This window comes from Vitis riparia, chromosome 18, assembly GCF_004353265.1.
Source record: "Vitis riparia cultivar Riparia Gloire de Montpellier isolate 1030 chromosome 18, EGFV_Vit.rip_1.0, whole genome shotgun sequence".
Taxonomy (NCBI): Eukaryota; Viridiplantae; Streptophyta; class Magnoliopsida; order Vitales; family Vitaceae; genus Vitis; species Vitis riparia.
This window is the reverse complement of record NC_048448.1, coordinates 22,801,557-22,866,450: the sequence shown is the minus strand read 5'-3', so window position 1 is coordinate 22,866,450 and position 64,894 is coordinate 22,801,557. Positions and strand designations below refer to the sequence as shown.

Sequence of the window (64,894 nt, the reverse complement as noted above, 5' to 3'; positions counted from 1 at the left end):
GATGAGGTCCCCCCCTCCACAAGAGAAGTAGTCCAAAGAAAGGGCCTAGACAGGCCATGCCCCCCACATCAAAAACTCTGTCAACTTCTCTTTGTCAATGCTCATCCACACAGTCAACAATGGCCTTGCTTTTCGCCTTCTTAAGAAATATCTGTTGTCTAGTTGCCTGAGATTTCACTTTAGGTTTAGTCATTGCTTCATTGCTTCCAAATCACCACAGATTATCCAAGTAATTAAGTTCACCCAGAGATTTCCTTCATTTTCGACTGCCTATGAGTTTTTCTTTTAACTTCCCTCATCTTTCCCATTAGTTGTGATAACCTATTTTCCAGTGTTCTGAGGTTTATTACCTTGAAAGGAACTTTTGTTGAATGTGGTGCCATATGCTTTCTTTTCTCTGTTACTATGATTTTCTACCAAAAGCCTACATCTGGGGGAAAAAAGGAAGAAAAATCATTTCTACTCTTTTCTTGACATCATATATTTCTTCTTTAAGAATCCACTGCCATTTATCTGATAAAACTGTCACTTCTATTTCCAGTAAGTGCACGGGTGAAACATCATTTGGCCCCTTATCACACCTACACTTCTGAAAGGAACTATAAAACTCTGGTTGCTTGCAGGGAAGACCATGTTAAAATTTTTTTTTCCCCCATTTTTCCTTCTTTTCTTCCATTTTCTTGGCAATCAAATAAAGCTTTAGTTCTACTCATTTCAGTAGATGAGGACTTCCTTTGGGAGTTTAGTATCCAGATGGTACCTATCTTCCCAGAGGCATCAAGGTTAATTATGTAGGATATCACAGAAGATCCACTTCAAAGCTTAATAATCTATCAATATATATTCCTATAAACCAACCACAAGCAGAACCAAATGGGAAAAGACAAAAAGAAACTGCACACTCAATATAAAAATTTGACTTCTTATGTTGGTCTATCACTTGTGGTTTCTATGCTCTCCAGTCCAAAGGTCCTATTCCCTAGTCGAGAACTCAATTCTAAGAAACATAAAAAAGAAAAAGAATACAAAAATATCAGCTAGGAAAAGATAGGATAGGATATATACCAAGATGAAGCAGAATATGTAGCCTAAAAAAATTAGGGTAAATAAAACGGTAACCCTCAAAATTTGCTTCACTTTTATGGAGAATACCAGTTCTGTATATGTCTGTTCCTGAGGTTCGCAACGAGTTTCAGAAGCAGAATGCAGGATTTGGTTTACTGAAGTAGGAAGTTTGTTTCTGGTAGGTTGTGGGATGGTTTATCTCAAAGAGGTTCAGTTCTTTACAGTTGCTCTTAAGGTTCAGAAGAATAATACACTGGAAGACCTATCAAGCTTCACTTTGTTTTTGTTCTTTTCAATAGTCCAGTCAGTCCTTTCAATCTAATATCATGCCTCAATACAAGCAAAAGAAGGATGTTAAATGCAATGTACCTTGATTCAGTTTGTTTTGGAGACTGGACAAATTATAGGTCCCCATCCAACAGATGCTGTTCCAAAAGACAAGGACTCGACAGGCCATGCCCATCACATCAGAAACTCTGTCCATTTTTCATTATTGAAGTTCATCCATATATAAGCAACTGCTTTCAGTCTTTGTCCAGTTATTTCAGAGATTTCGGTTCGAAAAAGACAGATTCATCGGTGGTTCTTCCTAATCACCAGAAATTTCGCTTCTACAAAACCAGAAAATCAGATTTGTTCAGTTGGTGTTCCTTCATTTGAACCTGGCCTTTTAACCATCAGAATCTTGTAACTTCACTATTACCAGATAAACAGCTTCAAAAGTTTACATCCTCAAACTAGTCACCCTCATAATAACAAGAGAAATTGGATTCATAAAATTACAAGAATTTCAACCCAGGATGTTTCCTCATCATTCTCAACTGCCTATCAGTTTTTTCAAATTATATTAGCTTGTATCCAGAAGCCATACCTCATTTCTACCTTCTTTTTAGGCATCATCCCTAAGACCCCACTGGCATTTTGGAGTAGAAGCATACTTTTCTTTATTTCCAATAAACCAACATGTGAAACATCATTTGGCTCCTCATTACGTACTCATCCTAAAGGAGTCGAATCTGGTGGTTCCTTGTAGTTGCAGGGAAGGCCATATTCTGATAATTTTATCTTTTTTGTTTTCAATCATTTTCTAGCCAACCAAATGAAGAGCAAGTTTACCCATTCAGCAGATGATGACTCCCTTTAGCAGGTTACTTCTCCTAGTTATGCCCCTTCCTCAACACTCTTTACCAGTCTTCAATGGAAATCCAGATCAATAAATATATGACCTCACCAAAAAACACACACAACAACACCAACAAAAACAATGAAAGAGAAAATAAGGAACAATTTGCATTCACTATGAACTTGGAATTTTCACCTTCACTATAGCCTGATCACTTGTGATTTCTGTGTGCTACTTATCAGTTTAAAGGTCCTATTTCCCAATAAGAAACTCATCCTAAGAGCACAGTAAAAAGGGAAAAGAAAAACTAAGTACTTGTTTGGATGCACTTTCTGTTTTCTAATTTTAAAAACAAAAAATAGTAGTAATTTCTATGTAAAATATAGTAACCTTTATATAGCAAGTATTAACTTATCTTATATCCTTAAAAATTACTTTTAAAATTAGGGGAAGTAAAAATTTTTTAATACCTCTTTTAAAAGTCATAATCTTTCTAAGATAAGCCTCAAAGAGTTCTTGTATTTTATATAAAAGTTACTATCATTTTCAAATTTTAAAAACAGAAAAGGAGAAGTGTATCCAATCAACACCTAAAATGTTTTCTTTTAGATGACTGGTTCATAGTTCCAATCCAGATAGGTAAAGCTGGTACCATATATAAATGACACGACGCTGGAAATACAAGAAGTGCAGGAATTACAGCCTTAATATACAGCGGGAAATGAGAAAGGAAGAATTATTAACTGAGATGATGCTGGAAATACAGCCTTAATAAATAACAGGTTATAAGAAAGGAAGAATCAGTTTGGAGTTGGTCCAAAATCCTAATAAAAAACTATGCTAGAACAAATAGAAACTCTAAAAAAAAAAAAATGCACCATTATTCATTCTCAATATCTAGCTTCACTTTTATGGAGAAAGTCAGTTTCAGAGAAATGAATGGTTGAGGTTTGCCATGAAATCAAAAGCATGAAGCAGGATACACTTCAAAGAAGTTCAGATCCAGTATTTGTAGGATGGTTTATATCAAAGAGGTTCAGTTTCTGTAGTTTCTCTTGCTGTTTAAGGCTCTGAGAAAAACTGTTGAGTCATTAGCAGCATGTGCTGCCAGCTTTTTCCCTTACAATAATTCCATGCCCAACATAGAAAAATCATAAGTGAACCTGTTGAGACAGTGTAGCAGCAGAATGGGCACACCTTCTAGTTCCACCAAAATGTGACAAACATGTTGAAAAGGGATGAAACCTGAAGGTATGTTGTTCCGAGAGAAGTTAAGATGTTTGTTTGGGAAATAGGGAAACGAACAAAAGATGTTTAGAGAATAGTAGTTTCTGCAAGTAGATTATAAATTTTATTGAGATTAAAAACCTTTCCAGGTACTCCAAACTCTAGACTACTGGCACATTCATGCTAAACCTAGTCAAATGTTAACTTACTAAGATGGCAATATAAAAAGATCAGTCAGGGTCCTTCTGTGCTGGTGGAACCCAAGGAGAACTCTTTCTTACATATAACTCCAGCACAATCTAAGGAGTAACCAAACACTATGGTTTTGAAGCAACCATTAAGTTGATCACCTAAGGAAAATAAAACTAACCTCCATAGCAGTTCATCATTGATAGCATTCATATCAAAACATGACTGGGTATTGAGACATCCACTTTTCTTTTTCATTTCATCTAGTAAGTTTAAGCTCAGACAGGGCACTCCCACATCCAACCTTAACAACAATAACCAATGATGTCCATTCAATTCCAGCAAGCAAAGAGTGGTGCATCACAACAGGTGATGGTTCTTAGAGAATAAAAAATCTCAACACAAGACCTTCAGATGTAAAAAAAAATTATGTTCTTTATGTGAAAATACCATGAGGTACAAGCTGTTCATCGCTTAATATACACAGGGAAGATTCTGTAGAGGGAGGAAATATTAATTGCAAAAACTTAAGTGAGTTTTTTCTTTAAGATACTATGCACAAAAAGTAGTATAAAACAATAGCATCAAGTCATTTCCATTGAAAGAGGGAATAAAAATAAAAAAAAAGATAAGGTTTTCAATTAAGCTTTCCATGCTCAAATGTAACAACCCTTTTTGTTCTACCGCACTATAAAATCCCATACTTTATTTAGACTGTCAAATTTACTCTTGAACTTAAAAAAATAAAAAATAAACAAAAGTTCTTTAAAATAGAAATCAGGAAGGTTAAAAATACATGAAGTTAGCTGACCAACATGTCAGTATCATTGCATTGTCAAACCCTCATTAACACAGTCAGCTAATAATGACAATCTATATCCTTTTTGCTTTAGTCATCCATTGAGACAATGGTGCTCACAGTGTTGGTGGTTTCATAAGGAATAAGCCAAAACAAGCAAGGATTTAATAAAAGCATGATAAAATAAAGAGAATTTGCAACCTTTGAATTAAACTAGTGGACCAACAGAGAGAGAGAGAGGACATTAAAAAGCCTCCTCAAATAGACAAGAAAAATGATATATTTCTTGCAAATGCTTCTCCAACAGATTTAGTAGCACAACATGTAATATCTTTTTCTTTCTTTCTTCCATTTTTTTTTTTTTTTTGTAAATCAGGGACATTTATACACTTGGTCAATTTGGAGAAGTATTTTGGCTAAACTATTTGGAAAACCTAGCATCACTCAATAAATAAGAAACGAAAATTATATCAACATATGACAAATATGGTTGAACATGCGGTGCACTCTTGACTGAAGAAGAATTGAATCAGGGCCTCTCAAAGTATAGCATATGATGTAATATGAACACTTGGCAAAGGAGATGAGAGGTGGTAGGAATTGAATCAGGGCCTCTCAATTCTTCTTCAGTCAAGTGTGCACCACATGAAAGATGCCCAAGAGAATCCAGATTACAACGGAGCTGCATCCAAACTATTTGCAGCAAGAATCTACCCAGTCTATCCATATCAATGAATCACAACCAAATGATGCTGGTTTTGATTGCCTTTCAACAGTGTAATTAGATCAATCAGTCTTTAACTTATTGGGTATGATAACAGGAATTTTAAATCTTCCCGAGATGCATGAATGTTATTTCAAGAATGCACCAAGTCTAAATTATGCAAGTTAACAAGACAGAGTGAGGTATAATGAAAGAGTTACTCAAAAAAGGGGCTATATTTTTGTAGACAGAGGGGTACCAAGACAGTTGTTTCCTCCCTATCACGTTCTTACTTTCTTTTGGCAGCAACTTATTTAAATTACTTCTGATATTTAGCTCAAATAATATTCTTTAGTCACAAACTAAAATTTCTCTGCGCTCTTTTAATGAGGAGCACATGGAGCAGACACTCAAATCCATATTTCTTAGTACTCTTTTAATGTGAATTAGGATGTTAATAGATGAAGGTTCAATGTCTTTGGTAGATTTTATACATAGGTTGGGTTCTCCTCGGGAGTTATTTTTTGTTTTCTCTTTTTTGGGTTGTGCCTTTTTGCACCCTTTGTACATGTCTTGTGTACTTCAATGCACGTCCTTGTTAGGTGCTGTTTATAGTAAAGCTTCGCTTGCTTATATAAAAACTAGCATATCTCTGCATAAGTTAAGGGAAATCCTGATTCCAAATTAGTTGAAAAGGCATTTGTGTCTTCTAGGCAATGCTATCTTGAACGAGTCTAAAATGTCAAAACAGAAGTGGTTAAATAGTTTCAATCAAACACTTGGTTTTAGTCTTGGTTGAATTGTTGCTGAGACACTAGTTGAGCTTCACCAGCTTTCTATTACTAATGTGTTTTGTAGTCTGCCATCAGATAATAAATTTTATGCCCAATTAGATGCCCCTCAAACAGAGTGCATTATCTGTGAACCACATATATTTTTTGGTAATGATAGTGTTGGTGGTTTTCTTTACCTTCAAACCATGTCTTTAATTTATTCAAGATCCTTATGCCTTTATGCAGGTTGCTCAACTCAAGAAACTAATTAGTTAGGGTATTTGATTATGCCACAAAGTAAGAAGCTCAGAGCAACCCGTACACACAACATATCCTTCCTTTGATGTTACTCACTTTTCCAACAGGCACAGCCATTGTAAGAGACACTACCACATCAACTTGAAAGAAAATATGAGCACCATTTTGTCACAATAGGCATTGAAGATACACCCCTTTTCTTGGTATCCCTCTCCTATATAAGTTCCAGGCTTTGCCTATTGAAAAAAAGGAAGCACTCAAACAAGCAAATCCTGATGGACTACATGAGTTTCATCTAGTTGAAAAAGAACAAAACAAACTTAAAATAGCCATATGAACATTTGATTACTATCAGTGACATGCCAACTTACTCTAATATAGCATTGAACTGCAGTAAAAAAACTACACCAGTACCCTAATTAGCAACGTCAAAATAATCAAATTTCAATGAAACAAAACTAAGTCATTATTCAGAAACATCTCTAGTGCATAACCATTAATCGTTTTAGGCATAACCTGTAATTCTAGGTACACTTCTATGGCAGATTCATCCTCCACAGAGAATAGCACATGACCAAACACAAAAAGAAAAAAACATTAAAAAAAAAACAAAACCAAGACAAAAATGGACCCGTATGAACCAAACCAATCATTAAACGGCCTAGCTCAGCCTTTAGTTACTTAGCAGTATGCTGGGTAAGTTAGCAAGAAGATGCATTTGGAGTTATAAAAAAAATTACAATAATTCCCAAAAACAACCAACATCAAAGATCATCAATAACAGACTACCAATACCAATCATTATTCAAAAATGATCCCCAATGCATTAGCATTAATTGTTTTAGTCAGAACTCGCAATGCTGGTATACACACCGACTTGGAGTTCAACCCTCAATACATACCTAAACTAGAAAACAATGAGAACCCAAATGCAAAAATGAAACAATGCCCACATGAACCGACCTTATTCATTAATCATTCAATTGCTCAACCTCAGCCTTCAACTGCTCAATCTTCAGCCCCATCGACCGCTGCACCGCCCCTCTATCACTCTCCGACAACTTCTCCAAAAGACCATCAAACATGTCCACCACCTCCTTCACAGCAGCTCTCGCACAGCTGGCTTCTTCGTCAAAATACACAGTCTCCTTTGACTCCAAAGCCATCTCTATCTCCTCCCTCGCCTCTGCAAACTTGAGGTTGATCTCGTCCACCACCTTGTCCTTATCCAACTCGCTCGCAGACTCGCCACTGTAATTCCTCAGAATCACCCGCGAAATAAACTGGGTCGAAAAACTTGAGCCATTTGGGGGTCGAAAATAATGGAACTTGGAGGCAGATGTGTAGAGAATCTGGGGCTTTGGAGATGGAACGGACCCTGAAACGAGTTGATTGGGGATTTGTGCGAGGGAAGTCAGTCTAATCAATGAAGTGGGTTTTGAAGATTTCTGAAAAGGGTGCCTGAGAATCAATTTACAGAGCGAATTGCAAGTATGCTGATTCATATTTCTTTCCCAGAGACAAAAATGAGACGGAGAAACTCAAAATCTCAAACCCCTGTTTTGCAGTTCGGTTTAAACCCTTTTTAATCTACCAAAATTAGATTAAAATAAGAATAATAAAATAAAATAAAATAAAATAAAATAAATAACAAAAAAAAAATCCATTTAATAAAATAAGAACGATATTTTGTCATGGGATCAACCTTAGCATGAAAGTGTAGTTTTTCAATATTATACCACATATTTGTATCAATAATTTATTTATTGAGACATGTATATTAAAAAAATGGGGTGAAAAATAATTTATTTATTGTAAAACAAGGATAAATGCAATGCAAAGTAGAAAAGCAAATATATATATATATATATATATATATATATATATATATATATATATATATATATATTATGTCAATAATAATATATAATGGGGAGGAAGGAATCAAAAAAGAAAATTGAGAGAATTGGGAGAATGAAAAGAAGAGAGAATGAGAGAAAGATAATTTCTTTCTTTTGCTCGGGATGGATTCTATAAGAGATGGAAAGCCTTTTTATAGGCTTTCCTAAAATGTTAGGTTCTAATTTACTCGTCTTAAAGATAAGTAAATGAACTTCAATTAATTATTACATTAATGTGGTCATTCATTACTTATTTATAACACTCCCTCAACCACCATATTAAAAGAATATGTCTCATTAAAACCTTGTTAGGAAAAACCCCTATAGGAAAAACTTAGCAAAGGAAAAAGAGCACAATATTCTTATAACTCTTTAAGTTGCTCTTGGTATATTAGGATTGTCTCGTTAAAAATCTTGTCAGTAAAACCCAGTGGAACAAACCTGGACATAGGGAAAAAAAAGTACAGTACACTAACACCCTTTTATAAGCATACTCCCCTCTCATGTCAATATCATTGAGTTGACGCATTCCAATTTTGTGTATTAACTTCTTGAATGTTGAGGTTGGCAATGACTTTGTGAATAAATCTACTAGATTATCACTTGAACGTATTTGTTGAACATCAATTTCACCACTCTTTTGGAGTTCATGTGTATAAAAGAATTTTGGTGAAATGTGTTTAATTTTATTTCCTTTAATATAACCCTCTGTTATATATGCAATGCATGTAACATTATCTTCAAATAATATTGTCGTGTCACCTTGAATAGAGGAAAGTCCACTTGATTTCCAAATATGGTAGATCATCGATCTTAGTCATATACATTTACGACTTGTTTCATGAATTGCAAGTATTTCTGAATGATTTGATGATGTGGCCACCATTATTTGTTTAACAGATCTTCATGAAATAGCAGTATCATTACAATTAAACACATACCTTGTTTGTGACCTACTTTTATGTGGATCTAAAAGGTATCCTGCATCTACATATCCAAACAATTGTTGCTTTGATACCCTTGAGTAAAATAGACTCATATCAGTAGTTTTGCGAAGATAGCGTAATATATGTTTGATATGGAATGTCTTCGAGTTAGAGCGGAACTTTCTCTTACTAATAAATTGATAGAAAAAACAATGTCTTGACGTGTACAATTGGCAAGATACATAAACGCACCAATAGCACTAAGATATGGTACTTCAAGACCAAGTAATTCTTCACCCTTTTCACAAGGACGAAATGAGACTTTTTTCACATCAAGTGATCAGACAATCATTAGAGAACTTAAAGAATGTGTTTTATCCATATAAAAACGCTTCAATTTTTTTTTTTTAATGTATGTTGATTGATGTACTAAAACTCCATTTGGAAAATACTCAATCTGTAGGTTGAGGCAAAATTTTGTTTTTCCAAGATCTTTCATCTCAAATTCTTTTTTCAAGTAATTTGTTGTTCTTGTGAGCTCTTCAAGAGTTCCAACAAGATTTAAGTCATCAACATACACTGTAATAATTGCAAATTTGGCTTCTGATTTCTTAATGAAGATGCATGGACATATAGGGTTATTCACAAACCCTTCTTTTAGCAAATATTCACTAAGGTGATGATACCACATGCATCCAGATTGCTTTAATCCATACAAGGATTGTTGCAACTTAATTGAGTACATGCTACGAGGCTTTGTACTATTTGTTTTAGGTAATTTAAATCCTTTAAAGATTTTCATGTATATTATCCATGGATCCATATACATATGTTGTAATAACATCCATGAGACGCATATCCAATATTTTTAAGACTATCAAACTAATTAAGAAACAAAATGTGATTGCATCCATGACAAGAGATTATGTTTCCTCATAGTCAATACCAGGTCTCTACAAGAAACCTTATGCCACTAATCGTGTTTTATATCTTATGATTTCATTATTCTAATTACGTTTTTGTACAAATACTCATTTGTATCAAACAGGCTTTACATCTTCAGGTGTTTGGACTACAAGTTCAAAATCTTCTCGTTTTGTTAATGAGTTTAACTCTGCCTACATAGCTTTTTTCCATTTTGGCCAATCATTTCTATGTCAGCATTCTTTCACATTTCGTGGTTTGGGATCTTCATCATTTCTTATGATATCAGAGACCACTTGGAAAGCAAAAATATTGTTAATAACAATATTATTTCGATCTCATTTTTCTTCCATGTGTACATAACTTACTGATATCTCACAATTTTTAGGTACCTATGTCTCTTCAAGGGCTTCTTGTTCAATATGTACCTTTTCAAGGGTTTTTTGCATTATTTGTGTCTTTTCTAGGGCTATAGATTTATCAATTTTAGACTAATCAGTCATTTTGATGGCATCTTCTAAAGTGTCAAGTTTCTCTTATGTTCTCTTTTTCCGATGAGTTATATCCTTTGAGCCGACAATTCTACCATACTTCAAGCATATCTTACATTCATTTGTTAACTATCCTACAAGGACATCAATCCGTGTTGGAGTATTTGCAGCTGGGATATGTGACTTTGTCATTTTCTTTATATCAATGAATGCATCTGGTAATTGGTTTGCAAGATTTTACAAATGAATGATCCTTTGAACTTCTAATTCACATTGATTTGTACGAGGATTAAGATGGGACATATTAAATGCATTCCAAGTAATTTCTTGTCGTTCTTCAAGAATCAGCTTTTCTCCCTCTACTGACGGGAAAACACTCTCATTAAAATGAAAATCTACAAAGTGGGCTATAAAAACATCGTTTGTCAAAGGTTCAAGATATCTTATGATAGATGCAGATCAAAACCTATATAAATCCCAAGTCTTCATCGGAAACCCATTTTAGTGCGTTGTGTAGGTGTAATTGGTACATATACTGCCAACTAAAGATCCATAAATGAGAGATATTTGGTTGTTTTCCAAGCACAAGTTGTGAAGGGGAGTATTCATGGTAAGTTATTGGTCGAATACGGACTAAAGTTGTAGCATGCATAATAGCATGTCCCTAGGCAGAAGTAGGTAACTTGGTTTTCATTAGTAATGGTCGAGTTATTAATTGGAGACATTTGATAAAATGATTCTACTAAACCATTTTAGGTATGGGTATGAGCAATAGGATGCTCAATATTTATTCTTACGGACATGCAGTAGTTAATGAATTTTTGAGAAGTGAACTCATCAGCAGTATCAAGACATGTTGTCTTAATTAGATAGTTTGGAAATTGTGTTCGTAATCTAATCATTTATGCAAGGAGCCTAGAAAAGGCAACATTACATGTAGAAAGGAGACAAACATATGACCGCCTAGTAGAAGCATTTATTAAGATAATAAAATAGCGAAATGACCCACATGGTGGATGGACAAACCCTCATATGTCCCCATGTATTCTTTCTAAAAGATTGGTGACTCCGATATGACTTGAGTAAAAGATGGTCTGACTATCAATTTACTTTGTGAGCAAGCAACACATGAGTATTCATTAGGCAAAAAAAATATCTTGGATCTTTACTGGATGCCCATGTGAGTGTTCGATTATTTGACACATCATTGAAGACCCTAGGTGACCTAGCCTATCATGCCAAAGGACAAAAACTTTTGGGTCATTGAACTTCTGGTTCACAACAACATATGATTCAATAGGCTTTATAGTTGTATGGTACAACCTAAAGAAAAAAACTGGAAGTTTTTCCATTATAAGTTTATGGCCAGATATAATGGAAATAATGTAAAAATATTCTACATTATCTTCATTCATAGTTTCAATATGATATCCATTTCTATGGATATCTTTAAAACATAGCAAATTTCTTGTAGATTTGCAAAAATATAAAGCATCATTTATATGAAATTTAGTTTCATTTGGTAGCATTATGTTTGCTCTTCCAGAGCCTTTAATTAAGTTTGTAGTACTAAATATGGTACTTACATTAGCTTTTATCAATGTCAATTCAAGGAAATATTTTTTATCTCGAAGAATTGTGTGCACGATTACACAGTCTACGAGACATACATCATCCTCATTCATCTTGAGAGCAAATAACATGAGGATTTTAAATATAACTAATATTTAAAAAAAAAACAAGGCATAATGTAAATAACAATATAAAAATATATATAATAATCAAATATAAATATAAGATATAATAATATATTATTGGATATATGAAGTAACATCAATCAATGTTAACATTCTCATCATTTATTAAATGGTCTGTTTTTTCACTGGGACCTCCAAAGAAATCAATATCATAGTAAGTTAGGTCCAATCCATCACCACTGGTAAAGTTCATTTCTATCTCTTTTCCTTTTGCCTTTATTGATGTTTGGTAAAGGTCGACCAAATGTTTGGGTGTCCGATAGGTACGCGACCAATGCCCCTTTATACCACATCTATAACAATTATTCTCATAATTCTTGGGAGGTTTATCTTGTATACACTTCCTATTTTCTTGTTTTGCCTTAGTATTATTTCACTTTTGGTGGTGCAATGAGGTTTTCTTTTTCTGTGAATTTAAGGAATTATTACCATAATAACCATGGTATCAAGGATTCCTTCCACAACCATGAGTACATTTCCGTCCTTATCCTCGTCCACGAGTTTGGGATGATATTGCATTCACTTCAGGGAATGGTTCAGATCCAATTGGACGAGACTGATGATTTCTTATCAAAAGCTCATTATTATGTTCAGTAACAACAAGACATGATATTAATTTGGAGTGTTTTGTAAACCTACGATCTTGATATTGCTACTTGCTGAGAACATTCGAGGCATGAAATATAGTAAAAGTTTTTTCTAACTTGTCTTTTTTTATGATTTTTTTTCTTCACATAGCTTTAATTGAGAGTTGATTTTGAAAAGTGCGGAGTTATATTCACTAATAGTTTTAAAATCCTATAACATCAAGTGCATCCAATCATATCGTCCTTTTAGGAGAATCACAGTTTTCTGGTGGTCATATATTTCCTTCAAATTACTTTATAGAATAAAAGGGTCTTTTATCGTAAGATATTCATTTTTTAAACATTCATGGAGATGATGACAAAGGAAAATCAGCACTTTTGCATGATCCTGTAGGGATGCTTGATTACTACTCAAAAAGTGCTCTTTTATAGCTTCTTATAAACTCTTTTAAACACTTTTGAGTAGTATTTATTACCTTTTAGCTGAATTGGCACATTAAGGACCCTTGCAAGTGTTACTGATCAGTTTTTGGCAAGTTTTGGTGTTTTTTGTAACTTTTTGATAATTAAAACGGGCCAAGAATGAGGGAGAACTTTGTGTAGTCCATGACAAAGCAAGTTGAAGCTCAAACACATGAAGAATCCAAGTTATGGAGAGCTTTGAAGCCTTTGCTAAATCAATCAAGTATGCAAGGAAGAGAATCAGAGAATGAATCTAACATCCAACAATTTCGCAAGCTTGCGAAATGCCTAAGAGGAGTACAAGCTGTAGGACAGAGAGCAAGGCTATGAAGAATGAATTTCACACCCTTGCAAAACCAAAGCTGAAGAGAATCAATTTCGCAACCCCTTGCGAAATTTTCGCAAGCATTGTGAAATCTTCATGAGTAATCTTCAAATATTTTTGCACCGACTCCGTTAGATTTTTATCTCAAGATATTTTGTGTAATTACCTATTCTCTTCTTGTTATCAGCTAAAGATATTTTTAGATATTTTGGATATCTAATTGAGGGGTTAAAAATATCTCTCTATATATGTGTTAAAATATATCTTTTGTAATATCTCAAAATCTCGAAAGAAATTCCAAAGGATCACTTGTAAATTATCTTAGTAAGAAATATACAGAGCGTTGCCCTACCTTACCTACTCATTTTGATTTTATTTTCTTTCTAGCCAAACAACCTCTGAGGTTGTTTTCTCAGAGGATGAGTGGCTAGGCTTTTTGTTTCTTGGACTAAAGGAAGCTAGGTAAGGGATCCAGATACAAAAGTGGGAGTTTTCCTTGTTTCAGTTTTAAATGAAGAGAAGTTGTGACCCGTTAATGGTTTTTATTTTTATAGTTAACTTAAAATCACCTAGGCCAACACTTGGTAAACTTTTCGGATTCCATCCATTGAGATCCATTAGTTATCTCTTGCAAGCCTCTGGGAGGTGGTTTAAAGATAGGATTACCCAGAATAGCCAACACTTGGTAAGCTTTTCGGACTCCCTAGAGACATCCATTAGTTATCTCTTGCGTGCTTTTAAAGGGTAATCCAAGGTTAAGGATCACCTTAAATGGCCAATACTAGGTGAGAGGTACGAGCCATTGCAAGATGATTCAGTGAGAGGACTTTAGTGTTTGAAACCATTAATGGGAAGCAACTGTAACACACCCGTTTGGGAGATAACTATAGGTTAAATCCCCAATGCAAGGAAAAGATTCGGAATCTCCCTTTTTGTTTAAGGAACCTGAACCAAGTGACCTGAAACTCCAAGAAACCTTTTCTTTGTAATTAATCTCAGTTACTATTTTTGGTTAGCTTAAAACCAACCTTTTTCAACCAACTTTATGTTTTCTTTTAAAGCTAACTCATAAAAGACAAACCACTATTTCAATACTGTAACTAATATCACGTGTGAAATGAAAACCCATCCCTATGGACGATCCTAAAACCACTATGCTATGCTAGCTATGCTACCCTAGTATATGGTGAATTAGGTTTATAAATTTTGTTGATAACTCCCGTCTGAGGACTAAATCAAATAGGTACGCCAAATGAGGATGAATCAATGCTTGATTTCTTTCTTTGATCGTAGCTCCAAGATTCATTGCATCAAGATGTATTTTAGCATCAAAGATCCAACATAGATAGTTCTTCCCAAAATGTCAAGTGTCACAAATTCAAGTTTTGTGAGATTCGACATTTTCAGATAACTTCAGATATATGACAAAATGATATCATTATAATCGATTATAATAAATTGAGAACATTGGTGTAATTTTTTATTATAATCAAAATCAAATAATTTGCTTATAGTTTTTAACAATATATAACACAGCTTTAATGAATTTAACAATAGTAATATAAATATGTAAAATTTTATTCTATATAAACAACTTCAAATTTAAAATATGAGAATTACCTTGAAAGTAATTCGTGTTGATAATGTGGTATAAAACGAGGATAAATGCAACACAAATAAAAATAGAGAAACAAATATACATTATTTCGATAATAATATATAATGGGAAGGAAGGAATCAAAGAAGAAAATTGAGAGAATTGGGAGAATAAAAAGAAGAGAGAATGAGAGAAAGAAAATTTCTTTCTTTTGCTCAGGATGGATTCTATAAGGGATGGAAAACCCTTTTATAGGCTTTCCTAAAAGGTTCCTATTTACTCATCTTAAAGATTAGTAAATGAAACTCATAAATAAAGTTCATAAATGAACTTTAATTAATTATTACATTAATGTGGTCATTCATTACTATTGTAAAATGAGAATAAATGTGACTCAAATAAAAGTAGAGATGACTATGTATTACTTTAATAATATATATAAAGAGGGGAAAAAGAAATCAAAGAAGAGAAATGTTGAAAGAATGAAAGAAAAAGAAAGAGAGAATGAGAGTAAGAGAATATCTTTCTTTTTCTCGGGATGCTTCTTACATGGGGTGTAAGAAGCCTTTTATAGGCTTCATAATATGAACTCCCATTACTCATCTTAAAGATGAGTAAATGGAGTTCATAAATAACCATCAATATGGTCATTCACCATTGTATTTACAACACTCCCCCTTGGATGACCACCATATTAAAAGAATAAGCCTCATTAAAACCTTGCCAGTGAAAAACCTTATAGGAAAAACCTAGCAAAGGAAAAGAGTATAATATTCTTTTCTTGGTATGTTAGGACTGCCTCGTTAAAAACCTTGCCAGCAAAACCCAGTAGGACAAAACTTGGACGAAGGAAAAAAAAGTACAGTACACTAACACCCTTTTACAAGCATACTTCCCCTCTTGTCGATATCCTTGAGTTGACACATTCCAATCCTGTGTATTAACTTCTTAAATGTTAAGGTTGGCAATGCTTTTGTGAATAAATCTGTTAGATTATCACTTGAGCGTATTTGTTGCACATCAATTTCACTACTCTTCTGGAGTTTATGTGTATAAAAGAATTTTGGTAAAATGTGTTTAGTTCTATCTCGTTTAATATAACCCCTTGTTATTTGTGCAATGCATGCAACATTATCTTCAAATAATATTGTCGGGTCACCTTTGATAAAGGAGAGTTCACATGATTCCCGAATATGCGAGATCATAGATCTTAGTCATATACATTCAAGACTAATTTCATGAATTGTCAGTATTTCTGAATGATTTGATGATGTGACCACCATTGTTTGTTTGACAGATCTCCATGAAATATTAGTACCATTGCAATTAAACACATACCCTATTTGTGACCTACCTTTATGTGGATCTGAAAGATATCCTACATTTGCATATCCAAACAATTGTTGCTTTGATTCCCTTAAGTCTAATATAATATTTTTTTAAATGAATAAATTTTTTGAATTAAGTGTTGTTTAATTTGAAATCTATTTGTTTAATAAAAAATTTTGAAAAAATCAATATATATACATACATATATATAATTCAAGGGAATATTTTATTTGAAGATTTTTGTATTGGCATTGAGTGGTGTATAGAGAATGAAATAAAAGAACATCGTATTTAAAGATTTTTTGTTATGTTATTGGGTGACGGAGAGAGAATAAAAGAAGAAAGGTACCATGTTCTATTTTATTTATTTATTTCATAGTTTTTTTTTTTATTTCTCTTTATGTGAAAACAACTTCTACTTTATCTAAAAAGGGTTTTCTATTTCACTTTGCTTTTAAAAACCATTTTTAGAAAATAACAATCAAGCATTGCTATAAAAATTGCTTTTCAAAATAAAACATTGTTTTCAAATTACACAACCAAACAATCTTTTATTATTTAGAAAAAGGAAAACTCTCAAAGAAGGTTTTTTGTTAATGAAAATAAAAAATTATTTTAAATTATGTGTATAAATATTATTGTCAATTTTTTTTTTTTTTCCATTCTTATTTTCAGTGTTACCTAACATCAAAATGAAAAGAAATAATCATTCTAGCTTGGCATTGAAATTGAAATAAACAATCACTCCAATCTTACATTCCCGGTGTAACCAAATACAAAATTAGAATTACCAAATTCATTCATATTAAAAGAGACATAAAAATAAAAACAAAAATATTCATTCTTATTTTCTATTCCCCATTCCGAGAGGCCATTCTCATTCTTATTCCCCATTTGGATAGGCCAAACATGCGTAAAGTTTTTTTTTTTTTCATTCCACTTAAAGATGATCGGAGCCTAAAATAAAGATGGGAATGATATTATTCAATTAAATTGACTATAATATAGTAAATGATGCCAAATACCCAAAGGAACCAACATAAGCATGAAGAGACAAAGGTCAAAGATCACCGAAACCACAACCAACTCAAAACCTCCCTACTCCCCAAACCCTACCAAATCCTCTTCCATTGTCCAAAACCCAGCAACCCCATTTAGCAAACAGTGAGTCTACTACATATATAAACCAGGTTTCTACACACTACACACACATATGACATAACTCACCCTCAAACAGATTTCCCATGGCTCCCCAGCTTCTCCTCTCTTCTCCCCTCACCGGCCAATCTCAAGCAGTCCTGGCAGCAGCAACCCTTCTGCTGTGTGCTTTTGCTTTGTTCATGTGTGCCTCCCATTCGCGGAAATGGCGTCGTTTGAGTGGTGGTTGCCACAGCTTCCATGATGCAGACCCTGTTATACAAGTTGATTCAGATGCAGTGTTCATAGCTAGACATGGGGCTCAGCCTGGTGATGGTGATGGTGAAGAAGGGGAAGCATCAGTATGGCAGAGGAACATACTCATGGGAGGGAAGTGCCAGCTGCCTGATTTTTCTGGTGTTATAATTTATGATTCTGCAGGAAATGTTGTCTCTAATGCCAAAACTTCTGGTGCAACCCTGAGCTTGAAGTGATGGAAATATGTGTACGAAATTTGAAATGCTGATTTAATGTTTCATTATTCAATATTGATTTTGAACAAACTTACATACAAGTGCAAAAGAACCGGATTTATAGATAAATTTAACCAAAATTTTGATTACAATAATCTGGGCTTTGATTAGTTCTTGATGGATGAAGAACTGCGGCCTCTGAATCCAACGACACTAAGCTTCGAAGTTGAAGACTTAACTGAGCTGGACCTCTTGCTGTCTGCATGTTTCATCACACCTGATAACGCTCTTTTTGAACCACCTCCAGCAGAGGAAGACTTTGAGGGCTTCAATATTTTGACTGTCTTTTTAGATTTTGTTGGAGAGACCCTTCCAGATTTCCCTCCCAAGGTTTTTCTTCCTGATGTCTGAGTGGAGGCAGCCTTGCTGGAGGACTTCATTGATTCCACTTTAGTCTTGTTTTTCTGCTTTGAAACTTTTACCAAATTGGCATTCTTTGCCTTCAGCTCGCTTATCTTGGCCCTGGCAACATCTCTTCGGAGGTTATCTGCAGTGAGAGCTTCTAGGCTCTCATTCTTCCTTATGGCCTCCTCAATTCGGGTGGCTAAAAGCAGGTCTTTCTTAGCAACCAAACTTGTCACTTTTCCTGTTGAGAGAAGTATTTGGTTTAGCAACTCAGCAATGTGCCTCAACCTTGCTAACCACAGACCTAACCAAACCAAACCCTCACCTCCACACCACCCACCCAATTCATACAGAAAAGATGTGGTTCTAGTTCTACAAGTGGGAAGGACTCAGCATTCATGATTTCATGTCACCAACCCCAAAGACTTGAGATTGTGCTCCACTGAGTGACATAATAAGAGCCGTAATGCACAGCATGCAATTTCATTTCGTATTATTATAAACACTTCCATGCAAAGAAAAGAAGAGAAGGTTTTTTCCCATTATTTTTAAGCAAAGAAAAAGAGAAGCCGAGACCCAGTATGCATACCTTTTGCTCCCATTCGTGCAGTTCTTCCAGTTCGATGGAGGTAATCGATCTAAAAGGTCAAAGAAAAACAGAGTTTAGTTTCCAAATATAAGTTGAGTGAAAAAACAGAAGATCTTCTCAAACCTCAACAAATAGTCAAAGAATGATGCTTACAGAATTCAAGGGAAAATCAAACATGATGACATGATCAACATCCAAATCCAATCCCCTAGCAGCCAAATCTGTGCATACCAATGTGGGGCAATCTCCATCTTCAGTCTTAAACTTCTTGAGGTTTTCAACCCTAGGCATAGAGAAAAAAGGCAGCTTAGCAACTTCTAATATTTTATGGATTTACAAAGAGCACTATCACATGGTCTCATTTCACATGAGCAAAGATCCACGGACTTTAGAGGCATTCAAATAAAATGACAGTGGGATACAGTAACTTCATGGGATGAGCACCAGAATACAGAGAATCTAAATCAGGGGATACCAGGAACATAAACACATATCAACAAGCTCTAGATGCCTCAAATGACCTAGTGGTGAAAACAAGATGCACAGAAAACAGAGATAAAAATACTGCATCCTCGAAACCAAAAATGCACTTTCAAGCTCAAGAATTACCACATTAAACATGTTTAACAAAGTGATGCAATATGCTTCTTGCATTAGACATTGTATTTAGCGTCTTGGCCAATTTGCTGTAACTTCTAGTAAGGTGCTTCCCTAATAAGATCTTTACAAAGCGGTTGCTATTAATATATGGACAATTTTAAAATTCTAAAACATCTTCCTAGAAGCTCTACCACAACAGCATCTAAACTCCACTTAGTTCTTCGACTCTAAAGTACTTTAGAATGCAACCAAACACATTATAAACTCTATGCTAATCTCACATTGCATATCCCAGAGGATTCAGAGAGGACCAATAAGCCACATCAGAGATCCAGTGTGAGCACTTGAATGAATAGAAGAGTTGGTAACATCCTATTTCTTCAAAAAGTAAACACTAAGAATGATTATTTACTGAAAGATTGTTTAGATTTTATCGGCTCACTAACTGCAGTTCACTTCATTCCAACTAGGATCGACAATTCTCCTATGTTCCTAACATACGAATTCTCTTACCAACTTCAATTAAAAGTAAATTTTAGTAACAGGTTGAAGCAAAACAGGAATACAGTAAAACCCAAAGGTCAAAAAACAAATAATAACCGCACAGTTCAGGAACAAAAATGAGGCATGCTGTCATAAGGGATCACTAAACGGAGAATAAGGCACAATTTCCTTCATACCAAGACCAACATATGGTAAATGCTCCCATTGGAAGCAAAGGCCATGAAGAGACCGTGTTGTCTGCTATTTCTGCTCATGCTTATGTTCATGGCATCAGGACCAGTGGCAGAGCCACCTTGACCTCTGGGGGAAGGGGGGTGCAAGCACTCACCTCCTTTCAAAGGGTTTGAGTACTTACCATTGGGTTAGACTAAGGGGAGTATATATTTTTTTTTTTTGTCCCCCACTAAATCAATTTTCTGGCTCCACTACTGATCAGACCCACCACAAGTGACTTGACTCAGACAAGCTTTTGAGTTTCAAAAACTGAAAAAAAAAAAAAAAAAAAAAAGTTCACTTAGTTTTAATTCAGGTTTCAAATTAATTATGTATAAAAAAAAAAAATTCTTGGCTTAGTTTTCACTCAGTTTACAAATTAATTATGTATAAATATTACAAACAAATTTTCCGATCAAAAATTTTTTTTGATAGATCAGGCCAGCAGTTAACCCCATCAGGGCCTACCCATTCAACCGAACCAATATCCGCCCACCTTAATGCCCCCACTCAGGTAACAAGTTTTCCGATCAAAAATAGTACAAACAAATTTTCCATTATCTGAATGAAGATTGTGACTTGAGTAGGGTCACAATAACTTGGACCTAGGTTGTACCCTTACCTACCCAAGAGACAAATTAGTTAAAAGATATATTCATCAAATCTACCTATATCATTTCAACAGCCAAGAGAACCATCTAAAAGGCTTGTCCAAATATAGTCACCTAAAAGTGATGTTGATATAGACTGGAAGACCTGCTACGACTGGGTAACCTCTGGAATGAGTACCATGTTTATGGAAAAAGGGTGGGGGGGGGGGGGGGGAAGCTGCTTTACATCACTCCATTTGAATATTTTTCCCCATTTACGATGCAAATTGTGCGTATTACATATAACCAGGGAAAAAAAAAATTTAAATACCTTGCATCATCTCACCTTTGTTCTGCTGGCACCTCACCATGGTAATTGACAGTGAAAATTTGGTTTTCTCCAAGAAAGTGATCCACAGCACGACTAGAATTCAATGTGTTACAAAACACCATTACCTTGTTTCCTTTTGCCAAACTTGGCTCAAGAACCTGATTTGACATCACAAAATAGCCCATGTGAGTTTACTGCTTTTCGAGAAGTACTCATTGAGTAGCCAATACCAAAATTGTCCAGGCTTGTAGTGCAACTGAGTTCCATTGAAATGCCAATTATACTACATAGGACTGTCAAATGGCCTGGGACAGCTCAACACCCAGCCAACTAGCCAAAAATGACTGGGTCTAAAATATAATTGAGCTTCAACCAAGCTGAGCTAGGTAAAGTTCTCAACTTGCACTTTTAAGTTCTAGATGAGCTAGAGCTACAACAATTTTGTTGTAATTCTCAATATCTCTATTATTAATATATTATTAGCTTTATAGCCATTACTAACTAAAAAGAAGTGCACAAAAAGGAAGACCTGTAATAATGCCTCCAGCTTGTTTTCAGAACCCGAAAGTTTGATAAAATCATGGCGAGCAGATGCAATCTTCTTATGCAGCGTTGAAGTGCGCAAATGTACTATTCCCTGAAATTCCTCATCAATCAGATTTTGCACTGCCTGCAAAACCTCCCAAAGATCAGCTATTAAGCTTCTTTGAAGACCACAATTCACATAAAAGCAGAGCCCATGAGCTGAAATTTGACCAAGAAACTTCGAGAAGTAACCAACTAGCAACTAAATTACCAAGGTAGGGCTTCAAAGATCAGGTAGCTTTCAAAAAACAGTTTAAGATTATGTTATACCCAATATAGGAGCTTCTGGAGAAATCATTTTTTATGTACTTCATGTCTCTGTGAGATAATTACTCATAAACACACTGAGAAGGATATAAGGCTCCTTTTCAAATCTAGTCTGATGTTTGATTCTTATTTAACCAATAGTCACTCCTTCAGCACAGGCTATCATGAATCTGAGATCCTTTTCTAAAAATTGAAAGTATCACTATTTTTTATTTTTTTTGATAAGTAAAGGATATTCATTCAAAAGGCACAACGCCACAAGGTATACAGGGAGTATACAAGGCAGCTAAGGCCTCAAAAAACAGCAATAAGAACAAAAGAATCACCTCCCTTTAACTGGAGGCTATCCACTCCAGGAAACCTATAAGGGAGAACGCCTCCTCACCTACATACAATTTGGCCCAACTCCAAAGATTACAAACAAAAAAATTCTTTAGTTTCTGCACATTCAACACACCTCCCCTAAAAGCTAATCTATTCCTCTCCTTCCACACCGTCCAAAAAATACACAACGGAATGGCGTCCCAAATCTTTTTCCTTTTCTTTCCCACAAACGAGCCCCTCCAGCTAGTTAAGACCTCCTTTACACTTTCTGGAAAAACCCATTTCACATCAACTAAACCAAAAACAGTATCCGATAGAGCTCTAACCACTGTACAATGAATAAGGATATGATTTACACTTTCCTCCTCACAACCACATAGGAAGCAACGATTTGGAAGTTGAAGCCCTCTTTTTTGGAGTCTATCCAAAGTGAGCACCTTCCCCCAAGTCGCCTCCCACGCAAAAAAAGCAGCTTTAGTAGGCACCCGTGCCACCCAAATGCTCCTAGAAGGAAAATCTATATCAGCAGACCTCGCCAACAAGCTATACGCTTCCTTGACCCTGAACTGACCTCTTTTTCCTTTCCTCCACAGGACTGCATCTTCCTCCAGAGAGGGCTTGTGACCCCTCAATATATGCAGAAAATCCCCAACCAACTCCATCTCCCAATCATTGAAATCCCTCACAAAGTTTAGATTCCAGTTTCCTTGCCCCGAATTTTGATCCCACATTTCCTCAACCGTTGCATTCCTTTGCACCGCCATACCAAAGAGATGAGGGAAACAATGGGACAGCGCTGACTCTGTACACCACACATCTGTCCAAAATCTGATCTTGTTGCCCTTCCCTACTCTGAAAGTCATGTTGTTCCAGCACCAATCTGATTCTTTCCAAATCTCTTTCCAAACCCCTACACCCGCTGCCCCATTAGCCTTCTTTGGCCTCCACCCAAACTCCTCCTGCCCATACTTCACCTTGATCACTTGTTTCCAAAGATTATCTTTGTCACAAGCAAATCTCCATATCCACTTACCAAGCAAGGCTCTGTTCAACATGGCTAGCTTCCTAAGGCCTAGCCCACCTTTGTCCTTGTCTGTGCAAACCACCTCCCAATTAACCAAGTGAATTTTCCCCTCCATATTTCCTCCTCCCCACAAGAAATCCCTTTGCACTTTCTCAAGCCTTCTAGCAACAATCTTGGGCATTCTAAAAATGGACATTTGGTAGATTGGCATGCTAGCCAAAGTACTCTTTATTAGAGTAACTCTTCCCCCTTTAGAGATATATTGTCGTTTCCAAAGAGCTAGTCTCCTCCTGACTCTCTCTTCCACCCCATCCCACATATAGGGCGCTTTATTAGGAGCCCCTAAGGGAAGACCCAAGTACTGAGAAGGTAAGGACCCCACCCTGCAGCCTAGCTCAACAGCCAACTCCTCCATCTCCACCACTTCTCCAATTGGAATGATTTCACTCTTGGCTAGATTAATCCTTAGGCCTGACGCCGCTTCAAACCAGAATAAAATCCAACTTAAGTGAGTTAGATGCTCCTTTCTGGGCTCACAGAAAATAATTGTATCGTCAGCAAAGAACAAATGAGAGATAATCAGAGAGGGTTCCCTTCCACCCCTTATATTACACCCTGATAAGAAGCCCCCCTCCACAGCTCTCCTAATAAGGACATCTAACACTTCCATCCCCATAACAAAGAGATAAGGAGACAAGGGGTCTCCTTGTCTAAGACCTTTAGTGCTGGGAAAGAAACCTGCAGGCACACCATTAACCAACACTGAAAATTTGGCTGAAGATAAGCAGCTCCACATCCACCCCACCCACTTTGGCCCAAAGCCCATTTTTTGCAACACCTTCAACAGAAACTTCCAGTTGATACTATCATAGGCTTTTTCTATATCCAGCTTACATATTAGACCCTTTTCTTTTCGTTTCTGCCACGAGTCTATCACTTCATTTGCAATTAAGGAGGCGTCAAGGATTTGTCTTCCCCTCACAAAGGCATTCTAAGAAGTAGATACCACCTTTCCAACCACTGTCTTCAGTCTGTTAGCTAGCACTTTAGCCAATAGCTTATACAACCCCCCCAGGAGACTAATGGGTCTAAAGTCTCCTAGGTCCTCAGCCCCACTTTTCTTGGGAATCAACACCAAGAAAGTATTGTTAAGGCTCTTTAGGAAAGAGCTATGTTCGTAGAATTCCTTGAACATTTCTAGGATCTCCTCCTTGATAAACTCCCAACAGCTTTGCCAAAAGGCCAGAGTAAATCCATCCGGGCCAGGGGCTTTGTCCCCATTCATCTCCATCAGGGACGCATGAATTTCTTCCTCTGAAAAGGGCCTCTCCAGAGTTTCAGCCTCTTGATGGCTGATCTGCTCAAGCTGAATTCTCTCAATATCCGCCTTCCACCCCGAATCTTCTGATAGAAAATTTTTAAACGCATTAGCAATTCCTTCCCTAATTTCCTGCTCCTCTAGTAACCATTCCCCATTGATCTTAATTCTCTCCAGAGAATTATTTCTACGGTGAGCACTTGCCATACGATGAAAGAACCCCGTGTTTCTATCCCCCTCCTTTAGCCATATTTCCCTTGAGAGCTGTCTCCAGTGTGTTTCCTCCATTATCACCCATTTTCTGTAATTTTCTTTTGCCGCTTTCTTCAGCTCTGTTTCCTCCACAGTCAAAACTCTCTCCTCCTCCTGCCTATCCCAGAATTCCACCTGCTGCAAGGCTTCAGATTTATTACTCTCCAGCTTATCGAAGACTTCCCTATTCCAAACTTTCAGCTTCTTTTTCATTTCCTTCATCTTGGTAGCCAACTTGTAACTAGCACTGCCCCTTACATCAATTTCTTGCCACCAGCTGCGCACCAACTCTTTAAAGCCTTCAGCCTTAAGCCACATGTTTTCAAATCTGAATGGAGTCGGCCCACGTCTTATCCCACCCCCCACTAACATTATTGGAAAATGATCTGAAACCGGACGGGGCAGTCTACATTGATTAATCCCACTGAACTGATTTATCCAACAAGGAGTCACTAGGAATCTGTCCAAACGTGCCCAGGTCTTATTATTTTGGCCCCCATTCCAAGTACATTCTCCCCCCTGAAGAGGAAGGTCCACCAGCCCAAGATCATTCACAGTTTCAGCAAATTTCCTCATTGCTGAACTAATTCTCCTTTGGCTACTCCTTTCCCTTGGAAACAAAGTAATGTTAAAATCCCCCCCTACACACCAGGGCTCTTCCCACAGCCCTCTAATTGCCCCAAATTCTTCCCATAACGCTTCCCTTTCCACTTTAGCAAACGGGCCATAAACTCCCGTAAACACCCAGACATTCCCATTTTCAACATCCCGGAATCTGCAAGATAACGTGAACTGACCCTCCTCCCAATCTATAATGTCCAAAGTCCTCTTATCCCAACATATAAAAATTCCTCCCGAAGCCCCCTCCGCATTCACAGCTTTCCAATCAAGGAATCTCCCAGAACCTAGACTTCTTGCTATGCTATCCGTCATAGCTTGCATTTTTGTTTCCTGAATACAAATTAGGTCCACCCTCTGATTTCTTATAAAAGTCTTAATCACTTTTCTTTTGGAGCTATCATTGGCTCCCCTTACATTCCAGCTCAGAATTTTCACCTTCATTGGACAATCACAATTTGGCGCCCTTTGCCCTGAATCGAGCCTTTCTGTTTCATCCCCCCCTCATAATTTACGGAGCATTCCAGCCTTCTTAGCTCCCTTTCAAATTTAGACTTTTCCAGTAGCTCTTTGCTATGAATTTTCTCCCGTCTTTTTCTAATCCTGGTCAAAAAATTCAGTATTTCCTTCTCCAACCCCTCTGTGGGGAATCCCAGGAACTGGCTGAACCTCGCCAAGCCACTCTCTTCCCATTTGTCCTCCAATTCCTTTCTTTCAATTTGAACATCATATATGTCCCCAACCCCATTCATTCCCCTACCTTTATCACTACTGCTTTTGGATAGTCCCACTTCCTTGCAACCACTCATCCTTTCATTACTTTCCTCATACACTGTAAGCCACATTGAATTATCAGCCCGACCTGCCTCACCCAGATCCCCAGAATGATCGAAAAACTCCCCCTCCGGAGTCCGATCAAAATTGAAAGAATTGAGATGAGAATCCCCTAAATCCCTTTTCCCCCAAGAGCTAAACCCCATTCCATACCTCATTACTTCCTCTTCGAGCGCCCTATCAGTCTCTGTCAGCCTGACCCCACCTTGAATCTTCCTTGTATCTTCAGACTCCATCGCAACGAATGGCTCTGGTGCAGGAAGGTGTCTGGGGATGAGGCACTGCAGCAGGGAGCCCATCTCCTCTTGGGCTACTGGCGAGTTTGGGCTCTCCCTTTGATTACCACCAGGCTCGGACTATTGGGAGCAGCCCTTTGTCCCACTTGGGCCTGCGTCTGACGGACTGATTAAAGGCAAAGCTGGGCCTTTAGTGTAGCAGCCCACAGCTTCCTTTCTAAGTGGCGGGCCTGTATCTGGGCCAAGCTCACTTACAGCCACCCCTTTCTTTTTCAAATCCATGGGCCCGCTCAACTTTGGGCCCACACATGAGTTTAAAAACTGAAACTTTCCATTTGAGGCCCAGGTCCTTGATGTCGGGTTTAGATCTGGGCAGACCTCGACCCAACCCGGCCCCTCCCCCTACACGTCCATCCCATCACCTGACGAGTTCTGCACCTCGGGCCTCACGCTCACCCGCTCCTTCATCACGCGCTGCCCCGCGCGTGGCTTCTCCTCACCCCTAACCTCACTGCTCCGACGGCTATTTTCGGTTCTGCACTTTCTCTTTATCACTGGCCAACACTCCCACCATAAAGACACCACGTAAATCTCCTCCTCTGCTTCAATTTCCAGAATGCTCGGTCTAAAATCTTCTCTTAGTCGCACCAAGATTCTGGCCCATTGGAGTTCACCCATCAACTTCGTCTGTTCATCGACTGCAATGAACCCTCCACATTCGTCCCCCACTCTCTTCAATATTTCTGGATTCCAGAGCGAGATTGGAAGCCCAACTATCCTCACCCAGGCTTCCTTTCTCTCTTCCTCCTCTGTCCGACATCCGCTCTTTGGACTCCAATATTCCAGCCGTACCTGGCTTCCTTCCATCGTGTGATTCCCAAAGGAAACAACGCGTCTGGCCTCCTCCAATTTTTCAAATTCATCCTTGTCCAGCTTAGCCAGCCCTAAATTACCCTTGAGATTCCACGACTTTGCCCAGATTTGCCCCACCTTCGCTAGGTCATCTTTTCCCCCTGACCTATCCTCCCAACTCGCCACAGCACAATGACCCAATTTCTGTAACAGTCCTATAGTTTCCTCCCTTCTCACCTTCACTGCAACTCTGCAAATCGGTCTTCTCACCACTTCCGCAAACGTTCTCTTTCCCCCTACCTTTTCTTTTTGCGTATTGTTCTTCCTATCGAGCGACCTACACAGAGACTGTAAATTTTCCGCCATTTCAATCCATCCCTTTTTTCCTCCTCTGCCTTTTGGGATGAAGATACAATATTGTTTTCGTTCCAAATCAGTTACCCCTAGCCGGAGGAAGCAACCCGCTTTGTTTGCACTTCGCATCAGAGAGAAGGATCTCCCCTTTTCCTTCCATTCCTTCACCCATTTATCTTCCTTCTCGTCCCTTATACAGAAGTTTAAGCCCTCCATAAGGAACCCTAAACTCTCCACTCCCATTCTAACCCAAGACGAGACTCCCCCTTTGCTTTCCTCTATCAATATTTGGGATTTTCCTCTTCTCTCTAACAGTTCTAGCTCAAACACCTTAGACTCTACTGCGAACCTGCTCCCCTTTCGCCTCCTTCAGGACCCATCCTTATCTTCATCTCCCTCGTCGGCGTCATCTCTCCTTTTTCCGGCCTCACGAGCTCGCACGCTGTCGCGCTCGCTCTCTCTCTCCCATCTCAACAATGCAAGTATCTTGAAAGTATCACTATTTAGATGTGTAGTGGCTGTATATATATATATATATATATATATATTTGGTCAGAAGTCTAGTGGCTGTTCTGATTTTATAAATGCACCAGCCAGGTCCCCATGCTACCTCATATAAACTAAATTCAAGACAGAACCAACTCAATACCTCTTTTACACCAAGACCGTGCCCCATATCTGTTAAGTGCCTTCTATATATATATATATTTCTTCTTCACCTATAAAAATTTTATACCTAGTTGCTCCCCTTACAACTTATAGAGCTTTACCAAGCTTAGTAAATTAAAAACCCCAAGAAGGCTATCCTCAGTTGACTTGGTTCTGGATTTCCCTAAAGAGAAATTTATACATGTGTATACGTGTGCACACGTGTGTTTATGTATGTACTTCTTTGCCTACAAGTTAATGAGCCTTGAGCAATTTTATATTTATCTCTAACCCAAGTTTGAAATTTCATAAGTTGTTCAATGGAGCTTTTCACTGTTACTATACTCAACCTTCACCATCTAGGGTTATACTATATTTTAATGATAAAAAGGATCAGGGAAGTTGGAAAGAGGTACATACAACAGTCCTTGGGGAATTTCACCAATAGATCATGAGAATTTGTCCTTCCCAGGCAAAAACAACTAAAAAACTCTTTTAAGAAACCATACTCAGGTAGAGAAAGACTGATGTACAATTTTTTAATACCAAACAAAGTTTTATTAGAGAAGGGTAAAAAACAATAATAAATACAAAATGAAGAACACAAACAGATGCTTGCTCTTTACACAGCACAACTAGAAAAAATAAAGCCCACATTCAAATATAACTAGTGAATCATGGTTGAGTATCAAAAATCACAGTTTATAAGGAAGTATACATATCAACTAGACATTTAGACAGAGGATTAAAAAAAAGGAGAGAGCTAAATTTTAATTATCTTCACATTTGAATAAGGAAAACATAAAATAAAAAACACTAGCAAAAAAATCAGTTTTTCCTTTTTTTTTTTGGGTGGTGGGAGATGGTTTAGAAAAACGAATAATCCATTGTTGAAACCTAAATATGACCTATCACTTTAAAATAATTCCTCTAAAACCTATCCAATTTTTTTATTTTTTTATATGTAAAAAGAGTGATTAAAATTAAAAGCGCTTGAAAGAGGTGCATCAAAGTACACACAAAGTATACAAAAAGCACCTTCCAGCAAGCCAAAGGAAAGGGCAACAACAACCTGCCCCCCCAAACCAAGCCTAAAGCTTAAAAGACCTAGAGAAAACAAAGTGTACCACCAGACAACCTTTTTGTAGGCCTGCCTACCAAACTGGTTGCTGTGACCCAAACATAGCAGAAGCCCATCTAACAATCCGAAAAGATAAAAATGTGCTCAGTTTAAATTATCACGAAAACAAAATGTCATGTTTCAAATACTGGAGGGGCTATGAGACATTCATTTTCATGGGGCAGTGAAGGCCTCTGAAGATATAATGGGTACCCTAGACATCTACTAATATGATAGCGCAACTTACGATACCTTTGTCATTGTAGCAGTGACCAAAACAGTTTGAAATCCTTGATCATCAGATTTTGATCACCTAAATATGACCTTATCACTTTAAAATAATTCCTCTAAAACCCATCCAATATAAATATTATCATGATAAAATGTACTCGGTTTTAAATATCACAAAAATAAAATGTCATGTTTCAAATACTGGAGGGGCTATGAGACATTCATTTTCATGGGGCAATGAAGGCCTCTGAAGATATAATGGGTATCCTAGACATCTACTAATATGATAGTGCAACTTACGATACCTTTGTCATTGTCGCAGTGACCAAAACAGTTTGAAATCCTTGATCATCAGATTTTGATGCACGATTTTTTAATGGAGCAAGAAACTTGCGAATGTCGGGACCAAATCCACGGTCAAACATCGTGTCTGCCTCGTCCAACACCTACTAAAATAAAGCCACCATTACTAAGTGTGACACAGCAATTACCAAGTAGCATAAAGACATGAGAGCATAGAGCTGTTTACAAGCTTCCATACATTGACAAATGATATGCACATATACAAACATAGGACAATGGATACTCCTTAACATAAAATCACAATATTAAACTCACCAAGTATTTAATTTCACCATAAACCATATTCCCCTCCTCAATATGTTGAAGAACCCTGCCAGGGGTTCCAACAACCATATCAATTGGTATATTCAATGAGTCCTCCTGGGGTCTTAGACGGCCACCACCACTTACCATAGTGGACCTGAACCGTGCATGATGACTGATAGATTTTGCCACACGAAACACCTGCAAAGTTTCTCTAATGCTTAATTAGTTAAGATTCAAGAACTCCTAGTTTTAACTGAACTCCAAATTCTATAGGAAGTATGCAAAAACCTGCTCAGATAGCTCCCTTGTAGGGCATAGCACAACAGCTCGAGGACGCCTTGGCTTCATTAGCACACCAGAGAGTGCCTCATCCCGTCTTAGTAGCTATAACATCAACAACTCAAAACTGTTACTTTAAATTCATATGGGACACAGTTTGCAGTATCAGCACAAATATTGTGCAACTTTCACTGCTTCCGAATATAGGTGAAATCATAAACAGAGATGTGGATTGCCTTCAAAAAATGCTGGATCAATATACACATTGTTTAAAATTTAGGGTGGGTATGAAACATCAGTAGAATGATTCTGATGGCCAGCTAATAATATTTTAATAGCCTATCAAAAAATAATATTTTAATAGCCTATTTCAAATGTCACATATGCAAGATTGAAAGTCCCCATTTAGCTTCGAAAAGGGCAGGTAGCACCTTCTTTCTTATGGAATTACTCCAGAACACAAGTGCCTGTATGGTAGAATGAGAACTGTTTTCTGTTTTCTGTTTCAAGAAAGTGATACTAACACAGAGAGTATATCCTGCAACACATTGTCAAAAAGCTTTTTTGAAACATTTTCTGAGATTAACGTCATTTTCAAGAAATGCAATCACATTTAACAATTAAAAATGATCCAAAACCCAACAAACACAATGTTCTCAGTTCTCAAATGAAAGGAATCCTGAAAAGTCATTTTCACTTTCATTTCCACTATCAAACAGGCTCTAAATTGCTTGGCACTGTTGGAAAAAAAAAATTAAATGCAATCAAGGAACCTGAAAAAAAAAATTGTAAACAGATTCATAAGGTGTTTAATTACAAGTGATTGTCTACCAAACAAGCCTAAAAGTACATTGCAGATAGCACTCGAACAATTCAGAAATGCCATTAGAAAACAAATATCTCCAGATAAGACAACCCCAGAATCAAATCAAAGAACAAATATGAAAATCACCTGAACCAGAGGCAACATGTAAGCGAGAGTCTTGCCAGAGCCAGTGTGAGAACCCAAAACCACACTCCTTCCTTCCAACACAGCTGGGACCCCAATACACTGAATCTCGGTTGGAACTGAAATACCTGTCTCCCTCACAGCCGCCATCACTTCCTCACTCAACCCCAGCTCCTCAAAACTTGAAACCATCTTGGGTTTTTTCTGAGATTTCATTGATCCAGCCTCACCCTCTTTTCCACCCGTGGACAGTGGAGGTGACCTGGTTTGTGGGGATTTTGCAGAGTCCTTGAGGTGTCTGAACCTGAGCTTCTCTAGAAGAATGGAGTGCCTCATGGGTTGCAGTGCTTGGTCTGCTTCAATGGCGGTGGTGGAGGAGGAGGAGCAAGAGATTGGCTTAAACCCTAGAAAAACCCTAGTGGTGGTGGGGATTGCGAGTTTGTAAAGCGGGCGTCTCATGGAAGGAGAGAGGAGAGACAAAGAGAAGAGGTTTGAGGAGAGAGAAAGGCCAACCAGCGTTCTTCCAGTTCCTCCCATGGTTGCTTCTTCTTCTTCTCACTCTGGTTCCCGCTGTGTGCGTGATATTAATATTATCACCCATAGAAGATGAAGGGCTTAGGTCAAATGACATAACTACCCTTAATTCTTTCTATTTTCGGATGATTTGAAGGGTCTCCAAAAAGCCCGCGGCCCGCTTTAGGCCCGGCCCGGCCCGACGGGCTAAAGCCCGGCCCAAGCCCCTTTTTGGGCGGGCCGGGCCGCGGGCCTAATTTTAGGCCCGGCCCGCCCGTAGGCCCGTCCCTTTAAAAAAAAACTACAAAAATAAAAATTACTAAAAAAAATATTCATTTCAAAATTTTATTCATTGAATGTATAATTACATTTGAAAATGTGGGAAAAGTTTACATCACTACAAAATAAATACATCCCAACTAGGTTGGCCCCTATTTATTTGTCAATCATCTGTATTTTTCAACCACAAAAAATAAAAATAAAAATATAATATACATTTAGTCATTATTTTCTGGCGGTGATGGCGAACTATCATGCATCCATGAAGATCTTGATAATTTTAAAGATTCCATATCGGCAAGCATCTTTGTTTCTCGAATGGAATCGTACATCCTTTTATCTGCTATTTCCCAATCTTTCACACATATCCCTGCTTCAATAACATCTGGCGCTAAGTTGCATCGTTTTTTACTAACTACTCTTCCACCTGCACTAAAAGCAGCTTCTGATGCAACTGTACTCACAGGAATTGTTAGTACATCACGAGCAATTATAGAAAGCACAGGATATTTGTGTTGATGTGATTTCCACCATATTAAAATATCAAAATCTTCTTGATCTTCAAATGAAATTGTATCAGTATTAAGATATTTATCTAAATCAGATGTATTATTTGGAGAACTATTTGTTGTCTTTTTTCGACTTTTCAACATTTCTAGAGCTCCTTTATAAAAAGATGAGGAGTTTGTAGATGTAGGTGGTAATTTAATAGTATTAATATCATTACCATATTTTTCTTTATAATAGTTATATAAATTATATAATAGTGAATTTATTTCATTTTTAATTTCTTCAATTTTTATTTGGTCATTAAAATAAATAACTGTTAACCATTCATCCAAAGCTTCAAATTTCAATCTAGGGTCCACAATTAAAGCAATATAAAAAATTAAAGGTATTTCTCCCCAATATTTTCTAAATTTTTCTATCATTGCAAATATTGTATCATTAAATATTTCAAAACTTAAATATTTTTGAAATACAAGAAAAATATTAGTTATTTGCGTAATAACTCGATTTGAAGTTGGATAATATACACCACAAAAAATGTTTGTTGAAGTATCAAAAATTTCAAAAAAGATCTCTTAAAAGATCCGCAATATGCCAATCATAATCATTTAATGCATAAATATCTGCTTCACAATCATTGTTAATTAATTGTATTTCATATAATTCGACTACTTTTTTATATTTTGTAATATTTTGTAAAAGTTTATATGTGGAATTCCATCTAATGGCCATATCCAAATTTATATTTTTTCTTTTCATATTTAACATTTTGCAACAATGAAAAAATAATTCATGTTCTGCTTGAGAACTATTAATACTATATGCAATGCCTCTAATTTTTTCCAATGTACTATCAACATTTTTTAATCCATCCTTTACAATTAAATTTAAAATATGTGCACAACAACGCACATGAAATATTTTAGCATGATCTTCTTTTACTTGCTAATATAATTTTAGTCTATGTATTGCTGCATCATTATTAGCAGCATTATCTAATGTTATTGTCAATATTTTATCATGAATGCCTAAATCTATAATTTCATCATTTATTAAAGATGCTATATTTTTACCACTATGTGGAGCATTTATTAATTTAAATGAAATTATTCTTTTATTTAATTTCTATTCATTATCAATGTAGTGAGTAGTTATACATAAAAAACCAGTGTGAGTTAAAGATGTCCAAATATCAGATGTTAAACAAATATTTCCTTCAAAATTTGTAAAAAAAAAATTTTTAATTTCTTTTTGTGTATAAAATTTTTTCATAATATCTCTTTTAACTGTATTTCCAGACCAACCTTTAAATTGAGGATTAATACCTCGTTGAATTGTTTCTACAAAATCATGAGTTTCCATCATGTTAAAAGGTTGTTCTGCTCTTATTATATAATCAATCATTTCTTCACGACAGTTAGATTCATCATAAGAAAATGTTTTTAAATTTCCACTTTCATTTTTACCTAATTGCATATAATTTCTAATATCTACATTATTTTTAGTTTTACAATTTTCATGATGTCTTTTTAAATGACTTGTGCCTGCATTTGAGCCACCAGTAAGAAATTTATTACAAATTTTACATTTTGCTTTTATTTCTTTTTTATTATTTTCTAAAATTATTTCTATTCTATAAAAAAAAAATTCCATATATTTGAAGTAAATTTTTTGTTTGATGATATTTCATCACATGGACTTGATGAAGAAGCACTTGTCATATTATAATTATTGATAAAATATTATGCCAAAAATAATAAAGTAATAAATATAAAAAAAAATGTAACAAAAAAATAAAGTAGTAGGGGTGAAGTATGTTACTCAATTAGAGAACCGATGCAAAAATTCCTAGCAAATTTGAACTCTTGGAGCCACCAATGCTTGTTTTGCACCACCAATAATATTGTATAATTTGATGGAAAAATAAAAGAATTTGAAATATTGTAGAATGTGAGAGAAATAGAGAGAGAAATAGAGAGAATTTGATGAAAAAATGAAAAGGAAGAAGATGTATTTATAGGAAGGTTAAAAAAAAAAAAAAATTGACCATGTGACCGTTGGAGGCTTAGCTCCGACGGTCACATGGGATGGAGCTAGGCTCCAACGGTTATGTGACCGTTGGAGCCTTTAATTTTTTTTTAAAAAATAATATACTTTATTTTTATATACATATAACTAACTCAATTAATAAAAATAAAAAGAAGGTAGTTTAGTTAGTTAAAGCCTCAAGATTTAAGCATGAGGGGAGGAGTTCGAATCCCCCCCTCTCCCTTCCCTTGGTTTCATTTTGGCTTTAATAAAAAAGCCCGCCGACCCGGCCCGCCCACCAGCCCGCCAACCCGCGAGCTCATAGGCCGGGTCGCGGGCCTACCATTTTAGCATGGCCCGGCCCGGCCCGGCCCGTTGATCAGTCAACGGGCCCATAGGCCCGGCCCGAGCTGGGCCACGGGCCTCTTATTTACAGCCCGGCCCGCCCGTTGGAGACCCCTGGATTTGATAGAAAGAAATCTGAATCCCTAAGTATGAAATTTTTTTTTTAAACATCAAATATAATTTCTTTTCAACGAAAATATATCAAAGTGAATTAATATAAAAAAAATTGTTAGGTGGCAATTATTTTTTTAATATGGATATTATCTTATCCATTTAATCAATTTAGTTTTTTAGTAGATTCTCATATGCAACCACTCTCTAAGTCGAATTTCCTAATAATTTATTCCTTGTATGGAGCTGGAACTATAATACAAGGATCAAAGATTTTAATTATAAGTTTTAAATGGTGTTTGTTTTTTACTAAAAAAAAATTTAAATATTTTATATTTTTCTATTCAACTAACACAATAAATTCAATTTAGTTGTATTAATTAATATAAATAGATTATTTTTAATTAAATAGAAAAAAACCAAAATGCTACGAGAATCTTAAAAGTTCAAATATATAAAATTATATGAAACATCAATGAATTTTGTCAAAAAAAAAAAAATAACAAATTGAAAGCTCTAACGATGAAAAAGCATTGAAGAATTTTAAAGCCTTCTACAATATCGAATCCTCCCAAAATAGTAAGAGTTTTTCTATAAACATTTCTCTATAGTTTTAAAAAGCTCAAGACGCACCAAAGCGCAAAGTAGTTATGGAGCCTGGGGTGCAAGGCGCACCTAAGGCGCAGGCTTTAGTGAAGTGAGGCGCACCCTAATTTACATATATATTTTTATATAATATAATCAAATTTAACAATCATTTCTTTGTCCTAAACACATAAATCATCAAATATCATCCAAAACTTCTATTTAATCAACAAAAAACATAAAAATAAAGAACTCCAAGCATAAAAACAAATCTAAATTCATATTGCTAATAGCCTAATACATATCCAAATCCAAAGTTTCCAAACCAAAAGGTCCAAAACATGAAATTTGTCCACAATTCAAAAACATCATTAAAAAAACACTTAAATAACAAATTTGTCCACAACAAGAAATAGTCAACTCCTCCTCTAAATCAACAAAATCATCATCATCATCATTTCCATCACCACATTTGTAGCCTTCCCCATCTTTTTCATCTGCTGAATCAACCATGTCTCCATCTCCATCTTAATTTATTAGTGAATGAGAAGGCGAAGTTCTAGAACTTGAAGTTATCCCCCTTGTTGGTAGTAATATGCTTGAGCTTGCTCTAGCTCTAGCTCTAGTATCAAACCTGGCCTCCTCGGCTCCAATAGCTCTAGCAACATCACCTCATGTCAAATTATCATCATCAAATACAAAATCATCTTGTGCACCTCCATGAGAATCTTCATCTTCCATTCTTCCTATTAACCATTCATTGTTATCATCTATATCTTTCAAAGAAATTGGGTCAATGGTATTATGTTCATTGTATCTTCTCTTCAAGGCTTGATTATACTTAATGTATACCAAATCATTCAATCGTTGATGATCTAACCTATTTCTCCTCTTGCTAGGAATCTGCAAAAATTCATAAGCTTATAAATATATTTTAAAGTTTTAATTTTTAAGTTACATTCAAGACTCTATTAGACTATTACTTGTAATTATTTTGGTCACTTACATTTTAAAAAATGCTTCGTTTCCGTTCACAACCTAATGCACTACATGTTAAGTTGAGGACTGTCATTGCAAACCTTTGCAAATTTGGAGTTGAAGCTCCATATGCAGCCCACCATTCAACTGTAGTATAGATATTAACAATTTAGTGAAACAATTCACCTATTTTAACAAAAATACAATCTAATCATTTAAATAAACAAAACTAAATAACCAACTTGGTGCTTTAGTCTTTCTTGTCCTAGCAGCTAACTCATTCTCGAATAGTCCTTAGGCATTTGTGAACAAACTCACTTCAACCACAATTTTTTCTTGCTTAGCAGGGTCTCTTGTTAGCCTTAAGATGCATTTATACAAATCACTCATAATCTCGGCATCATGCTATATTTCTGGTTTATCATAGAAGAATCCCGGGTTCAAAAAGTACATTGTTGCATGCAAAGGCCGATGAAGCTGAATCTCCCACCTCTTATCAATGATGTTGAAGATTTCTTTGTATTTCTCTTCATTTCCATTAAAACTTCTCACAATTGTATCCTTATCTCTATTCATGGCCTCATAGATGTATCCCATATGAGCTTTTTTTTCACCATCAACCAAACGAAGCACACGAACTAGAGGACCCGAAACCTTTAAGCAAAACACAATAGTGTTCCAAAATGAAGGCATTAGAACTATGTTGGTTATAGTTTTCCCCTTCTGCTCTTTTGCCCATTTACTATCTGACCAATTTGAGCTTGTAAACATCTTCCCCAAGTTGTTTTTTGTTCATGCAATTGCGATAATGTGATGAAAGCAGTTGCAAACTGAGTCTTAGCAAGCCTAAGCAATTCCCAGTAAATCCTCTCATCATGTTGAGTAGCCCTGAGCGATTATAAATATACCCATTTAGTGATATAACCCTCTCCAATGTCCTTTTGATGTTTGGTAGCTTTCCAATATCTTCCAACATCAAGTTAAGGCAATGTGCAACACATGGTGTTCAATACAAATGTGGGTGCTTTAATTCTAACAACCTGCCTATGTGACATTGTAGATAATAAATTTACATAAGTTATCAAGATAAATAATTCAAATTTTAAAAGTAAATAAAAATTCAAGAAATAGTATTTATTACCTGTCATCACATAACTTGAGTGATTATCTGTTATAACTTAAATAACATTCTCCTCACCAACTTGCTCTACCCATTTGTCAAGTAACTCAAACATCTTTTCCTCCGTCTTAATAATTGAAGAAGCATCAATGGATTGCATGAACATGGTTCCCTTTGAACAATTAACCAAAAAGTTCATCAAAGTTCTCTCTTTCCTATTGGTCCATCCATCCGACATAATTGAACATTCATTTTTTCCCCATTCCACCATATGATCTTTCATCAAATCTTTTGTGAGAGCCCATTCTTTCTTAAGGTTAGTAACTCTTACCTCATGAAAAGTTGGTCCTTTCATACCCACACCTTATTGGCCAATAGCCTCAATCATTGGTTGGAAACTCGGATATGTGACTGCATTAAATGGAATAACAACCTCATACATCCATCTTGTGATAAGCATACAAACTCTTTCTCTTACTTCCTTTTTGTAGGCATCATTGATGGTAGTTTGATTCATCTTTCCACTCCTTCGATTTTGAACAACCATCTGTGCATTAGGAGTGAAAAAAATGATCCATATGACCTTTTTGTCTTGGTTTTTTTGAAGAAAACATCCTATCACCACTTCCTCCTCGGTTACTACCTCCACTAGAAATGTTGGTGACATTCATTCTACTATTAATCTCCTCATCAAAATCTTCATATTCCAAACCAAACAAATCTTCATTAACATCTTCGCTCCCCATATTCATTTGCTCTTTTTGATTTTTCTTGGAACTCATATACTCTTCCATTTCTTCTTTAACATGTTCCAGACATTTTCTACACTTTTTAACATTTCTATATCCACCAACAAGATGTTGTTTGTGTCTATATATACCTCATTTGGTTACTTTATCACAAAAAATGCATATGATGGTGTTAAAATCTTTTTCATTAACCAAACGAGCATATTTCCACCTGGGATCTCTTCTTCCACTTGCACTAGAGTCCACTTAAGTTTCACTCTTATTATCCATCTTGTAAACAAATTATCTATACTCTACAATAAAATAATTATAATTAAATTAATAAAAAAAAAAGAAAAAAAATGCATATCACATTAACAACAAATATGCATATGAGTGTTTTTTGTTTATTTATTTTTATTTAGTAAAATTTTCATGTCAAAATACAATATTTACATTTTTTTAAAAAAATTGCCAATGAGAGTTATGAGATAAGAATGGAAAAAAATGCAGAAAACTGAAGAAAAAAGAAAAATACCAAGATCCAGAAGGTATTGAGAGTGGTCTCAAGTTGAGAAAGACTAGAAAAGGGGGCTGGAAGGGAGGAACAAACCAAAACAGCGTCATTTTGACTTGTTTATTTTTTTTTTAAAGGAACAGGCTCCAAAACGACGTTGTTTTGACATGTTCCTTTAAAATTAATAAGGGCTAAAACGATGCTGTTTTGGACCCACCAAATAAAAAAAAAAAAAATTAGGGCTCAGTCCAGCCCTCTACAACCCAGCGAAAGAACGAATGCGAGGGCTTTCGTGAAGGGGCATCGCCTGCCTTCAGGCGAGGCGCCGGAGGGTGGCGTCGCGCCGCCCCGAGCCTAGGCGCGCCTTTCACAACTATGGACACAACCACCAAGACTATTTTTTCTTTTGCCCAAAAGGATCATATAGAAAATACTTCAAATGGTAAAGTAAAATCATTCGACATCCATGTTAATGTAATTCACCTCAAAAAAGACAAAAAAAAAAGGAGAATTTATTAATTAGTACAAAAATTTGCATAACCCTTGGATACATACATAAAATTTTCCATTCTCCTTCTCAATTATTCGCCATTTACTTTAAACTGACATAAAAATGCCAAAACATAAAATAAAATAAAAGGCTGGATGTGAGCATTGCTGAAGAATTTTCCTTCTTCCCAACACTTAAAAATACAAAATCATCAGCTGAGGTGAGACAAATCAGTTGTACACTTCAGGCTTTAGGACCCCCACATAAGGCAAGTTCCTGTACTGTTCTGCGAAGTCCATGCCATACCCCACAACAAAATAATCTGGACACTGCCAAGATAAATAAACTAGTAAATAAAGATATTTGATAGATGCTTCCCAATAGTAATTAAATGAAATAATACAAGGATCTGTGATTCTATGATTCTGGCAGTTTCACTGAACAAAATGCAACACAGAAACACTGACCAAAATAAAATCGTCACCAGTAAATTATCTGGAGCAACCAGCTCATTCTACCTTCATCAGCAGGATGGTAAAAGTGCAGTGATACTTTAGTATATATTTTTGGAAGTTGGAAGCTCCAACCCTTTTTAATTTGGGATCCAGTGTGGGTTTTTCTTTTTCCAAGTAGAAAAATGAATCTGAATAACACCGAAGACTTAAACACCAATTTGACAAACAAAATTTCAATTTTACTTGGGTTGGTTTTGTTTTGTGATAAAGTATATACTTTACTTCCAAGCAGTAAAAACTCTGTGCAACCACTTTAAAGCACAAACAACAAACATTTATCAGTACAAAAGGAATATTTATCAACATATTTGATAGAATGGAGAAGAAAAGGTGAAGGAGAACAATGTAGAGAAGGGAAATAGCTGTCTATAGTGTTTCCAAGTCCAACAACTAGCATGACTGATACAAATTCACTGACCATGGTGTTTCACATAGATATGCCTCTAAATGTTTGCCACTGATCAAGTAAGCAGATGATTTGACTTCCTGTATAAGAATGTTTAGAAGAGCATATAATTTATTATAGATATATGGATAAATCACACTTGCCCAACTCATTCCAGAAGAACAGTGACCTGCCCTAACATTTTGAAAACTATGAGACCTTCCCTTTGCATACCAGTATTACCACAAACCTTTGCAAAGCTTAAGCAATCACAGGAAATCATTTGAAAAAGTGGGAAAAACACTCAAAACATTTCGAGATAAATTCATAGTAGACCTCCAAAGCTTTTCCTGATTTTTTTTTTTAGCAATACATATATAAATTCACCATACCTAAATGCTACAGGTGTAAGAAAGCACACACATGCTAGAGGGCATACCCAAGCACCACCATACACCTTACCTCAAAACCTCGATAAAACTTCCCTTTACCCACTAGCTCAAACTGAACTTTTCTTCTTGATGGTTTATCAAGGAAAGCACACACTGATACAGAGGATGCTCCCTTTGCTTCCAAGTGTGCAATGAGACAGAACAAAGTGTTTCCTGTGTCTACAATGTCCTCAACCTGAGAGGAGAAAGGCATTACAGATTTACACAGAGCCTGATAATACAGTAAATTATTCCTACCATTATCACAGAATTTGAACATGATAACCTGGATGTGTTGAAGAATATGTAAGGAAGAAGGTATGGCCTTTATTTTCAAAGCCCACTTGTCTTAGAAAGGTTTTGGAAAAACTTGGGGAATAGAAGCTTTTGGGTTTTTAAGTAAAAGCATAATCAGAGATGATGCTGAATTAAAGGACAGTTAGGATTTAGAATGCTTTTCAGTGATCAACCATGCTTTCTACCACTACGAACTCTCTTTAATAGAACGTAAACAAACTATCTTGCTCCTCGTAATTTACAAACCTGGCGAACTGTAAGTTCGGAACTCCAATCCATCAATCAATGGGATGTAATTTTCTCCCATTTGAAAAACTATATCACCTGCCATTGTTAAGCTCACCAAAATCTTCTTTCCCAGATATATATGGTGTTGGTTTGATATTTTTAAACAATTCTTTTATTCATTGAGTCTCTGAATCATGGTGTCATGAAATGAAAACAAAATAACACAATTACGTGAATGCCACAATTGAAAATTTTAGTTTTACTCAGCAGTCAGCACAGTGTATAACACAAACGTAAGAGAAAGAGAGAAGGGGATGAATACCACAATTACGTGCTTGCCCTTGATATCAATCTTCAAGTCCAAGGAAATCGAGGGAGCGCCGTTGGACTCAGTACCAGAGCCGTAAGACTGGGCTCGGACGAAATCGACGGTGAGGGGGAAGGACAGGTGGCGGACGAGGTCGGCCAAGAAGAGAAAAGCGCCAGTGGCGACGCCGAGGAAGACCGGAGGAGAAGAGAGGGCATGGAAGTCAGCAGAAATCTCAGAGGCGATGTCGGAGACACGGCGGGAGATTTGGTCTTGACTCCACAAAACCCTCTCTATGTCACACTCCATGGAAGCCGGCGTCTAGGGTTAGGGTTTCGAAAACTCGAAACCCTGCCTTATATTTCCACCTGCAGCAGCGAATCGATTCACAGCTTTCCAAAAAGCTGCTTTCTTTGTTCTCAACTCTTTCACACCTTAAATTTTAAATAATAAACAATAATTAATTGTAGACTGTCTCTTATAGAAATATTTAGTTATATATGGAAAAATATTCAAAGTATCAAAGGAAAGAAATTAATGTTAACAAGAAGAAAAGGAAATTTTTCAAAAACATGGGCCTGCATATCCAGAGAGCCCATTTGATGAACCCCGAGGCCCAACTCCAAAAATTTCAAAAACTTGGCGCCAAATGACCTAACGACCAAAGTTACAATTCAAAAACCAGAAATGCGCGATTGAAAGGGGAGAATTCAAATCAAAAGCGAAAATATCAATCCCTTCCAAATCCAATGCCGCCCACCGCCTCTTTCATTGCCCTGCAATGCTTCCAGTGCTCCACCATGCAGGCGGATATCTCTCCACGACCTTCGTGTGAAATGAAATGTGATTTCAGCGAATGTTGGCTGATGGGGTTATGGTTGGTGTTTTTTTTCAGGTGAAGCAGCAGAAGAAGAACAGCAACAAGTGGACTTGTGTGGTGTGCAACGAGAAGCAGTCGGTGAGGAAGGTCTATGCGCAGGGATCGATGGCCAAGGATGTTCGCAAATTCGTACAGTCCTTCAACATGTCCCGGAAGTCCGTTGATGAAGAGGAAAATCTGACTGTAATGGTGGCTGATGGTGAGGAGGCGGGAGGCAGTTGTTCGGGCAATGGGAAGAAGAGGAGGAGTGACTGGAGCGAGTACCTTGATCCGGAGGAGGAAGAAGAAGAAAGAGGTTTGTTTGATATATCTATCTATTTATTTATTCATTTATTATTAATATTTGGTGGATTATGGATTGTAAGAGCGTTTTGTTTTGTTTTGATATTTTTTTTTCCACCTTGTGTTTGTTTACTGAGAAAATAATCTTGACTCAAGTCAAATAGTTTGTGTTAGCTTTGGGAAAAAGGGGAAAAGAATAAACCTTTAATAGAAAATAATTTTTTGAGAATAGATTGTTAAAATAAATTTGAGTTTTCTACCATATGTGTAATTGCTGAGAATGCAAAATGTTTATGCGAAAGAGGAAGGAGAGGGAAATTGATTGAAAATTTTTTCTTGTTTTGGAAAATTCTGGTTTTTTGAAGAGGCGCTCTGATTCGTGCACAGGGGCTGATATGGAAGGAGAAATTGTGACAGAGATGCCAAAAGAGATGTCAACTGGATTACAAAGCAGAGATAGAGGTGGCAAGGAACCACTGAAACCTCTTTTCCCCAAGAGAAACACCACCAACCGTCCTACCATTTCACTCGAGGACACAACAGAAACGGCAAAGGCAAAGGCAAAGAGGAGGACTTCCAAATGGAGTGAATACTTGACAGAAGAAGAAAATGAAGAGGCGATGGCAATGGCAACAGCTGTGGACAATGAGGCTGCTGCCATTACTCACTTTCAGATGGTCGAAGAAGAAATTCATCCTGACTTTATGTAAAATCCATAACCTTCAAAAATCAAATAAAGAAAAGCAAATTCTATAGGAAAATTTCAATAATTTTCCACTTGTCTACCTGCAGCACAGTTTAAGTTAACGAATACAAAAAATAACTCCTATAAGTCTGAAATAAAATTGGTCAATGACAATATTCTAAAAGAAATGGGCTTTATGACAAATAGATGTCCTAAAATCCTTGCAGCTTTCAAATCCCCAATTATCCCAAAAACAAATCCATAACCCCCCTTTCCATACCAAGTCAAAAGAGCCTAAAAATGGACAAAAAAAAAAAAAAAAAAAAATCCACCAATCAAGCTGTGCTCGATATAACACTACCATCCAGAACAGTTCCTAGAGAATTTTCTAGACAACACTCCCAAAAATTATAAAAAATAAAAATAAAAATCCTTCCCTTATCAATCAAGCCCTATAAAAACTGGGGCCCCTGTCGCAATTTGCATGTATACCAATAAATATGAGTCACTTCATTCATTGAGCGTCAACGAGCCAAGCTGATCACCAACATCATTTCCTGATGAAGATGCACGAAGGACTTCCATAGCCTCAGCCACTTTGATCTTCAGAGCATCAGGAGACTCAATGAGATGGAGCACCTCTGTTTGGTCCATCTCTAGCAACATCCCAGTCACTTTTCCTGCAGTTTCACGTTCAATACGCTCCACAAGAGGAAACAACTGTTCACCCAACATCTGTATTTTGGCACAAAATGTACAATAATTCAGAAGCACAAATATTTTGGCATAAAAAAGTACGATAGTTCAGAAACACAAAACCAATTATCAGAATAAAAAATAAAAGAGGGATTTACACACCAGTCGCTGATTATCGGGGGTAGTAGAAGCAAGAGCAGATGCAAGTGTTGACATAGGCACTGGCCCAGTTCGCTGAATGTCCATAGGAGAAACAGGCATCCCAGAAACATCAAAAGGTAATGGCATCACTGGCCCCATGAGGCCTTGAGGAACCATGGATGGGTCCACTCCATTCCGTCCATTTGCCATGTACCGATAGCTTTGATTGGAGTTTCGGTGCAGCAACTAAATTTAAAAGGAAAAATATAAAATGCAAATTTAAATAAAAATTTGAAAAAAGAGAGCAGCATTATAATAAAAATGGCAGATGGTTGGATGTTTAGACATAAAAAAGATGAAAGAATAACTTACTGGCTGTTGCTGATGCTGCATCTGTTGGGAGTTCCCACCTCTCCTTACACCCATCCGTTGTCCAGGCTGTCCTTGCCTCTGAAGCTGGTATGGCATAATGAAGTTTGGTGCAACACCAGGCCGCATTCCAGGCATGAGTTGCTGCTGGAATCCATACCCTGCTGGCTGAGTGGGTATTAGACCAGGAGTACCTTGACCAAAATAGAGCTGCTGAGGGGCAAGTCTAGGTGCCCCAGAATGAAATCCAGGCACTCCAGATTGCAAGGGTGTCAGTGCCCCAGGTGATCGGATTTGAGCAAATTGCGCCTGAAAAATACAAATAGAAACAAACTTTCACAATGAAATGAACCACAAAACAAAAAGCAGTAATAACAATTCAGTGTGGCTTCCTATAAAAAAAAAAACAATTCAGTGTGGCTTTCTTTAGACCCCATTGAAATCATAATTGAGAAACACTGCCATTACCCTAATACTGGATCAGAACTAAACTCTTTCAGATAGATATGACAAGCATACAACTTTGGGAACCAAGGCTTTCAGATTTCTTAGCTTCAAACCCATACTATCTCCTGAATGACCATTTGTATTTATGGTTGACAAGGGGATCACCCTCCACCAGCAATAATTTCACCTGCATACCACCAACAGTGGCACAATCCCCGTGTACAGAAGCTATTGCTTAAGCAATATAAGTTCATCAATATAGAATGAGAATCCTCCACAAGACTCAAATGGTAACAGTAATTTTAAATGGAGCCTCTTCCATCAATGACAAAAAAACAACAGTAGTTCTAAAGAAAAATATCTATGATCGTTCTACTCAACATAGAATAATTCAAAATAAGGATCACCTGCAGGCGGGCCTTCCTTTCCTCTTTCCGTTGGGCCACAGCAACATACAGAGGTTTGCGTCCAATCATCTTTCCATTCATCACATTTAACTGAAAAATGGTTAACAAACTGTATGAGCAAATGGAAAAAGACAGAGATCTGCAAAGTTCCAGAAAAAACGAATAAATAGTAGCTTACAGCTCTGGTAGCTTCCTCAGGGGTTAAAAAGGCAACAAAACCAGAGCCTTTGCTGAGCCCTTGTGGATCTAGCATGACCTGAACAAATCATTCATTCAATCCATTACATCTTTAAAATAAAAATTACAAGGAACATGAATGGTAAAAAAAAAAAAAAATGAATGTTATCAAATTAAAGAACATTGTACCTTGCATGACGTTATAGTTCCAAACTCAGAAAATAGCTCTTTCAGTTTTTCATCATTTACGCTATCATCAAGATTTTTCAGATACAAATTAGCACCTTTAAATTTTTCAAATTTATTCTTTCTTTCCTGTTCAAATTTTGCTCTCAACTCAGCCTCCCTCTCTGATTTCCTTTGAGCCTTCCCCACGTACCAGACCTTGTCATCATTGAAAGTGGCACCATTCAGATGCTCAACTGCAGCAGCAGCAGAATCTGAGCTCTGGAAGTTTACAAAACCAAAACATTTGGACATCCCACTTGCATCCCTCATAACAACAGCACTAGTGATGGAACCAAACTTTCCAAAAATGTTTTTAAGGTCATCATCAGTGGTTGTTTCAGACAAATTTTTCACATACACATTAGTAAACTTTGGTGAACCATTTCCTCGGTTCCTTTCTTGGTGACGAACGAAAAGTCCAACATAAACTTGTTTATCATTTATTAACATGCCATTCAACCGTTTGATTGCATTTTGGGCAGCCTCCTCCTGCTCAAACTGTACAAATCCATATCCTTTGGATTGACCATTGTTGTCAAGGGCTATTTTGCAAGAGAGTACAGTGCCAAAGGCAGCAAATGTATCAAGCAATGCCTTGTTATCTATTGAGGGGTCCAAGTTTTTAATAAAAACATTGGCAAAGCCACTTTTTCGAATACTAGGATCACGATGAGAGAACATAATCCGGATAGGTTTCCCATTGAGAGGTGTGAAATTCAAAAGCTCCAAAGCATTAGTAGCTGCAATTTAATAACAGCACAATCAGGGTCAAAACTAAACTTAACACATTCTATATCAAATACTATATATCAAAGCAGCTTCAATAGTTTATTCTTTTAGATACCATTTTAAATTTATTTTAACATAAGTTTAATATTAACTTGTTGGTCTTCCTAAACGTTTCAGTGTATCAAAATATTTAACAAAAACAGACAGTAAACAGAGTCCTTGTGACAGAAGCAGCTTCTAACAGGTTTTCCTGCAGGCTGCAGCATGCCAAATCACACATCACAAACACCAAATTTCACTTAGATGATTCCCCAAAAATACTCTCTCTCTCTCTCTCACACACACATTGAAGGTCAAACCCAGGTAAACTGCATCTACTACAACAGTTGTAAAGGTAAAAAATACCATGAAATGAGAGAAAAATACATGTTATAGTAATTACAGTATGAAGAAACAGTCATAAAAGTAAATGATTGAATAATATTTATAATTATGTAAAGAAACATATACAAATATGCAAACTGGAATGTTGAAATCAGTTATTAAAAACAATAATTTAAAAAATGAATTTCCATTCTTCACAAAATAAAAATCAGTGTTTGAAACAATGTTCTCACCAATGATAACAATAATAATGTTCAACAACTATTTGGATAAAAATCAATGTTTAGAACAATGTTCTCACCAAAAAAATCTGCAACTATATGCTTAGAATCAAATAATAAATCTTCATATCAATTTACAGAGGAAGAAAACATTATCCCCGCCATATTTGCAAAAAAACAAAAAAAAAAACCATTCCAGAATATAGCTCATATAAAAAAAAAGAAAGAAAGACAATTTATACTGATTACAATGTGAAGTAACGGATTCATGGAAAATAAAAAAAAAAACTGATTAACAACTATAACCAAAAAAAATACATCAATAAGCAGACTGGAATATTGAAATCATTGGTTAAAAGAAAATAATAATTATTAAAAAAATAAAAAAAATTCCAGTCTTCATCGTCTAGAACAATGCAAAAATTTCCAGTCTTCATCATCTAGAACAATGCTTCACCAACAATATTTTAATTCTCTACTTAAAGAGTTTAGAATCAAATATATAATACACAAATTTATGATCCATAATATAAAACCTGGGAGATAAAGGTACATATGAATTTACAGAGAAAATATCAGCTTTACCATATTTGCACCCGGAAAAGACATTTCAAATTACTGATCACCGAAAAAAACAGACTCATGCTGATTGCAAGATGAAGAAACAGAAACATTGCTATAAAATAATTGAACAAACGTTTATAACTTAAAAAACATATATCAATAGGCAAACTGGAACATTGAAATCAATTATTAAAAACACGTAATAAAAAACGAATTTTCATTCTCCACAAAGTAAAGAATCAATCAAAATTGTCAAGACCAGACTAAGACAATAAAAAAAACAATAAAAACAGAAAAATCAAGAAGAAGAAACTGCGAAACCAAATCGAAACCCCAGACACCTAAAATCAACCAACAAAAAAAAGTGAAACAACGAAAAGAGGAATGAGAGAAAGGAGGAGAAGATTACATACCATCCTGAGGGCTTGCGAAATTCACGTACGCATAGCCAAGGGAGGCCCGCCTCGCCTGATCCCTACAAACCCTAATGGACAACACCGGCGCAACCTGCTGGAACAGATCGTACAGTTGTCCTTCGCCGATGGCAGTGTCGAGATCGCCCACGTACAGAGACGCATTGGCGAATCCTGCCGCCGCAGTATGTCCCGTCATCGCCGTGGACTGCTGCACCGCCACCGGAGAAAGCGACTGCGGTGTCTGAACCGCCGGTGACTGAGTCGCTGCCGCCATCGCAAGATCAACCCGCCGAATACGATCAAACCACCAACAATGGAGAGGTCTAGGCTCTCGGGTTCCTGATCGAAACTAGGGTTTCGATTCTAAGATTATTATTTTTTCTTTTTTTTTTTTTGGAATTTTTTTTGGGGTTTTCTTCGAAACAAAAAGGGGAGAGTGAAGCGAGAGGAGAAGAGAGATTCATAATATATATATTTTTATATATACACACGAGAGAAGCCATTCCACGAACCGGTTTTTTTCAATCGTATCGTTTCGGATGTCCCACACGTGGTTCGTGACGTGGCATTTTATATATTATATGTCACTCTCACGTGATGCGCTTTTCGCTTTTGCGGGCGGGAGCAGATCCCCTACGGTTAACCGACCTAATCGGATGAATCTGAGCCTTTAATTGATTCCGATGTTGAAACGTGGACGGCCTAGATAAGTTCAGTTCCTGCAGTGGTAGCATCGAATAAGGATCCACGGAAACACGCTGGCAATCCTATTTGCACCTTAAAAAGGTTACCTTAAATAATATTTATATTAATTAAAAATAGAAATAAAATTATGAACAAAATCTTTAATTTTAGGGCTAGAATGGATAGAAATGCGACTATATGTAAAAATATCTTCCCCTTTTTTTTCTTTTTTCTTTTTTTAATTCTATTATTATTAATATTTTTTTCTATTTCAATATTTGTGTTAAAAGGACAAAATAATCCTCATAATATCAATTTTTAAAAAATTATGGATACAATTTCCATTTTTATGCTCGATATATTTTGAGAAAATACATATTTGTATCCGGCTAACCACCTTACAAATCTACTACTTTAAAATATTAATTTTTTAAAAATATTTATTTAAAAAATTTTAATATATCTAAAATGTCATGCTAATCATTTATATAAATTTTGATAAAAATTTGTTGTAAAAGTAATTTAAACCAGATAATTTAAAAGTAAAAAGTTTTGAAAAAATGACCAAGAAATAAAAATAAAAATAAAAATAAACAATTTCAAAAATTGATTACTTGAATAGTTGTATAACCTCTTATTTAAATGAAATATTTTTTATAATGGATGAGATAATTTTCATATTTTGAAAAATAAATTTTTGTCTTTGTTTATTAAAAATAAATTACATACATATATATGGTATATTTATTTTCATTTTCATTTATAAATTTTTATATTAATTAAATCACTTAGAATTAAGTTTGATTTAATTTGAAATTTATTGATATAATAAAAATTTTTAGAAAATATAATTATGCGTAATAAAAGAATTAGTAAAATTAATTGGTGTTTTGATACATGATTTTTAATATTAATTTAATTGATTTTGAGTTCCAAAACTTTCTAGTATCATTAATTAGATCGGTTTTTAAGGTTCAAATTATATTTAAAAATTATTAAATCTTGTGTAGAAAATATGTTTGATTTGAAATATATTTCTTTAATTAAAATTTTTGCTGAGACTAAAAAATATTATAGAAAAGGTAATTCAAAGAAATCACACTTCAATTTTTTAGTTGCATTTTTTTTTTTATGTTTTTTAAAATTATTTTTTTTATTCCTCCATTTTTATTTTGCTTTGAAAAATAAGTAAAAATTATTTTCAATATCATCTTGTTTCAAAGAACAGGTTCCAAAGAACAATAATAAGATAGTATTATAAATTTTTAGATATGATTTTTTATTTTTTTAAAAACAAAAAAAAAGTGTTTTTAAATCATAATACCAAACAAGCCATTATTTTTAATTAAATTAAAACTTGTTTTTACTTTATATTTGAACTAATAAAAATGGGATATAAAGAAATAAAATTCATATTTTCTATTTCTTTGATGAATCTTGGAAACCTTTAAGATAAAAGATCATTTTGTTTTTTTATTTAAAAATGGTGCACTCTTCCAATTTTAAGCCTTCAATTTTATGCATGTTTCATTCCATTATATGCATGAAGTTTTGACACTTCATGAACTAAATCAATTAATAACTTCAAATTAAGCTTTCAAATGGATTCAAATCAATTAAATGTTGAATTCTTGTAGGGATTTCGATGTGGCCAATAAATTTAGAAATTATTAAAAAATTATACATATATAATTAAGAAAGAAGAACTAAAAAAAGTATGTTTAATATGTGGTAAAATAATACTAATTACTACTATGAAAATAGAAAATCATGATGATTTATCCTCGGAGCTTATCAGAAGCTTTTTATAAGTATAATTTGGTATATGATGGTGTTTTATGGTTGTGTCATAGTTGTGATATTTTACATTGGTGCTTGTACATGGTGACATTAAATAATAAGTATATATATATATAAAATTTTCCTCTCCTCAAGCACGCACGAAATATTTGTAACAACCCGCACTCAACTATATAGATATTGTCCGCTCTAAGCCCTAAGGAACCCTCACGACTTTAAAATGCATCTATAGGGTTAAGAGAAGTCTATATTTATATAGCACTAGGAATTTTCCTTCTTATCCGATGCGGGATGTCACAAACACCCCCCATGCAGATACAACGTCTTCGTTGTGTCCCATGGGATTATAGGGCCAAATAGATAAACACCTCCTATGAGACCAAACAAACCCTCAAATCGGGGGTTAGGGATTGACTCTAATATCATTTGTAACGATCCGTACTCAACCGTGTAGATATTGTCCGTTGTAGGTCTGAAGGGGCCCTCACGGCTTTAAAACGCGTTTACAGGGTTAAGAAGAATCCATACTTAAATAGCGTTAGAAATTTTCCCCTCTATCTGATATGAGATGCCATACATTCCCTTTACCATTTCAAATCTTGACAAACCTCGAAACCTTAGAGCTCATCATTAAGTTCAACTAATGAGTGACAATCAAATGATAAGCTATCAGAGAGTTATTATTGAGCCATTATCACTTATCCCTCCTTTCATTATCCTAGACCTTGACTTTATCAATTAAAGCTAACCCTATTTCATATTAGAAAATTTTGAAACAAATCCTTAAAAATAATTACCCTTGATCTTCACATGTGGATGTATGAATTTAGAAATAAGTAGTAAAAAATTATTTTACCTCACTTTGGTTTCACAAGTGCAAAACCCTCCACAAGCTCATCACGTGCTTGCCCTTCTAGTCTTGTGTTAGAAAATTAGAATTCTTAAGAGAGATAAAAGGAAAAATAGAAAGACCATTTTCCAACAATAAAAAGTGTTGAAATTATGATACACTTTCATCCTTTTATTGGCATAACAATAAACCATGACATTTTTTTTCAACTTTTGTAACTTTACAAATTTTAATAGTGGCTTTACACTTATTATAACATCATAATTTATTTGTGAATTTACAATTTGGTAAATTCACAATTCATTGCGACTTTACAACTTTTGTAACCTTACAATTCATTGTAAGTTTACAACTTTAGTAAACTCACAATTCATTGGTATCTTTACACCTTTCTTTGTAACATTACATTAAATAATTGTAAATTTACAACCTTTTATAACTTTATAATTTGTTATAATATTTTAATTTCTAAAGTAAATGCCTATAATAAATTTATTTATATGTTATGAATTCTTTATATTACCAAAATACTAAAAAAAAACTCCACAGAAACCGAGAACTCTGATTAGTTTTCTTTTATTATCTCCTTGCATCCATCTATATACATATATATATATATATATATATATATATATATATATATATATATATATATATATATATCCTATACACGAAGTCTAACTGATTCTTAAATTGTATATGGTAACATTAACATCCCCCCTCAAATTGATGATGGTAAGTCAACTAGCAACAATTTGCCCACAAGAAATTGATGCCGCTATCAAGTCAAAGCTTTGGTGAAGATATCAACCACTTGGAGATCAAAAGAGATGTGAGGAAGAGATATCACCCGACTTTCTAAGGTGACTCGAATAGAATGACAATCAACCACAATGTGCTTGGTATGTTCATGAAAAACGGGATTGATGGCAATCTAAATAGCACTAGTGTTATCAACATGAAGAGGTGTAGAAGTAGTTTGAGGAAACCCAAGCTCCTCAAGAAGACCGCATAACCATACAATTTCAAAACAAGCAGTAGACATGGCACGATACTCGGCCTTAGTAGAGGATTTAGAAACATGATCTTGTTTCTTACATCTCCAAGAAATTAAGGCATCACCTAAAAACATACACCAACCCGTAGTAGATCGAAGTGTATCTGGACACCCAACCCAATCAGCATCACTATAGGCAACAAGTTGAAGAGAGGACCCGGTAGGAAAGAATAACGCACAAGTAGGTGAACCTCGAAGATAGTGGATGATGTGTCGAACTGCAGCAAGATGGAGATGTCGAGGAGAAGTCATAAACTAACTAACCTAATGAACAACATAGGAGATATCAGGTTGAGTAGTGGTCAAGTAGATAAGACTCCCACTAGGTACCGATAGAGAGTAGGATCATCCAAAAGGTCCCCTTCATCTTTCCTGTATTTGACATTTACCTCCATAGGAGTATCAATAGAAGAAGTGTCCTCCAAACCAGCCAAAGTGATAAGATCTTGAATATAGTTATGCTAGTTCACAAAAATACCACTAGCCTGATGATGAACTTCCAATCTTAAGAAGTATGTGAGCTGTCCAAGATCTTTCATATGGAAAGTTGTATGTAACATCTGCTGAAGCTTAGTAATCAAACCATAGTTAGAGCCAGTAATGATAATATCATCCACATAAACCAAGAGAAGGACTATACCCAACGCAGACGTGTGGAAGAAGAGGGAAGAATCATACTGACTTTGGGTAAAACTGAAGGAAAGAATTGTACTACGAAACTTCTCAAACCAAGTCGGGGGTGGTTGCTTGAGCCTATACAAAGAACGTTTTAGCTTACAGACATCATGAAGAGAAGAATTAGCCATACCAGAGGGAAGCTTCATGTAAATCTCTTCCTGGAGATCACTATGAAGAAAATCATTCTTTACATCCATCTGATGTAGTTGCCATGACTGTGAAGCGGCAATAGCTAAGATGGTTCGAACCGTGGTCATTTTGGCAATAGGAGCAAATCTCTCCTCATAATCAACCTCATATTCCTGCTTGTTACCTAGAGCTACAAGATGAGCTTTGTACCGGTCCAAAGAGCCATCAGAACGAAGTTTTATAGAGAAAACCCATTTACTCCCAATAGGTTTGACTGTAGGAGGACAAAGAACAATATCCCAAGTATGATTCTCCCTAAGTGCTTGAAGTTCTGCTTACATTGCATTTTGCCAACACTCATGTTCCATGGCCTGTTTGTAGCAAGAGGGAATAGAAATAGTGGATAAAGTAGCAACAAGAGAGACAAGAGAGAAGAATTCATACCAATCAGGGGGTCGAGAAAAATGAGTAGATCAACGAAGAGTGGTGGAAACAGGAGTAGGATCAAGCGTCGGGTCAAGATCGGAAGGAGACACAAAGGAAGTGGAACCAAACTCATGTCAACTATGTCTTTCATACACAAAACCAAGTTTGAACCTTTCCACAATTGTTGGGGATTCAAAAAAACTAGGCAGAAGAGATACAGATGTAGATGGCAGCTCAACATGAGATGAAAAGAAATATTGATTTTCCAAGAAAATCACATTTCGAGAAACTCGTATACGACGAGCATGGGGATCATAACAAACATAACCCTTGTGAGGGATAACATAACCAAGAAAAACACACTTAATAAACTGAGCAATAAGTTTATGTCGTTCATGAGTAGGTAGATGCATAAAACAAATACAACCAAATGTACGAAGATCAGAATATAAAGGAGAATGACCAAACAACTTAGAGATAGGAGAAACATGATTTAACATATGAGAGAGTAAGCGATTGATCAAATGAACTGCAGTAGAAAGTGCTTCACACCAAAAACGAGGAGGAACTGATGAGTCAAGTAAAATAGTTATTACCACATCAAGAAGGTGATGATTTTTCCTCTCAGCAACACTGTTTTGTTGTGGTGTCAAAGGACAAGAACGCTGAGAGATGATCCATTTGCCTTGAAGAAAGTTCTGAAACTCATTAGACGTGTATTCTCCACCAGAATTAGAGCACAATACCTTGATATTGGTAGGAAAATGAGTCTCAATAAGTGCAAGAAAGTGCATAAAGACTGAAAAAACTTCAGTCTTAGCCCAGAGGAAGTAAACCCAAGTAAAACAACTAAAGTCATCAATGAAAGTAATAAAGTACTTGTAATGTGCATGAGAAACAATAGGTGCAATCCCCCAAACATCACTATGTATAATATCAAAACATTGTGAGGCATGAGATGCGGAATGAGGAAAAGGTAGAACTTTACTTTTGCCAAATTTGCATGACGTACAATCAAAAGAAAGATCAAGAGAAGTACATGTTTTATTTCCCAATAATCCAGAATTAAACAAAATACGAAGTACATCAGAGTTTGGGTGGCCAAGACATCTATGCCACATCTTATGTCCAGAACCAACAACATTACATGCAAATGAAAGTAAACGAAAACTAGGAATAATAGTGGAAGGAAAAACATGAAGAGGAAAGAGTCGTCCCACTTTAGGCTCCTTCGCGATCATTTTCTCGGACACTTGATCCTGCACAATACAACCAAAACAAGAGAAATTGACATTACAATTATTATCAACCAATTGACCAATAGAAATCAGATTTGTGGAGAGGTCAAGAGACACAAAAACATCGGTTAAGGAAGAGGAAAGATCATCAACAACACTGATAGGCAGAGAACTGCCATCAGTATTGTTAATTTTTAGATTTCCATCATAATTTCTAACATTGGAAAGAGAAAGAACGGTATTCGTCATATGGTTAGAAGCTCCAGAGTCAGAATACCATGGCTTAGAAGAAACCGTATGATTACCTGAGAGCCCAAAAGCAGAAATGATCATTTGTTGTACCATTTTAGGAGTGAGTGTGTTCGGGTTTGCTAAGACTGTAGTAATAGGAATAGGAACAACCGACGAGGCAGTAGGCAATTTAGCAGAACTAGAGGCACTGATGAAGGCATGATAAGTAGTACCCTACTTCCTTTAAGGTCGAATGGGACAAACAGAGATGATATGACCATGTTTCTTGCAGTAGTCACAGAACTTCTTGGGACAATCCCGAGCAATGTGACCAAAATCTTTACAACTAAAGCACTGGATAACATGCATGTCTCGACCCTTATTTTGCCCCTGTGCTGCATAAGCCATAGAAACAGGTGCACTAACATTAGCTCGATGTTCCATGGTAGCTTGAGTTACGATATGCTACTCCTCACGCAAAAGTTCACTCAAGCAGGCATCCAGAGATGGTACAGGATGACGATTCATCATATTAGATCATGCAATTTCAAAGTCAAGTTGTAGCTTCATCAAGAATTGATCTCGCTTGTTGGTTGCATGCACTGCTTGGACAGTAGAGAGAGTTGCAAAGGGAACATTAGCATAAACAATGTCGGAATAATCAATCCAAAGAGTTTGAAAACTAGAAAATTATTCCTTAATTGAGAGACTTCCTTGTGTGAAATTAGCCATCTCATACTCCAATTGAAAACACCTAGCAGAGTTGTCTTGATTGTAAACCGTGTGGAGATAATTCCACATAGCAGCAACAGTTTTATAAGGCCTCAGATTGAGAACATGGTGAAGTTCAACCGAGCTAAGCATCTAGGTCATAACTTGAGCATCCTTAATTTCCCACTTAGACAAAGCCTCGACATCACAAGGTACAGGATTACTCCCATCAATATGACCCCATAATTTTTTTTCTTTGACAAATAATTTAAATTAAAACTCCCAAGCACAATAATTTTTGCCAGTAAATCTAATAGGAAACGATTCCAACTTATCTGATGACATGATGCAATCGAGAGACAAAGGAAATAGCCCACCAGAAAATTGGAACAAAAACGGCCAAGAATCAGGTCGTGATGAACCCGATCAACACTGTTTTCGATGCTAAGCTTTTGATTGGTAGAAGATCACGAACTCCACTCAAAAGGTGCCGAAACCTTGCTTTGATACCATGTCAAAATACTAAAAAAACTCCACAGAAACCAAGAACTCTTATCAGTTTTCTTTTATTATCTTCCTACATCCATCTATACACAGATATATATCCTATACATAGAGTCTAACTAATTCCTAAATTGTATATGGTAATATTAAAAAATACATGGTAAGCCAATCTGTCAATCTTTTCCTATATGTATAGCCAATATGATTCCTAAATTGTATATGGTAACATTAACATATATTTCAATAAATTAATTGTTTCTTCTCAATAATCAAGGTGAGGACATATAGAATGGGACCTTTTGTGGGATCTCTATATCTTTAGTAAGTTTATTCCAAATAAACTTGTCAATTGCAATTATATTTAAAACAAATTGCAATTTCACCCAAAGAATAAGAGATATATTAGTGAGTTCCCTACTTACTTATTAATCTTTCCATTAGCTAATATTCCTTATAAGTTTTTGAGTTAGACCAAAATGATTGTTATTAAACTTGTAAATGTGTTACCTCTTATAATTGGACCTTTTAGAAAAACTTAATATAAGATATACTATATAGATATTGTTAGAAAAAATTAGGCTAATCCAACCTATAGTAATCACCTTAGAAGGGGGGTGAATAGGGTGATGGTTTCTTTTTTGTAAATTTAAAATATGTGAATGCAAGAGACAATTATATGCAAATATATAATAAAACAATATAAAGTCAATTGCATATAAAGTAAAATAGTAGGGAAGAGATAATGCAAACACAAGATTTTATAGTAGTTTGGCGCAACCCGACTTACATCCACTCTCCTCTAGCTTCAACCCAAGCTTGAGGTTCCACTAATTTAAGGCTTCCAAACCAAGCTTTCAAGCAATACAATTGGATTATGGTTCCAATTCACCCTCTTAGACTTTTGGCTCCAAGCACCTTTTACAATCCTCAAGAGATACCCCACTCTTGAACAACCTCTCAAATAATACCCCACACTTGAGAATCTTCCTCTCAAAGATATATAAATAATTGATATCACAAAATCCTAGTACAAAAACTTTAAACTCAAATGATACAAGAAAAATAGGATTGAATGGTGCACTAAAGATATGCAAGTTTTAGAACAATGGTGCACTCAAAACACTCTTCCAAGGCTCAAATATATTAAAGAAGGGTTTGGGAAGGTTGAGCTCATCAATAATGAAGATTTGGAGTCTTTTTATAGAGGAAAAAAAAACCAAACCAACTGTTGGGGGTTCGACCAGTTGACTAGCCGTTAGCATTTAATGCTTGGCAAGTGACCGTTGGACCTCAACCGGCCCTTGACCGGACCTCGACCGACCCTTGATCGAACCTCAACCTACTTTTGATCGGACCTCGACTGGTTGAGGTTCAACCTTGACCGATTGAACAACCGTTTTGGAAGAATGAGAAAGTTTTTTGCACCCTTGATAGGTTGAGTTGGGGGTTGACCTGAACCTAGACCAGTTGAGCTGAGGGTCGACCGGTTCCTTATTCTGTTCAACCGGTTGAGCCATTTTTGGATTAACAACCAACCTTTTCAACTTAAAACCTTTTAAACAAGTTTGAAAAACATTTGACACAAGGTTTTAGTTGAAAACATGAAATCATTCAATTTTAAAATATTTAAAACAAAATAACTCTTGGATGATTTTGGTATATAAGTAAAGAATGTAATGCATAAAAATCCTAGTGCACCAACAACCTTACAAAGAAATCTTATGAAGCTTGGGTTTTGAAAAACACTTTTCTTTGAGGTGGTCTTCTTCATGATTTCTCTTTGGCTTGATTTGTCTTTGTGATTGCTACTTTGGAAATCGTCTTGCCTAATCACACTTGAAATATAATCATTAGTTCTAAACCTTGTTTTGTTATCATCAAAACTGAGATTAACCAAACCTTGGTTTCACAGATATATATGCTTAAAAAAATTTCTTTCTAAATTGATCAATTGTTATTTTAATCCAATTTATAGTGACGCAATCTTAAATATTCTCTCATACTATAGGAGTAATGGATCCTTTATCAGATATCCATTACATCATTTATAATATATAGTTTACTATTAGACATCAATGGTTGACAATATCAAAGCTATACAGTCAAATACAAAACTTAGTGACATTCTTAAGTCCAAGGATTTTATGTAACATTAAACAAAACAAACAATAAGATGTCCAAGAGTTGTCTTGTAGAAGACTAATTTTGTGACTATCACATTATAATCACCCAGGAAGTTTACTAAGAGTCTCTCAACTTTAGTGAATGAGATCCATTACTTTATTACATATAGTAGTACAACTCATGATGACTTTTAATAAGTATGTTGTCCATGGCAAGCTTATATGTTGTGAACATATTTTAAAATTATAAGGAAATTAGAAATAATATCTCATTGTTCATAATCTCTATTATCAAGATGATTTTTATACAATATAATCAAAGGAAAAATATCATCAATTATGATATATATATAATTTATAACATGAAAAAAATTAGTCTTTTGGCTTTAAAGATACACACTTCTTTCATTTCAAAGAGTTACTATGTTTCCCCATAAACATCAACACTTACCCCAAATTAGGCCTTTTTAAGTAGAAACCAATTGATATGTGTTAATCATACATAACTCGTGTGGGTGAGAAACCCCTTGCTTCATCCATTATTGAGTTACCCTAATGCTTTTGTTATCAATGAAATCCATAGCTGAAATGCCCTACATCATTTGACTCCACATCAATTTCCATAATCCATTCCCCCTTACAAATTCCATCACCAAAATGGCCTAATCCAATAGAATAGTCATAACCAACTTCCATAGGAGGTCACCATCAGGAAACTCTATTGCCAACCACTATTGCTATTAGTAAGTCTCTTCATCATCTAATCTTGTTTTCCTTATACTTGAATAGATTGGTATTGTTGAAGAGAAATTGAAGGGTCTTCATTGTTTCCACTATATGATATTATTGTTTTTATGGATGAGAAGATAATTTGAGGAGGACCAAATTAGGGAGGTGGTATCCCAGATGAATACACTACATATGGATACATACAAAGGCTTAGTTTGGATGCTTTTATTATGAATTATAGTTTCTGGAAATGAAGCTTCAAGAGGAAAAAAGAGACACTCATGGAAATTAAATAATCAGAACTATTTTTACTTTTTACATGCTAATTTTCATATATATTTTTTCTTTTTAGTTTGTTATGGGTTGTTTTCTTTTCAATCCATTAGATTGAATTTCCACTTGGTAACTCCATGGATACCCATTCATTGGCACCAATGACTCTCTTTGTTTTGTTGAAATGATATTCTTCTACCCTAAATAGGAATGATGAGAGACAAAGGAATAGTCATTTTGTAGAAACATTCACTTTGGAACCATAAGATTTTGGTGGGCTTGAAATAAGGGACAAGTGAATAATTATGGATTTCAATATTACAAATTACATGCCTAAGAAGATTTTTTTTCATCTTCATTATTTTTCTCAAAGCTTTATTTTGTTTTGGAAATGAAAAAAAAAATCAATTTCTTTGTTCTATTGTAATTACTAAAAGAAACTTGAACATTTTGAATTTTGAAAGTTGAGTACAGTTGGAGAAGAATTCATAATAGATTATGAATATGAAAAATCTAAATATGGATCCATGGAATGGGATAACCCACATCAATAAAGTGGATTGTTGGAACTCATTCTTCATTAAAGTTACTAGCAAATGTAAAAAAATTCATCCCTAATATTGAATCTTAATAGATTGTTGAGCTATTATGAAGGATGACCATTAAGGTGTGCGAGGATGCCCATATAGAATCTTAACCGGAGACTACTTATCTTTTTTAAAGTTTCTAATTACTACAACATGTGTTAATATTTTATATTTTTTTTTACTAGATGACATGGATGAATGGACTTAGATGATGCTATGGTTATATAGGGAAGAGTTTATAGTAGATTTGGTTATCTTTAAAGTAAGAAAAGATTTAAATTTTTTTCTAGAGAAGTTAGGAATATAGATGAACCCATAGTTGTGAAAGGTGCGCCTAGGCTCCGAGCGACGCAACGCCATCCTTCGGTGCCTAGCCTGAAGGTAAGCGACACTCCTTCATGAAGGCGCCGCCAAGGTGCATGAGGCACTTGGGCAAGGTGCGATGCGGTCCACAGATGCTCCTCAATATTTTATTTCCTTCTCCTTCTTCTTCTTCTCTTCTTTTCCAGAGATGGGTTGCAGAGGGCAAAGAGAAACCTTAATTTTTATTTTTTTTGGGACCAAAACGACGTTGTTTTGACACTTTTTTTATTTTAGAAAGAACATGTCAAAACAACGTCATTTTGGAGCATGTTCCTTTAAAATAAAAAACAAGCCAAAACGACGCCGTTTTGACCCTATTTTCCCTTCTAGCCTCCTTTTCTAATTGTTTTCAACCCGACAACCCTTCCAAAATTTGCCTTAGCTTTAGCTGTGTAGTGGAGAAGTGAAAAAGACGAAGAAGAAGAGGAAAAATAGGAGAAAATAGAGAAAAAATATACGTACCTTTCCGGGACCTTGGTATCTTTCTCATTTCTTCACTTTTCAACATTTTTTTTCGTTCTTGTCTCATAATTCTCATTGGCATTTTAAAAAATAAATAAATATTGTATTTTGACATTTAAATTTTACTAAATAAAAATAAACAAATAAAAAACACTCTCATGTGCATATTTTTTGTTAATATGATATGCATATATTTTTTTTTAGTTTTTTTCTTAATTTAATAATAATTATTTTATTGTATTATAGATAATTTGTTTGCAAGATGGATAAATAAGAGTGAAACTCAAGTGGACTCTAGTGTAAGTGGAAGAATAGATCTTGGATGGAAGTATGCTCGTTCGCCTAATGAAAAAAATTTGAACACCATCATATGCATTTTTTGTGATAAAGTAACCAAATGAGGCATATATAGACATAAACAACATCTTGTTGGTGGATATAGAAATGCTAAAAAGTGTAGAAAATGTCTGGAACATGTTAGAGAAGTAATGGAATAGTATATGAGTTCCAAGAAAGTCAAAAAGAGCAAATGAATATAGGGGGCGAAGATGTTAAAGAAAGTTTGTTTGGTTTGGAAGATGAAGATTTTGGTGAGGAGATTAATAGTAGAATGAATGTCACCAACATTTCTAGTGGGGGTAGTAACCGAGGAAGAAGTGGTGGTAGGATATTTTCTTAAAAAAAAAAAAACAAGACAAAAAGGTCCAATAGATCATTTTTTTCATTGCTAATGTAGAGATGGTTGTTCAAAATCGAAGGAGTGGGAATATGAATCAAACTACTATCAATGATGCCTATAAAAAAGAAGCAAGAGAAAGAATTTAAATGCTTATCACAAGATGGATGTATGAGGTTGCTATTCCATTTAATGCAATCACATATCTGAGTTTTCAACCAATGATTGAGGCTATTGACCAGTATGGTGTGGGTATAAAGGGAGCAACTCTTCATGAGGTAAGAGTTATTAACCTCAAGAAAGAATTGGCTCTTACAAAAGATTTGATGAAAGATCATATGGTGGAATGGAAAAAAAATGGATGTTCAATTATGTTGGATGGATGGACCGATAGGAAATAAATAACTTTGGTGAACTTTTTGGTTAATTGTTCAAAGGGGACCATGTTTATGCAATCCATTGATGCTTCTTCAATGATTAAGACAGGAGAAAAGATGTTTGAGTTACTTGACAAATGGGTAGAACAAGTTGATGAGGAGAATGTTATTCAAGTTATAATAGATAATCACTCAATTTATGTGATGGTAGGTAATAAATTATTTTTTGAATTTTTATTTAATTTTAAAATTTGAATTATTTATCTTGAGAACCTATGTAACTTTATTATCTATAATGTCACATAAGGAAGTTGTTAAAATTAAAGTGCTTATATTTGTATTGGACACCATGTATTGCACACTGCCTTGACTTGATGTTGGAAGATATTGGAAAGCTACTAAACATCAAGAGGACATTAGAGAGGGCTATATCACTAAATGGATATATTTATAATCGTTCAGGGCTACTCAACATGATGAAGTGGTTTATTGGACAAAGAAAATTGCTTAGGCCTGCAAAGACTGGTTTGCATCTACTTTCATCACATTATTGAGATTGCATGAATAAAAAAAACAACTTGAGGAAAATGTTTACAAGTTCAGATTGGACGAATAGTAAATGGGAAAAAGAGTAGAAGGGGAAAACTATAGCCAACATAGTTCTAATGCCTTCATTTTGGAACACTATTGTGTTTTGCTTAAAGGTTTCGGGTCTCCTTGTTCATGTGCTTCATTTGGTTGATGGTGAAAAAAAAACTCCTATAGGATACATCTATGAGGTCATGAATAGAGCTAAGGATACAATTGTGAGAAGTTTTAATGGAAATGAAGAGAAGTATAAAGAAATATTCAAAATCATTTATAAGAGGTGGGAAATTTAGCTTCATCAACCTTTGCATGTAGTGGGGTACTTTTTGAACCGATAATTCTTCTATGATACACCAAAAATAGAGCATGATACAGAGATTATGAGTGACTTGTATAAATGCATCTTAAGGCTGACAAGATACCCTACTATCAAGAAAAAGTTGTGGCTGAAGTGAGTTTGTACACAAATGCCCAAGGACTATTTGGGAATGAGTTAGCTGTTAAGACAAGGAAGACTAGAGCACCATATTAGTTATTTAGTTTTGTTTATTTAAATGATTAGATTGTATTTTTGCTAAAATAGGTGAATTGTTTCACTAAATTGTTAATATCTATACTACAACTGAATGGTAGGCTACATATGGAGCTTTACCTCCAAATTTGCAAAAGTTTGCAATGAAAGTCCTCAACCTAACATGTAGTGCATCAAGTTGTGAACGAAATTGGAGCATCTTTGAAAATGTAAGTGATCAAAACAATTACAAGTAATAGTCTAATAGACTCTTGAATGTAACTTAAAAGTTAAAAGTTAAAACTTTAAAATATATTTATGAGCTTAAAAATTTTAGTAGATTCATAGCAAGAGGAGAAATAAGTTAGATCATCAACGCTTGAATGGTTTGGTATACATTAAGTATAATCGAGCCTTGAAGAGAAGATACAATGAACGTAACACCATTAACCTAATTTCCTTGAAAGATATAGATGATAGCAATAAATGGTTGATAGAAAGAATGAAAGAGAAGGATTCTCATGGAGGTGCACAAGATAATTTTGTATTTGATGAAGATAATTTGACATGGGGTGATGTTGTTAGAGCTACTGGAGTTGAGGAGGCCAGGTTTGATACTAGAGCTAGAGCTAGAACAAACTTAAGCATAATACCACCACTAAGGGAGATAACTTCAAGCTCTAAAACTTTGCCTTCTCGTTCACTAATAGATGAAGATGAAGATGAAGATGGAGAAATGGTTGATTCAGCAAATGATGAAGATGGGGAAAGCTACAAATGTGATGATGGAAATGGTGATGATGATGATTGATTATTGTGGACAAATTTGTTATTTAAGTGTTTTTTAATGATGCTTTTGAATTGTGGACAAATTTCATTTTTTGATTAGGAAACTTTGGATTTGGATATATATTAGGCTATTAGCAATCACGATGCTTTGTTTTTATGCTTGGAGTTCTTTATTTATTTATTTTTGTTGTTGATTAAATTGAAGTTTTGGATGATATTTGATGATTTATGTGTTTAGGACAAATGAATGATTGTTAAATTTGATTATATTATATAAAAATATATATGTAGATTAGGGTGTGTCTCACTTCACTAAAGCCTGTGTCTTAGGTACACT

General features: G+C 35.5%; 6 protein-coding genes across 7 annotated transcripts; 2 read left to right on the top strand and 4 right to left on the bottom strand.

Moving 5' to 3' along the window:
* Nucleotides 1–6,838: 6,838 nt before the first annotated feature.
* Nucleotides 6,839–7,691, bottom strand: LOC117907164. Its single transcript, XM_034820598.1, has one exon. The coding sequence runs from the start codon at nucleotides 7,640–7,642 to the stop codon at nucleotides 7,109–7,111; it is 534 nt and encodes a 177-aa protein (XP_034676489.1). The 5' UTR covers nucleotides 7,643–7,691; the 3' UTR covers nucleotides 6,839–7,108.
* A 9,889-nt stretch (nucleotides 7,692–17,580) lies between these two features.
* LOC117906898 lies at nucleotides 17,581–18,140 on the top strand. The gene has a single exon (XM_034820168.1). It carries the CDS (start codon nucleotides 17,681–17,683, stop codon nucleotides 18,065–18,067), a length of 387 nt encoding a protein of 128 aa, XP_034676059.1. The 5' UTR covers nucleotides 17,581–17,680; the 3' UTR covers nucleotides 18,068–18,140.
* On the bottom strand, nucleotides 18,097–32,336 carry LOC117906897 (DEAD-box ATP-dependent RNA helicase 39). The gene is made up of 9 exons (XM_034820167.1): nucleotides 31,782–32,336; nucleotides 30,839–30,934; nucleotides 30,560–30,748; nucleotides 30,247–30,387; nucleotides 21,808–21,948; nucleotides 21,294–21,436; nucleotides 19,194–19,323; nucleotides 19,041–19,089; nucleotides 18,097–18,692 (listed from the first exon to the last, which is right to left on the bottom strand). The coding sequence occupies exons 1-9, from the start codon at nucleotides 32,313–32,315 to the stop codon at nucleotides 18,214–18,216; spliced, it is 1,902 nt and encodes a 633-aa protein (XP_034676058.1). The 5' UTR covers nucleotides 32,316–32,336; the 3' UTR covers nucleotides 18,097–18,213.
* Nucleotides 32,337–39,984: 7,648 nt separating this feature from the next.
* Nucleotides 39,985–42,583, bottom strand: LOC117906090 (hypoxanthine-guanine phosphoribosyltransferase). 2 transcript variants are annotated; one of them, XM_034819037.1, is made up of 4 exons: nucleotides 42,161–42,583; nucleotides 41,345–41,509; nucleotides 40,916–40,983; nucleotides 39,985–40,311 (listed from the first exon to the last, which is right to left on the bottom strand). In XM_034819037.1, the coding sequence occupies exons 1-4, from the start codon at nucleotides 42,452–42,454 to the stop codon at nucleotides 40,233–40,235; spliced, it is 606 nt and encodes a 201-aa protein (XP_034674928.1). In that variant the 5' UTR covers nucleotides 42,455–42,583; the 3' UTR covers nucleotides 39,985–40,232. The 2 variants fall into 2 exon arrangements, with proteins under 2 accessions (XP_034674928.1, XP_034674929.1); XM_034819038.1 differs by lacking the exon at nucleotides 40,916–40,983 and having other exon boundaries at nucleotides 42,161–42,577.
* Nucleotides 42,584–42,850: 267 nt separating this feature from the next.
* On the top strand, nucleotides 42,851–44,085 carry LOC117907692 (MRN complex-interacting protein). The gene is made up of 3 exons (XM_034821320.1): nucleotides 42,851–42,951; nucleotides 43,041–43,320; nucleotides 43,695–44,085. The coding sequence occupies exons 1-3, from the start codon at nucleotides 42,895–42,897 to the stop codon at nucleotides 44,015–44,017; spliced, it is 660 nt and encodes a 219-aa protein (XP_034677211.1). The 5' UTR covers nucleotides 42,851–42,894; the 3' UTR covers nucleotides 44,018–44,085.
* A 33-nt stretch (nucleotides 44,086–44,118) lies between these two features.
* LOC117907691 (polyadenylate-binding protein 3-like) lies at nucleotides 44,119–49,207 on the bottom strand. Its single transcript, XM_034821319.1, has 7 exons — nucleotides 48,769–49,207; nucleotides 46,419–47,197; nucleotides 46,231–46,308; nucleotides 46,053–46,142; nucleotides 45,202–45,507; nucleotides 44,851–45,075; nucleotides 44,119–44,727 (listed from the first exon to the last, which is right to left on the bottom strand). The coding sequence occupies exons 1-7, from the start codon at nucleotides 49,043–49,045 to the stop codon at nucleotides 44,503–44,505; spliced, it is 1,980 nt and encodes a 659-aa protein (XP_034677210.1). The 5' UTR covers nucleotides 49,046–49,207; the 3' UTR covers nucleotides 44,119–44,502.
* Nucleotides 49,208–64,894: the final 15,687 nt, after the last annotated feature.

Bases quoted from the DNA above. Each gene is read 5' to 3' on its own strand.
- LOC117907164 (XM_034820598.1), bottom strand. From the start codon at position 7,642: ATGAATCAGCATACTTGCAATTCGCTCTGTAAATTGATTCTCAGGCAC.
- LOC117907692 (XM_034821320.1), top strand. From the start codon at position 42,895: ATGCCGCCCACCGCCTCTTTCATTGCCCTGCAATGCTTCCAGTGCTCC. The intron at 42,952-43,040 runs GCGGATATCTCT...GTTTTTTTTCAG, and splicing joins TCCAGTGCTCCACCATGCAG to GTGAAGCAGCAGAAGAAGAA. The intron at 43,321-43,694 runs GTTTGTTTGATA...ATTCGTGCACAG, and splicing joins GGAGGAAGAAGAAGAAAGAG to GGGCTGATATGGAAGGAGAA.
- LOC117907691 (XM_034821319.1), bottom strand. From the start codon at position 49,045: ATGGCGGCAGCGACTCAGTCACCGGCGGTTCAGACACCGCAGTCGCTT. The intron at 46,309-46,418 runs GTACAATGTTCT...TGATTTGTTCAG, and splicing joins GAACTATAACGTCATGCAAG to GTCATGCTAGATCCACAAGG. The intron at 46,143-46,230 runs GTAAGCTACTAT...ACCATTTTTCAG, and splicing joins CTGAGGAAGCTACCAGAGCT to TTAAATGTGATGAATGGAAA.
- LOC117906090 (XM_034819037.1), bottom strand. From the start codon at position 42,454: ATGGAGTGTGACATAGAGAGGGTTTTGTGGAGTCAAGACCAAATCTCC. The intron at 40,984-41,344 runs GTAAGGTGTATG...ATTCTTATACAG, and splicing joins AGTTTTATCGAGGTTTTGAG to GAAGTCAAATCATCTGCTTA. The intron at 40,312-40,915 runs GTCAGTGAATTT...TTATCTTGGCAG, and splicing joins TATCTATGTGAAACACCATG to TGTCCAGATTATTTTGTTGT.
- LOC117906897 (XM_034820167.1), bottom strand. From the start codon at position 32,315: ATGGGAGGAACTGGAAGAACGCTGGTTGGCCTTTCTCTCTCCTCAAAC. The intron at 21,437-21,807 runs GTCTTCCTTTTT...ATGTCAAATCAG, and splicing joins AGCTGGAGGCATTATTACAG to GTTCTTGAGCCAAGTTTGGC. The intron at 19,324-21,293 runs GTGAGATGATGC...CTCTATGCCTAG, and splicing joins GAGGTGCCAGCAGAACAAAG to GGTTGAAAACCTCAAGAAGT.
- LOC117906898 (XM_034820168.1), top strand. From the start codon at position 17,681: ATGGCTCCCCAGCTTCTCCTCTCTTCTCCCCTCACCGGCCAATCTCAA.